At 45.6% G+C, this 70676-nt stretch overlaps 3 protein-coding genes and 1 long non-coding RNA gene across 22 annotated transcripts in view; 2 read left to right on the forward strand and 2 right to left on the reverse strand.

The window, feature by feature from the left end:
* Nucleotides 1-5671: 5671 nt before the first annotated feature.
* Nucleotides 5672-21922, forward strand: ADAMTSL4 (ADAMTS like 4). Of its 19 annotated transcripts, none has more exons than XM_057500695.1 (19): nucleotides 5674-6043; nucleotides 6959-7168; nucleotides 8366-8473; nucleotides 8633-8690; nucleotides 9010-9365; nucleotides 9531-10212; nucleotides 10460-10562; nucleotides 11314-11450; nucleotides 11805-12009; nucleotides 12179-12351; nucleotides 12494-12605; nucleotides 12700-12885; nucleotides 13045-13174; nucleotides 13502-13706; nucleotides 14019-14195; nucleotides 14521-14727; nucleotides 14839-15018; nucleotides 15269-15413; nucleotides 16982-21922. In XM_057500695.1, the coding sequence occupies exons 3-19, from the start codon at nucleotides 8454-8456 to the stop codon at nucleotides 17164-17166; spliced, it is 3261 nt and encodes a 1086-aa protein (XP_057356678.1). In that variant the 5' UTR covers nucleotides 5674-6043; nucleotides 6959-7168; nucleotides 8366-8453; the 3' UTR covers nucleotides 17167-21922. The 19 variants fall into 19 exon arrangements, 18 of the variants coding, with proteins under 18 accessions (XP_036761150.2, XP_036761149.2, XP_057356682.1 ...); XM_057500693.1 differs by lacking the exon at nucleotides 6959-7168 and adding an exon at nucleotides 7752-7834; XM_036905255.2 differs by lacking the exon at nucleotides 6959-7168 and having other exon boundaries at nucleotides 5672-6043; nucleotides 14949-15018; nucleotides 15299-15413; nucleotides 16982-17123.
* A 4481-nt stretch (nucleotides 21923-26403) lies between these two features.
* Nucleotides 26404-29933, reverse strand: MCL1 (MCL1 apoptosis regulator, BCL2 family member). The gene is made up of 3 exons (XM_036905259.2): nucleotides 29141-29933; nucleotides 28551-28798; nucleotides 26404-28048 (listed from the first exon to the last, which is right to left on the reverse strand). The coding sequence occupies exons 1-3, from the start codon at nucleotides 29823-29825 to the stop codon at nucleotides 27932-27934; spliced, it is 1050 nt and encodes a 349-aa protein (XP_036761154.1). The 5' UTR covers nucleotides 29826-29933; the 3' UTR covers nucleotides 26404-27931.
* Nucleotides 29934-30069: 136 nt separating this feature from the next.
* LOC130683417 (uncharacterized) lies at nucleotides 30070-46579 on the forward strand. Its single transcript, XR_008997120.1, has 3 exons — nucleotides 30070-36043; nucleotides 40506-45807; nucleotides 46252-46579. It is a non-coding gene; the product is annotated as an uncharacterized LOC130683417 (long non-coding RNA).
* Nucleotides 46580-65892: 19313 nt separating this feature from the next.
* Nucleotides 65893-70676, reverse strand: part of ENSA (endosulfine alpha) — a 7315-nt gene continuing 2531 nt past the window's right edge. The window contains exons 3-4 of the mRNA XM_036905238.2: nucleotides 69390-69556; nucleotides 65893-66641 (exon numbers count right to left, since the gene is read on the reverse strand). Coding sequence (XP_036761133.1) covers nucleotides 66626-66641; nucleotides 69390-69556 — 183 coding nt within the window. The 3' untranslated portion in view covers nucleotides 65893-66625. The remainder of the gene's footprint in view (nucleotides 66642-69389; nucleotides 69557-70676) is intronic.

A 70676-nucleotide genomic window follows, 5' to 3' on the forward strand; every position in this document is an offset into this window, starting at 1 on the left:
GGGCTCCCTGAGAGAGACTGAGGTGGGACTTAGAGGGTGGGTGTTCCAAGTACAGAGGAGAGGGAGAAGGGAAGGGCATTCCAGGCAAAGAGGCACACAGGCCCTGGCTGGGTGCTCCGCCTGTTTGGGTTGGGTGAAGCTGGAGAGGCAGGCTGCAGCCACAGGTCAAGGTTCTGAATGTCAACCTCAGAGCTAGCACTAGATCCTGAAGCTGCCAGGAGCAGGGCAAGCTGTGAGCACAGAAGGGAGACCCCTTCCAGCACTGGGAGCAGACATGGCCCTTGTTTGTCCACTTGGAGCCCGCAAGGTCTCTGAGCCGAGCCCCAGGCCTGGGGTCAGGAGGCAATGCTGCAGTATCTCCTGCCTCCGTGAGCCTCCCCTTCACAGCTGGCCTGGACTCTTCTACTCCTGACTTCAGGTCCTTGGTATGTATGCAATTCCTGGCTCCTTTGGCTGCCCTGCCTGCCTCTCTGGCCGCACTTTGGAGTTTTGTACCCTTATTCCTATCCTTTAATGTTTGCCTTCCTTAGGCCTTCAGCACCATCTGCCAAGATTAATTTGACATCAAACTGGCTTTCTCTAGAAGGGCAGGGAAACTTGAGGGCACAAGAAACAAGAATCATGTGAGGAGAATTATCGTGGCCTTTTCCTTGAGGCAGTCCTGAGGTTAGAGCCCTTGTCTCCAGTGACAGTCCACTGGAGAAAGAAATCATTTCTTGAGGCTCAGGTGGTAGAAATAACTTGCTCAGATTCTGGCCTATGGGGTCAGGCATGCTACCTGACCTTCCCTGCTTTGTTCTGTAACTCTGAAAGAGACATGTTCCTTAAACCATAAATAGGGCAAACACCATCTCCAGAGCCTGCTTCTCTGTATACCTCTGCTCTGCTTGGAAAAATTATTAGTTTTACTTATGGGATTAGGTAAGAGATTGGAAATTGAGTGCAGTGATCACATGAACCTTTCTTTTCTTGGAGGAACCTCTTTCAGGAGGCAAGATAGGTTTCTGTCATCTTCCTTACAATAGGACAAATTCACTATTTCTTGTTCTTAATTCACATCTGCAATTGATATTGGAATTGGTCACAGTACTATGTGTGGTCCAGTACATTAAGTGTAGTTCCAGACTCAAGAATGAAACAATAGACTACTTTGTTTCTCTCAAAATGTTAGCAGTCCTCAAGCCTCCCCTTCTTCCTGTGAGCAGGCCCATTTTCAAGAGAATCTTTGCCCTCAACAGCTGCTGAACATATTCCAGCCCACAGCACCTCACATTCTGGTCCTGCAACCCCAAGGCACAAAGAGCCTGTCAAGCTGGGAAGACATCACAGAACTGAGCCCTGGCGGCAATATGCTGCCAGATTTCTTAGTGAGGAAGACAAGTTCTGCTCAGACAGCAACATAACATTTCCCCCCATCCCTGGCATAGAGGCTGGGCCACTACCATCAACCTGCCATGAGAATGTGTTAGTATGCACTCTCTGTCTGGCAAATGCTTGCTAAATCTCGAGAGGCTCTGAGAGAGCATCCTCAGCAAAGTACTCCAGGCATCCCGATGGGTGGCTTTAAGAGTTCACACAATGCAGTCTTCATCTGTGTGGCATATCAGCTACAACAAATCTGAACAGTGTTGTTAATCCTGACACTGACATGCTTTTCTGTATGACTATAGGTTTCACCCACTTGCTATAATTTTTATTTTAGTTTTTATAACCTATGAAGTAGATAAGCTGAGTACTGTTGTTACTCCAGTTTTAGAGATGAGCAAGCTGACATTTAGCATGCCCAAGGTCACTCAGCTCTCAAATGGCAAGGCTGGTACCAGAATCTGGATCACGCTGGTTCTCCTACACTCTCTTCAGGACCCAGTGCTGAACCTCACTACCATGCAGCAGCATAAACTGCCATGGGCTCCCTGGGCCCTGGTAGCCACAAGGGAGGGTGGCTACTTGGGAATATTCTCTAAACTCCTATGGACAGAGCTGGGTGGAGGCTTGTGTTAGATGGACAGGTCCTGGCTAATTGTTCTCCCTCCCTGGTGATAGATAGAGTTTTATTAAACCTGTTTTATTAAATCTCTAAATAAGTTATGTTGAGACTATCATAGGAAGAATATCATCTGAGAAATCTTCCCAATTTAGCAGACAGTGAATATCCTCAAACATTCTGGGGGCTTAATCCAGAAACTCTAGCTTATGGCCATGTTTTCCAAACACTTATGTAAAAAGATGTGCACACGAGTTCAAATCAGTGAAAACAGTTGTCAAAATACTGATGATATTGTGAACCTGATGGCTGCCAAGGTTATATCAGATCAATTCATTCAATTCCATAAACATTTACTGAGCACTTCTGTTTTCAGAATGCCAATGGACAGACAGACACATGGCTCATGGCTGGATCGAGGCCAAGTCTGTCATCAAGGATTCCAGTACCTGCCATAGGGGCACCAATAGACTGAAATATGGAAATCAAAGCAAGAATAATTCTGGATTTCAGTTTCTGACCAAATTTAATGTCTCCAGAGCAGTGATTGGGAGACAGGGTGTCCTATCTGGTCCTCATTTTACCAAGCGGGTCACATCCTGTTTCTTCATCATTTCATCACTCTACAGCCGGCTCAGCCCTGATGGGGCAAGACAACAACCAGAAAGTGCTGGAATGTGACCAGAGCTGAGGCAGTGCTCACCAGTTCTTGTTCATGGGCTCATCCCACAAGCATTTATTAAATTCCTACTATGTACAAGGCAAGGCAGTAGATACAAAGGTAAACATGGTCAAGTGGTCCCCACCCTTCAGGTTCCTTGTAGGGTACAGGTCACAATAGGCTGTTCTCATAATTGTTGAGGGGTGAGCGAACTGGGCCAAGGTAAAAACAAATGGTCAGAAGAATGGCATTGGTGAAAGAGAATAGCAAGAAGCAGTGTGTCATGATTAGCAATAGAGTGGGTTTTCTGGAACAAAGGAGTTGAGCAACCATGATTCTGAGAGGCAGAAAGGCAAACACTAGGTTTTCTAACAGTGGTTGCTATGACCACAAACCAAAAGACAGAATTTCATGTTAGTTTCCGGGCCCTACCTGTACATATTGGTATTATCATCAGCATTATCTTGGAATAGGGACAATGTCTCACAGGAAACATTGGTTTAATGTGTGATTTAATTCAATACAAACAAGACTTCCTTAATCTATGACCAGAAAAAAAAATTTTAAGTGAACTCAGCTAAATGTCTCAAACATTTCACGTGCACACAACTTAAACAGTTAATAGCTTCTAAGTGTGAAGTTTGGTACAAATTACTGAATTTCCTCTTAGGTCTTTGCTTCCAAATCTGTTACGGTGGGGACTGTACACAGAGGAAGTGCTATATTCATGTTAGCTATATTATAATTAAATTATCATGTTAAGCTCAAAGTCAGAATACTCAGCCTATCTCCTCTCTTTCTCCTTCATATGTTCTATCCCTAGATACTCTTGGGTGAACATCTACTTATTATATAATCTTTTAAGAAACTTATTTTAATCCTTGAGACAGTGTCCACAAATTTAATCTGGTACTTCAAAAGTTGCTGAGACACTGGCAATTATTTCTTTAAACAGTATTTTCAGAGTACTAAATTATGGGAGGTGACAGCTATAGTAAATCTCCTGAGCTCTTTGATCCCCAGACAATTCTTCCTGGAAAGGACTACTTCTGACCTTCAGTTCACAGCAGTTACAAATGTCAAAGATGGACCTTCTCCCTCCTCCCAGGCTCCCTTCCCACCCTGCTGACCTCAGTCACACCTTCCTATCCCACAGCTTGCCTCCTTGTAGATAACTGAATGCTGATGAAGAAGGACTGAGGGGCACTAAAAGGTCCCTGACCTGAAATATCTTCCTCTGCCCCTGTGGGTAGGCATTTCCTCATTCACACTGTACTCTGAGTCTGAGCAAAGAGGCTTCCCCTCCAAATCCATGACTATAAATATGCCTCTGGGTTAGAACTGTGTGTCACCAACAATCCCTAACCAGTCCTCCTGGGAGAAGGGAGATAACCCATTATCTGCCTAAGCTATTCAGGAGCACGGCTGGAAGGCTGAGGATGTTTTAAAGAGAGGTACGAACTTGAGGCCTGCAGACAAACCTGATGGACAGTCGACAGTCATATTTTGTGGAGTGTACTTGAAGCCTTAAAGTTATTGACTTTTTAGTGACTTGTTAATGTTTTAAAACCAAGTTGTTTTATAATCTCTTTAAAAAACACAAAAATAGAAGCTCTAGCAACATTGTCCTGCATCCACACAAAATAACAGGGGTCTCAGGTGTCCCCAAGCCAGCTTACCCACCTGCCATGGGCCTCTGAGATTGTATAGAAAAGTCAGAGAGTGGGACTGGGCACATGATACCCATTTATCTGTTCATTTCAAATGTTTCTTTTAGCCCTACAAATACAAAAAACAAAACACAAATATGAAAAAAATAGATGACACAAAGTAGCATAAATAGTTCTTGTCTTGAAAGAATTTAGGGCTACTGGGAAACCAAACTATACATGTTAAACTTCAAATAAAGATACAATGCTTACATTTTAAAAGCACTTTATACTTTCACTTCCCTGGTCTCTTAGACATTTGCTTCTGTTGTATCCAGCACTTGTCTCCCCATAGCTGGCTGTCTCCAACTAGACCCAACTTCTTGAGGCCAGACACTGCCTTCTAACTGTGCTCAGCACCAAGTGCTCAAGAAATGATAGGTGGAAGCATGTGAGACCCTGGTATTTTGTGGGGATGCAGGACAATGTGGCTAGCACTTCTGTTTTCATGTTTTTGTTTTTCAAGAGAAGTTATAAAATAACCTGGTTTTAAAGTATTACCAAGTCACTGAAAACAAAAACAAAAAACAAAAGTTTTAAAATACTGAGTAGATCCAACAATTCTTGACTGTGGTTCATGAGTAAAGGGCAAATAAAATTTTAAAATAGTAGCGACCACTTATTAAATACTCTGTCATCCATTTTATGCATACTATTTATTTTTTGGCATAACTAATTAAACATAAATAACACTTGTGGTTAGAAAGTCAAGCAACACCTAAGCATATAGAATAAAAAGTGAAAGCTTGTTTTCTCCCTTCCCTAAAGCCGCACCCCTCCCCAGGTGTCCACCAATTCTGAGTTTGGGATGCATTCTTCCAGATATAAATGGATATATGGACGTATCACCAAGCCTGTCATACATATCCGATTAGCCCCAGGAAACTGCAGCACAGTAAGGTTGAAGTGTTCATCCAAAACCTCAGAGCCGGCAAATATTCAGGCTGACATTCAAATCCAGAACTTTTTGAGCCTTCCTTAAATCAGCGCATTCCTTCTGCCAAGCCCCTTTGGAAAATTTTATGGATGAAGAAGCCGAGGCTCATAGACTTTCCCGAGCAGACGGAACCACATAGTTCGCAGCCCAACCTGGGAGAGGCTGGGCCGACTGTAATGACTGCACGAGAGAGGCTGTGAGAAGAGCCTCGGCCCGCGAGGATCTGGGGCCCGGACCCTACCGGCCCAGGGCGCAGCCCCTCGCTGGCGCCCCGGGCTCGCCCACGCCGCTCCGGTACAGGCGCCACCCAGCTGCTCCGCGCCCCTGGCGGCCGCCCCGCCGGGGCAGGCCCAGCGCTCGCACCGCCCACTCTGAGCCGGTCGCGAGGCCGGGGTGCAGAGACCGGAGCCCCAGCCAGGCCCTGCGCACCGGTCCAGGGACGGTGCCCGGGAGCTACGGCTGCCGGGAACCCGGCTGGGACCGCCTCGGCTTCGCCCCCTAAACCCTCGGCGTACTCCCAGCACGCAGGGGTGGCCGCGGCCCGCAGCCCCGGTGTGGGTGGCCCGGCGCGCGGCGGCTAGGGGGTGGGCCGCCCCCAACGCGGGGACCGCCGAGGGGCGCGGGCGGGGCCCGAGGCGGCGACTGTGTCCCGACCCGGCTCAGGGGCCGCAGGGGCCGCCGCGGAGCTGGGCTGCTTCGGAGAGCACCTGGACGTAGAAGGGTTAACGCGCCGCCGGGGCCGCGCAGAACAGGTACAGACCTTCCCTGGGACCCCACCCCGGCCGCCCTCCCTCCCCGGTCGCCTTAGACCCTCCTCCCCGAGCCGGCGCCGCCCCGGCTCCCTGCGCCCCGCCGTCGCTCCCCAGCCACGACCCCGGTCCCAGCCCTTAAAAGCCTCGGAAGATCTTCCAGTCCCTGGGATCAAATTCCTGGGGAGGACTCTGCTGCCCTGGAACTCTGGTCCCGTCACCCGAGAGGGGAATCAGCCAAAATTCCTACTGAGTCGCATAGTAAAGTTGGAAAACACAGCCAGGAGCACGCGCCGGTGCCTCCTGCCCTCCTCCTGGAGGAGGTTGCCCCTCCAAGATGTGCGCCCCCGCCTCCCCCTTCCGTCCTGAAGTTGGGGGTCATGGATGCTGGGAGGGATGCAGGTGGGTGCCCTTGATCCAGCTTAGCCTGATGACTAGAAAGGAAGGACAGCTGTCGGGATGGTCCTCCAGGACCCAGAAATGGAGGGCACAATGAGTACTATAAGGCGTTCTGGCCCAGGATGGAGACTCCATGCCAGCCCTGAAACACGCTGCCCAGCCCCCTTTCCCGCAGCGGCCCATCTCCCAGATGTCTCTCCTCTCTGACCTTCACTGTCCAGTGTGGAGGTGTGGCCAGGAGGAACCCTGGTTTGTCCAGAGAGCACTGTCCAGCCTGGCACCAGAGTGGCCACTTATGACCTCTCCTTTGCTCCCCCTGGGCGGTCAGACACACCAGATGAGGGACATGCAGAGGGGTGAAAAGCACAAATGTGTGTCTGTTTCCCCAGTGGACAGGGTGTCGGCCCCCTTGCCCAGCGGTGCACGGGGGTGGGGTGGGACTTTTCCAGAGAGGGAGCCAGGCCTGGCCTGGGCCCTAGGAGCTCACGTCACCCCACCCCACACCCCTCACTTCTCCAGGGAGCTGCCAAAGCCCAAGCAGCTCAGGATGGGATTACAAGTACCGGGTGGACCCATGGAGAGAGTCAGCAAGATGCAGCCCTGGGCTAGCAGAAGGAAGAAGCAAAGAGGGAGTGCAGAGGGGACCCAGCAGCACAGAAGGCGGGGACAGTGACCATCGCCCCCATTTCTCCTTCCCTTCAGCCTCAAGTAACAGAGTTAGGCAGAAAGGTGAAGGTTTGGGTGGAACATTGGCCCTTCTCTGGAGCCCCTACCCATTCACCCCAACCCTGTCAGGGTGGAGCTGCTGACCTCAGTGGCCAGCCCAGCCAAGGGAAGGAGCAGCCATCAGAAACCCCCTTCTAAACCCCAAGCAACTGAAATATCATTGCCTCCAGCTCAAATAAATTCCCAAGTGTTGGTGTCTTAGGAGGGGAGTGGGGCTGAGTTTTGCTACTCCTGAGCACTTTCCTGTCCTTCCCTCTGTCATTTTCCTGCCCCTGAACTGGCCCACCTCGGCATTAGCTCTGTGGATTCCTCTCCCAGGTGCCTTTCGGATCCAAGAGAAACTTTTTTTTTTCCCTGGAAAGCAGAACTAAAAGCTGTCTGAAGAGTGGGGGTGGGAAGTGTTCATAGAGAGGAGGAAGAGGCTGGAGGGCAAAGAGGAGCGGTGGGGAAAGTCAGGCTTTGAGACCAGGGGAGGGGTCCAAGCTCCACTTTCCTATCACCAAAGCCAGACTTCAGGGTGAACTTCCCAGCTCTTCAGAATGACAGGCCTGTGACTGGGGGCTTTAGCTGCCTCTCTCCTTCCCAGGTTCCTTCAGCCCAACATAGTCCTGCCTGAAACTGAACCAATGCTGGATGCTGGCCCCTTAGAGAGAGGTTAAATCGCAGTGGGTAAATCTCTTGCTTCTCTAAACATTACACCATCAAGCCTCTCAGTTTATGCCTTGGCTAAGAAGTGTGTGAGGCAGGCAGACATGTGCCCGAGTGTTCCTGAAGGAGCTTAGCTAAGAAGGGAAGAAAAAGCTGGTGGCAGGTAGGAAATAGAAAGTGCAAGAGGCTCCTTCTCAGCTCCTCAGAGAGGAGGACATCTGGTAGGTCCTCACCCAGCCTCCATCCTTAATTTTCCAGGACCTCTGGTGGGGAGGAGGGGAGCCATATGAAAACCAATAAAAGAAAGATGTGTGTGCCTGTGTGTGTTGGGATTGGGAGTTGGAGGAGCTGAGGGCAGACCCCTACCCTCTAGCCTCAGCTGATAGACAAGAGCAGCATTCCTTCCTGCTCTCACCCTTAAGATCATAAAGGGGTGTGTTCGTCTTCCCCCACCCCTCCATTCTCACTCAGAGATGTCCCGAAGAGTCATCCCTCCCAACCTCCAGCTTTCGGGCAGCTGGAGGTGCAAGCACCAGGCTTCTGTCCCTGCAGAGCCTACCCCCTCCAGGCCCAGATGGCCGACTAGAGGGCTTTCTTCCCGTCCACGCCTTCCTTGCCCAGGGCAATCAAGGGAAGAGAGATGGAGAAGTGGCCCGGCAGGTAAGAGGGGCTGCTGGTGGAGGGAGGGCCCCGTACGGCTTTCTGAGAAGTGGGCATCAGGATGTGGGGAGCCTGCTGGTGGGGTGGGGGTGAGGGACATTGTCAAAACACCTCCTCTTGCTGCTGGCTGACATTCCCACTCCTGCCTTCGGTCTGCAGGCCCTGGTTGTGCCTGATGCTGCTTCTGCCCCTCCCTCAGTTCTGCCAGGATCAGGAGGTGAGCCAGGGACAGGGGCCGAGATCCCTTCCTCTCCCTGATCTCCCATGCCACTTCTCCAGGCCATGCCTCCGTTTGTGATGTCCTCTTGTGAGCCATGACCCCTTTTTCTCACACTCGCCTCTCCCAGCCTCCCCTGAACCCCCGACCCCTGCCCTTCTAACTCTTGTCAAATAAGGTCAAGTTAATTGGGTGGGCTCTGCTACTGAATGTGACCTTGGGCGGGTAACAACCACCCCAAGCCTTGAGCATAGGACTCAAGACTATACAGTTCCCTCGAAAATCATTCTAATTTTGTCTGACCTTTTTGTCTACATAGGTGTTGTCTGGACACTCTCTTCAGATACACCCGGAGGAGGGCCAGGGCCTTGAGGGCGTCTGGGGTCCCTGGGACCAGTGGGCCTCTTGCTCCCAGCCCTGTGGGGTGGGGGTGCAGCGCAGGAGCCGAACCTGTCAGCTGCCCACAGCTCAGCTCCACCAGGGCCAGCCCCTCTCACCCAGGCCCCCAAGCTATCCTGAAGCCCTGCTCCCAGGGACTCAGGGCCCCAGACCCCAGACTTCCGGAGAAACCCTCTCCCCTTACATTCCACAGACCTGGGGAAGAGGTGGCCTATTTCAAGGCCCCACCTCTCAATTAGGGCGAGAGCAGGCCCAGGGGATTCCAGGAGCCCGGAGGTAAGGGGTGGGGCTTTGAGGGGAGGGCCGGCTTGGGTAAGGGGCGGGGCTTGGCCTGAAAGGAAGGGGGTAAAGGATACTTGGCCTAGGGAGACTTAGGCAGTAGGAAGTAGGCTGTGGAGGTATGGTCAGAGCTGTAAGCCTTTGTCTGCAACACTTTCGCAGGTCCCGGGTTCGAGATCCCATCAAGCCAGGAATGTTTGGTTATGGAAGAGTGCCTTTTGCTTTGCCGCTCCATCGGAACCGCAGGCACCGCCAGAGACCGCCCGAACCTGAGCCTTCCCAGGCCTCAGATCTTCCATCTCTGACTCCAAAAGCAGAGCTGACCTCCACAAACCATACCCCTCCAACTCAGTTCTCTCTTACAGAACTGTCTGTCCATATCCCGTCCCCCCTGGCAGAACCCCCAGTCCCCAGAAGTGCTCAGACAGAGGTGCCGTCTAGAACCAGGCCTTATCCCACCCGGTCCCAACGCAGAGCCCAGGCCACAGACACAGAACCCCCCTTGTCCACCCCATCCCCAAGAGAAAGTAGCTCTTTCCACATGTCCCCTCAGCCAAGAATTCCAAGTTCCCAGGGTTGGGCCGGTCCCAGGCTGGCAGAAAGACGCCCTAATCCCTCCCTTTCTGTCCCTTGGGGCCGAGGCCCGCAGAGCCAGGAGCGCCAGAGACCTGGGGGGACTCTTCACGGGTCCCTACTGGAGTCTGCCTCTCTCTACGCAGATGGCTGGTTGCCTCTTCTGAGTGCTGGCGCCCGCTCCACCTCCCTCTGGAGCCTCTTTGCTCCTAGTAGCGCTGTCCCAAGATGTTCTGGGGAGAGTGAGCAGCTGAGAGCATGCAGTCAAGTGGTGAGTTCTCCCACCGACCATCCCCTCCCCGGACTTCCAATTCTGCCTCCCTGCCCCTGAGGCTGGGTCCTTAGCCTGTCAGAGCTAGACCTGAGGGAGAAGGTCCTTGACATCTGACCTCCTCAGGGTAGGAGTCTTTGGGCCCTTTCATAGACCTGACCTTCCCTCCTACCCCCCAAATCCAGCCCTGACCGACACCCCCATTTTCTTCCCCAGCTTTGACTCCTCTGTATCCTTCCTACCTCAGCCCTGCCCTCCTGAACAGCCAGACCCCCGGGCTCTGCAGTGTGCAGCCTTTAACTCCCAGGAGTTCATGGGCCAGCAGTACCAGTGGGAGCCCTTCACAGAAGGTGAGGCTTCTAGCCCACACGGTGGACAAAGGGGGCTTAGGATTGGGGGATGATGGGAAGAGGGAGACACCCAACCCCTCTGTTTCTCCTCTGTAGGCCCTTGTATTTCTCCTCTGTGTCATAATTTCTTTATTTCCCAGGGCTGAAGTGAAGAGACAGATAGCACAGGCCCAGAAAGGGGAAGGGGGTTTCAGAACAGGGCCCAGCTGACAGATGGTGGTGGATGGTCAGCAGAGGGGTCAGGCTAGAGCTGCCCTTGGCTGGTTTCTTCTGGAAAGAAGTCCATCTCAGGAGGTGGGGCGTACATGACATGAGAGGAACATGGTCAGAGGGACCCTGTCCAACAGTGACAGTGAGGTTGTGGGGACACTATGGTCTGAGGGTGGTATTATATCACTAGTTCCTGAGTTACATCCACGTGATTTTAGGCCTATGTCAACTTGTTCTAAGATAACCCCTCGTGACCTGAACTCACATAATCATAGGTTTCAAGTATCCACCCTCTCTGAGAATTCACAACCCCTTTGCTGGGTTTGGTGACCTCAACTGATCTGACCCAACTTTTGTGTAACCCTCAAACCAACCTTTCAGAGTATGGACTTATCATGTTCCCTTCATCCATAGTGATCTAGGCAACCTCAGGATGTCCCACAGTTAATAGAAGCCAAACTGCATTCAGGGCCCTGGGGCCTTTGCCAGTTAACCTCCCCCCAGGGATCCCAGCTAACCACCCTTCCCCTGTGTCTCTTAGTTCAGGGCTTCGAACGCTGTGAACTGAACTGCCGTCCCCGTGGCTTCCGCTTTTATGTCCGTCACACTGAAAAGGTCCAGGATGGGACCCTGTGTCAGCCTGGAGCCCTAGACATGTGTGTGGCTGGACGCTGTCTGGTGAGGGAGGATGGAGTGCACGCACATACACACACACACATGCACGCACACGTACAGACCACACACAGCCTCCTCATTTATCATCAGAACAAACACCAGACTGAGATTGCAAAGGAAAAGTCTGCCAGGCTGGAGGTGAGAGCAGAGGCAGGAGGTGAACTGCAGGAAGGACCCACTTGGCACATCCAAGCTTCGCTGAGGCTGACTGGGTGGTGGGGCTGGCCAAGAAACACATTATCATGTAGTGCAAAGATCAAGACTTGTGGCTTGCTGAAAGGGCCCAAGAAGACCAGGCTGGGGTGTGAGGTGGTGTCAGGCTTCAAGTGGTCCCTGCCTCATCCCATTTTCCCCCAGAGCCCTGGCTGTGATGGGATCCTTGGCTCTGGAAGGCATCCGGATGGCTGTGGAGTCTGTGGGGGTGATGATTCTACCTGTCGCCTCATCTCAGGGAATGTCACTGACCGGGGGGGCCCTCTGGGCTATCAGAAGATCTTACTGATTCCTGCAGGAGCCTCCCGGCTCCAGATTGCCCAGCACCGGCCCAGCTCCAACTACCTTGGTGAGCTCCCTGGATTCCCTGAGTCTCGGGTGCACATTGAATTCCCGGTCTCCTGGCTGTGTCCTCCACACCCCCCATTCAGCACAGCAGATGGGCCAAGTAGGGAGAAGCCGAGGGCTCCCTGCCTTGTTCAGTAGACTTCCCTCACATCCTGATCTCCAATCTCCAGCACTTCGAGGCCCTGGGGGCCGGTCCATCATCAATGGGAACTGGGCTGTGGATCCCCCTGGGTCCTACGTGGCTGATGGGACTATCTTCCGGTATAACCGTCCTCCACGGGAGGAGGGCACAGGAGAGAGTATGTCAGCTGAAGGCCCCACCACCCGACCTGTGGATGTCTATGTGAGCTTGGGGCCTGGGGACTGCTGGTGAGGGAGGCCTTTCCCTCTGAGGGCAGAGATGTGGGCATCAAGATGGGGGAGAAGGCTATTGGTATGTCCCCCCTTGCCACCCCAAAACATTCTTTGCTGTCTTTTCTCCCCAGATGATCTTTCAGGAGGAAAACCCAGGTGTTTTTTATCAATATGTCATCTCTTCACCTCCTCCAAAGCTCGAGAGGCCCACCTCAGAGTCCTATATCCCCCAACTCCAGCCCGGTAACCCCTGGACCTGGGAACAGAGAGGGGCTGAACGCAGGGCTCCAGGCCGTGGGGTTGTATCTGAGTCATCTACTCGGCTCTCCCTGCACAGAGATTGTGAGGGTGGAGACCCCACCTGCTTCGGTGCTGCACCACCCCCGGGCCCTGGGCGTCCTCCAGCGCCAGGTGCGGGTCCCCCAGATGCCCGCCCTGCCCCATCTCAGGGCTCCCCTGAGGTCTCTGGCTGGATACTGGAAGCGGGTGGGGCACTCCGAGTGCTCAGCATCGTGTGGAAAAGGTAAGACTTCAGGCCGCAGCCTGAACTCCCGGCATCCTGAGCCCAGCCCTGGATCGTGGGCCCCATCTTGACTGTGTGCCCGCCAAACTTCAGTGCCGAGGACTGTACTGACCCAGGACCCTAAGCTACCCCACCTCTCCTCCTTCTCATCCCCTTCAGGTGTTTGGCGCCCCGTTTTCCTCTGCATTTCTCGTGAGTCAGGAGAGGAGCTGGATGAAGACAGCTGTGCCATGGGTGCCAGGCCGCCAGCCCCTCTGGAACCCTGCCACGGCCCCCCATGCCCCCCATAGTGAGTATGACCCACAGGGAAAGGTTAGTGTCCTGGGAACACAACGGCAACCCTGGGAAAACACGTCCTCACCGCTCCTAGGGTCTCACCTGGACCCTGCACACACACACTGTCTGGCTGCAGAGGGACAGTATTTGATTAGAAGGTCTGCCATTCTGTCGGTAGCAAGAAGCCCTGGCAGCCTGAGGCCACAGGGGCATCCAGAGTGAATGCTCATGATGCCCACTCCTCTGAGGGGCCCCCATCCCCAGCCAGCGTCCCTTTCCCTGTACATGGCAGCCCCACACATCTTCTCTGTCTCTTCCCCGCCCTGCCCACGCCCAACAGCTGGGAAGCTGGTGAGTGGACATCCTGTAGCCGCTCCTGTGGTCCTGGCACCCAGCACCGCCAGGTACGCTGCTGGCAGGAGTTTGTGGGGGGTGGCTCCTCAGTGCCCCCAGAGCGCTGTGGACATCTTCCCCGACCTGACATCACCCAGCCCTGCCAGCCTCGCCTCTGTGGTTACTGGGAGGTTCGATCCACCTGGAGCCAGGTGAGTGGGGCTAGGCAAGGAGGCACTGGGTGGTGGGAAGGGTCCTGAAAAGGGCACCAGTGGGCTAGGGCAGTGGTTTTTCCAACTTTTTAATCAGAAACTTTTTACAAACAAGATCTCATATGGAATCCTGTAAGTCAGATAAGAGATTGAACCAGGAGTGGAGGCCCAGAGCTCTATGCTCAGCCTGCTCCTTAGCCCTTAAAGCCATGTAACTACTGAGCCATGGATCAAAGGCAGATCCTGGTTCAAAGCCATAGAGCTGAAGGTTGGTGAGGAAGCCCAGCTCCTGGGATCCTCCCCATCCCCCAGTGCTCTGTACGGTGCGGGCGTGGCCAGAGGAGCCGGCAAGTTCGCTGTGTTGGAAACAACGGTGATGAAGTGAGCGAGCAAGAGTGCACTCCAGGCCCCCCACGGCCCCCCAGCAGAGAGGCCTGTAACATGGGGCCCTGTACCACAGCCTGGTTCCACAGCGACTGGAGCTCCAAGGTGGGCCCCACACCCCCGAGCTGAGCCCTAAGTCCCTGGTGCTCCGCACACAGGACACCATCTCAGAGCCTTTCCAACCCAGTTCAACACACATTTACTGAGCAAGCACCTACCATTTGCTAGACACTGCTGGTGCTGGGAACTTGGAGATAAGTGAGTCCTGGGTCCACCCCCAGCACAGGTTCCCCCTATCTGGCTGGCACCCCTGGGCACTCCCTAACTCCCAGGATCAAGACCCAGGTTGGACGCACCATCCTCAGGTCCTCTTCCTCCCTATTCGGCACCAGCATCCCCGCCTCACATAGGCCCCTCTGCTCCTCAACAGTGCTCAGCTGAGTGTGGCACAGGAATCCAGCAGCGTTCTGTGGTCTGCCTTGGGAGTGGGGAGGCCCCTGGGGCAAGCCAGGCGGAAGCAGGAGCAGGAGCCAGTGAGCAGAGCTGTGCAGCAGGAAGCCGTCCCCCTGACATGCGTGCCTGCAGCTTGGGGCCCTGTGAGATGACCTGGTGCTGGTACACAGGGCCCTGGGCTGAGGTGAGCAGAGAGCCTGGGAGGGGGCGCCCATCGGTGGGATTCTCTGTAGGCAGTTGGGAGTGACCCCTGTTCTACCTTCCCCTTATACACTCTGCCCTTCCTCTATATTAGTGCTCCTCAGACTGTGGCTCTGGTACACAGTGGAGAGACATCATCTGTGTGTCCAAACTGGGGACTAAGTTCAATGTGACTTCTCCTAGCAACTGTTCTCACCTACCCAGGCCCCCTGCCCTGCAGCCCTGCCAGGGACAGGACTGCCACGACCGATGGTTCTCTACGTCCTGGAGTCCGGTGAGTGTGTCAGCATGCTCAGTGCGGACTTCCAGGGAAAGGGGACCCCTCTCACTGTGCCGGCCCTCTGCCCCAGCATAAGGCCAGATGCAATTTAATATCCCACTTGTTCTAGACATGGAGAACAGGTGGACCCCTCTCCCTGTGGGATTTCATAATGCTCCAGGACAGTCCCTCCACACACTGCTTTCAGAGGAGGAGGAGCCTGGGTCACAGCGAAGGTCTGATTTGGTAGCCGGGGTCTCCCCAGTGTTCTCACTCCTGTCAGGGGGGCACACAGACAAGGGAGGTCCACTGCCTGACTGCCAACCAGACTCTCAGCACCCGATGCCCTCCTCATCTGCGGCCCTCCAGGAAACGACCCTGTAACAGCCAGCCCTGCAGCCAGCGCCCTGGTAACAATCCCCCTCTCCCCAGCCCCCAGTAGAGTGAAGTTAGCTGAAATGTGTGTGGAGATGAGAAAGGACCAGTGGGACTGGGCAACACCCTTCCAGAGGAATGGACCTTACTGACTGACTGGTGCCCACTGGCCTCTGTCCCCAGATGATCAGTGCAAGGACAGCTCTCCACATTGCCCCCTGGTGGTACAGGCCCGTCTCTGCGTCTATCCCTACTACACAGCCACCTGTTGTCGCTCCTGCGCCCACGTTCTGGAGCAGTCTCCTCCAGAGCCTGCCTGAAATGGGTCCAAGAGTCCCTCTCCTCATGTTTTTCTCATGCCACCATTAGTCATCCATCAATCAGCCCACTCTTTCCTCTGGCTTTCCAGCCTGTCCTTGCCTCCCCAGGGATGATCCTAGGGTGGTTGAAGGTGGCAAGATGACTGGCAGTGACAGTCAGGAGGTGTGGTTATGTCTGTGTGGTGCTGTGATGTTGTGTGGACATATGCTCTCAAATGTGTATCTGGGCCTGCATGGATGTGTGTACGCTCATATATGTGTATCATTTCTCAAAAAGAAGTTAAACAGACTGAGAAAGAGTGGGGAGGGGATGCTGCCTATTTCCTGAGACTTTTCTAGGCTAACAGGAAAGGACGTTTGCAGCTCCTTAGTAATCTGAGCTGCTTAGCAACTGGCCTTCCCATCAATCACAACTTTGTGCCCTGACCCTCATTTCTCATGTTCAGGCCTCACAACTTCTAAACCACCCATTTGTCCTCTGACCCCTTCTCCCCTTAGTTTTTATATCCCTACCTCTCTAGGGGTGGGGTCAGCCACTTTCAATCCTGCCTTGCCCAGGAAGAGAGACAACCTCCCCAGAGCAGGAATTAGCTGGGCAGAGGACGGAAAAGAGAAAGGTTAGAATAAGACACCCTAGCCCCTGCTCCCACTCCTGTCTCCTAAGATGGTTTCTTCCCCAGAGCTAATTTATTTTTTATTAAAGATGATTATCACAAATGATAAACCAGCTCTTTATTTTCCTCATGGGAACCTGGCCATATGGGCCACCGAAGCAAGCGGTGCGAGGTCAGAATGAAGGGAGGAAGGGCAACAGCACTTAGAGCCCAGGAAGAGAGATTCTGGGCCCAGAAAGGCATTAAATGAGAGAGCCTGAGTCACCTGAGATCAGGAACCCTCATCAGAGGGAGAGGATCCTGGCTGGCCATAGGCCCTGCAAGTCGGTCACTGACCACTAGAGGTCACCACTTCTCCCAGTTTAAGTATGTAGTTGGGAGCTGGGGGCCAGAACTGAGGAAAAACTGCTTGGCTTGAGGAGGGTTTCTGGGTAGTCTGAATCTTTCTGTAAAGTCTCTTAGACTCTAGTAGCACTTTTTTCAATTTGGGGCTGAGCTGAATGGTAACTGGCTTTTTTCCTGTTCTCTTTTGGCCCTGCCTTCCTGCTTCCCCCATCCTTTCTGCATCCTTTCTGCTATTGCTCTTTTCCCTATTAAGCTCCTGGTTTATTGCTTTAATAAAGGTGGGGGCGGGGATAGGAAGTGATTTCTGCCCCTCACTTCCCTCAGCGGACACAGCTGGAGGAGGAGGAGCTTGGCCTGGCTGGAGGGAGCTTGCGGTAGAGGCACGGGCGGAGCCAAGGCAGTACTGGATGTCCTGCCAAGGACACATTCTTCAGAGATGTCTCACCCTAGTCCCTTCCCTCTCCCCTCTCCTGCCCACTTCATGGGTCAAGATAAACAGCTTGCTTTGAGGGGAAGTGAGAGCAGTGGGCAGTCTTTTCCATAATACAGATCCTTTCCCTGAGCCCTAGAATTCTGAGGTCTGAATCCAGGTCTCCACTTCCAGAGCCAGACTTCCCAGGGGTCCCTGTACCTAGGAAGGGGAGCAGTGCAACAGAATTGAACTCCCTGTTGGAAGCATCCACCTCCCCATCTCTGCACCTCCCTAAGTCTGGCCTAGTGAGACCATAATAAAGGCCCGCAGAAACTGTTGAACTCAGTGACTACTATTTCCTGAGTACACGCAGACCCTGTGAAGGACACCTGTGTTGCCTGAGGAGACAGGATTTCTCTAGTGGCCTCCTCACTTCAGACTGCTGCCTTGGGACTTAGGCTCTCCCTGAGTTGGAAATGGCTGTGAAAGACGACTTTGGACATCTTGGCAGGACAGTGGGTGAGGAAAGAGGCAAGGGAATGGAGGGAAAGGAGAATGAAACTGACTCTAGCCCAGGACAAGGAATGAGGAAAGGGGTACAAGGAAACTCAGTCTCTGCTCAGCCTAAAGAGGAGGTGTCAGACCTGTTCTTCTCTTTGGTGAACCTGTAAGGGGATCAAAGATGATCCCCAGGGAAGTAGGACCTGGGCAGCCTGTAGTTACTGAGGGCTGAAGTCCAAGGCCTAGGACTGGAGGGAGGGGTGGCGGTAACTAGCTGGGGCCCTCCCCGCGATTCCTGGAAGCTGCAGCTGGGTGGTGGCCCCAGTTCAGCTGACTTCCCCGAAGTACACCTCCCTCTTTGGGCTGTTGCTGGGCTGGTCTGGAGTGCTGCCTATGCCTGAGAGCCAATCACACGTTGGAAAAGTAGCTGCAGCCCCGCTCGGACTCCCCCAGCCTCAGCCCTTGCTTTCTCTCTCTGACAGCCCCTGAGCTCTGACTTCTCAGGATGTGGGCTTCCGTCAGGGCAGTTGCCCCTTTCCCCTCTTATTTTAAAGCCAGACTCAGTGCAGCCCCTCGGGGTTCTTTCCTCTGGCCACTGAGGTCAGCATGGGGTCAGTGCACACGTTTCCAGGAAGGGGAACCTGACTGCAGGTAACCCCTTTCCTTGTCCCCTTAGAGGACAGTGTGGCCAGACACCTCTTTCTTGACCTCCAAAACCCTGAAGGGACTTGGGAGAGAGGAAGCTACAGTTCAAGGCCAGGGAGTTGTGGTGGAGGGGCCCCTAGGTTTGGTGCACTGGGGGGAACTTAGGGAAGGACTCAGAGGAACCCGAGCACTGAGGTGGGGGTGGTGTGGTGATGGGAATAATCGTGATATGCATGAGAGAGCTCAAGCGTGCAGGCGGCCAGTGTGTTGGTGAGGGCTCCTCATTCCTGAGTGTCTGCGGGGGCAAGGGATTGTGGTTCTGTGTTGGGGTACTTACAGGTGACCTTGTGAGGTCTCAGTCCAGCTGCATCAGGATTCCTCTCCCCTCCCCTCTCCCAGCTTCCCCAGGGTAATTACCCACCCAATTAAGCTGCCACCTTCAGACTAAATTTATCTCCTAGACTTCCCCAACCCCCTGGCCTCCCTGCAAGCAGGTGCTCGCAGCTGCGGAGGGCAGGGGGAGGCAGTCTCCAGAACCCCATAGTCTTCACTTGACCAGATTCAACCTCTCTGGTAACTAGGAGTGAAGCAGAACAGAGGGTCCAGCACATGCGTGTCTCAGCCTTCAGTCTCCCTTCTCAGGCCCATTAGAGAAGACCTAAGGCTAGATGATGTAGACAGCCCTCCAGGCAGTGGGAGAGCTAAAGGACAGAGTGAGAGCGAAGCCAAGAAGCTCCCCTCCAGATTCTCCAACCAGGTCCTCTTACATTTCTTGTTTTCTCCTCCCCAGTTTTATGAATAGAGACTTCATATTAACACCCTCTGCCACAAGAGTAAACTGAATCGTGAGACCTCTCCTCTCCTTGAACCATGGAGAATCACGCTAGAGTAGAGACTGTAGTTTGAGTGTGTGCAATGGGGTGGGGGTCCCCAAGTTTCTACCCTCCCTTGTAGCCCATCCCTCAAATCCACCATCTTTGCTGCCAGGATGTCAGCTGGGTGGGGAAGTTAGGGCAGAGGGGGCTTATCTGTCACAGGCAGGTGATGATGAGGTGTCAGCTTTAAATGGCTGCAGGCACCTCACAGGAAATAGAAAGCTTCAGGAAAGTACCTAAGTGTCAACAAAAGCAGTCAAAAGTTTGGGCTAACCTCAAACTAGACAGCACAAATCCTGACTCTGACTTCAGGCTCTTTGACTGAGCAGACTGGGGGAAACTCTAGAGGGAGATGTTTCAGGGCTGAGGTCTGAAGAAAGGAGATGAGGGAGCAATGTTCAAGATTAGTCCAAAAGAAGGTATGCATGAGCTATGTCACATGGCAGTCAGATCCTGGGGAGACCTGTGTTTGAGTAGCCTGGGAAAGAACCTGAGTAGTCAGAGGAGAGATGGGTTCAATTTCACGAAGGTCCCAGGTTGGGGTTAGGAAGTGTGTGTTGTACTCTTTTCAGCCTTGCCTGAATCTCTAAGAGACAGCTCTACAGAACTTTGACAAGGATAAGAAACTGGGGGAGAAAGGTAGGGCTACTTAAAAAGGAGCAGGCTGAGTCCTGGTATCCCTAGGCTAAAAGGCAAGGTGGTGGGGCCCTGCCCTTGATGAGCCACAGAGTTCTGTCCCTGGAACCTAAGTACCCCTTTCTTTCATCTCTACCTTCCTCCCTTCCCTCCCTACTACCTATCTTTCTCTGCCTGCCTTTCATTAAATAAGACTCCCTTTAGCTCTGGTGGAGGACTGGGCAACCTTTTTCTCTTAAGGACCAGAGTAAGTATTTTCTGCTTTGCAGGCCATACTCTGTTGCAACTATTCATCTCTGCTGCTGCTGCAGCACAAAAGCAGCCACAGACGATATGTAAACAAATGGGCATGTGTTCTAGTGAAACTTTATTTGGATAACATTAAAATTTTAATGTCATATAATTGTAATAAGTCACAAAATATTTTTTTCAACCATTTTTAAAAAAATGCAAATACCATTCTTAGCTTGTGGACCACACAGGCTCAAGGACAGCTTCGGCAGGCAGGCAATTTACTGACCCCTGGCATTTTTTCCATCTGGCTGAACTCTTCTGCCAGCCTACACAGAGTCCTGTCGGGGGAACAGTATCTTTTAAACCATCCTGTCTCCCAATGGCTACTTCTTAAGGGCTTCTCCCGGAGAATCCAACAACTGGGAAATGGCTAAGAGAATAAACCCTTAAGGGATATTTCTCTAAATTCCTAACATTTATATAGTGCTGTAGGTAAAACAATTATATATATTCTCTGTTTAAATCTTTACAATAATAAAATAGTAAGATAGGAAAGATAGTGAAATCCAGTTTATAGGGGAGAAACTAAGGCCTGGGACCTAGTCTAGTCTTCACTTTTTAAATTCTACCTAATTCCTTTGTTCTGTGATTTAACTTCACTCTCATAGAGTACCCTTATCAAAATACTTAATAATTTGGGCCACAGTGATCCAGAACTCGGCTTTTATGTGTTTTTTGTTGTTTTCAAATGTCTTTCATGACTTTTCACAATTTAGGAAAATCCTGTTCTAGATTTTTTCATCCCAAAGTGTCAAGGAATTAAAAATCCTTTCAAATATATCTTCAGTATTTAAGTCCAAGGAAAAAACTGAAGTAAGTACACATGGTCTTTATTTAAGGTATAATGGCATGCAAACATAGGCTTATGTATTCCTGGTTGAGCCACAGATTTTTTTTCCTAGGACAAATTTTATCACTCAAAGTTGTGTGATATGTCCTGTATTTAAAGGCAATGCAGCTGCGTTTTTTACACAAACTATATTTACTATTGATAAACAAATCCTTATTCTGTATAAGCAATTTTTCATCCATTAGCATTAATATATCCCTTCATGGTTCATAATGGGGAAAGGAAGATACAGAGACCCTACCCTGTTTCAGAGTAGACCCTAACTAACCAAACTTTAAGGTGGGGGAAAGGAGCAAGCAAGCAGGGAACCAACCACTCTTCCTTACCATTCTCTAGCTCCTCTGCAGAGCTGTTCTTCCTTAAAGCTGAAGAAGTCACCTCATTTCAAAACAGACACACACACAGCTTCATTTCATTTCGAAACGAAGTTGTTTCCCTCTTTCTGTTTCTCTACCTTCGTGAGGGATTTCTGAGAAATGAAAAAAAATGTCACCTCCCATACTCAGTCTGCAGTTTTGTCTTTTGTTTTTTTTTAAATGGACAGGAGAGGGTTAGAGGAGAGGAGTATACTGCTTAAGCATCCAGTATTCATCCAAACTTCACAGGGTAAGAGAAATGCCATTTCCATAGTAGCCCTTAAGCAGAGGTGGGCCCTGCCTTGCCTAAGATCTGGGCTTTCAGGATCTGAGGAAATAAACAAACTATGGTTTCAGGAAATTTCAGTAACAGAGCAGTGAAACCTAACAGCTGCTCCTTGCAGTAGCCCAGCTGTCTCTCCTCCCCCCATTCCCACCAAGGACATGAGATGGGTGGGAACTGCTTCGGGCAACTCAGGCAACACAGGAGGGGAGGTACCAGCTGAGGTATGAGAGATCTGGGCACACAGAGGAATAAAATGCATATGAGAGCAATGTTTCCTACCTCCCCCCAAAATCTGAACACCTAAGAGTCATACCAACCCAGTAGGGGAGACTATGAAATGTGTAGTGAAATTTTCTAAACTAACTCCTCATACTAGACAAGAACATTAAAGGTATTTTTCTTTAAGAAAACAGAGTTGAAAGCCTTTCTTAATCAAAATAAGTGGAAAACTCCTTTAATCCAGGATGAAATCCAACAGTCAAACATTGTTTTCCTTGTCTGCTTCCTTGGCTCCCCTTCCCAACACACCTTGTCCTAGGCTAACTTGAATAAACATACACATGTGACCTCATAAGGGAGCAAGTCAAGAGGGGGTGGTGAGATTCTGAATGGAATGCTAGTTAGGAGGCCCAGGCTGAGTGAGGCCTCTGGCACTGGCTGTGGATTTATGCAGGCAGAGAAGCCAGAACAATGAGTTCATGGGCAAGAATGCTGCCCTTGGGGAAGTACGAGCAGTCAGAGCAGAGCAAACCGGTCTTTTGAACCAAGATGGGAATAGCTGTGAATGAGTCTCCCACGGGAACAGGATTAGGGAGTGGAACCACCACTCAGTACCTTGGGGTCCAGTTAAATAACTTTTGGAGGCTGTCCCTTATTAAAATTCTGTTCTGCGGAGAGCATAACACCCTCAGGTGTATTTTCAAAAACTTGATTCCTTTCCCTGGTTATGTGAACCTGGGTGGGTGAAGGATGAGATGGCTGCTGAGATATGTGACTGAGCAACTCTCAGTGATGCTCTAAGATTTTTCAAAGCAGGCCTACAAATGCTAGCTCCTACACCAAGAGCCAGTGGTGGCTATGGTCCTGAGATTGTGTACATTCAGGGCCACCACTTTAACATGATAGAGGAATCAACAGAGTCTATCTTACTTCCCAAATAAACACAATCCACCCTGCCATGTGTCCTTTAGACCAACTTCAGACTCCTAAGACATTTTCCCCCCACCATTTTCCCTTATTTTTATGTAAGGCCCCAAATGGAAAAAACTGAAGAGATACATTCACTGGCCACGTATGGGAAAGGGGAAGGCAGGCAGGGAGACAAGATGCTAAGAAAAAATTATCCACATATCTCTACACCCCCAGACGTTCTTCCCTAACTCCATATGCTTTTGTGTATGTTTGTTTCCTACATACTCTTTAAGGTCCAACCTCAAGTGTCTTTTGAAGCCCTCTTGACTACCTTCTACTTCCAAAGGTGGTCACGCTGATGTGTCCTACCCCTTATCTTACAGTACCTTTAGGGCAGTATTTTGTGCAATGTATTCAAATCACTTTTTGTCCATGGTTATCACTCTTACTAGATTGAATTGAGTTTAACATTTTGCCACAATTGCTTTCTCATACACATAAATTCTTCAGCATGTATCTCCTAAGAACACTTCGCATAACCATGATACACTTGAAACATTTAACATTGATACAATACTAACATATTGCCTATATTAAAATTTCCCCAATTGTCCCTATAATCTTTATAGCTTATTTCATTCAGGATCCAAAGATCACCCTGCATTCAGTTGTAATGTTTCTTTTGACTATTGCCTAGTTTTTTTTGACCAAATTTCTAGAGGGAAAGAATTATTTTCTTAAATTCCAGCATCCACTAGTGCACGGTACACAGTAAGCAGTCCACTGCCATGGACTGGACCAATGAAGAGGCTCAACAAACATCTGGTTACAGAGAGCTCATTTAATGTCCCAGCTCACCGCAGTGTTGAAACCTTAAACCAAGGTAATGCCTGAACAGAGGATGAGAAGGCAAAGTTAAGAATACAGAAACCAATGGCAGAAATAAGCCATGGAAATAGATCCTTGGAATGGATAAAATCCAGAGTATTCTTGGCCCTGACATATTTTTGTGCAGGAACTACTTTTTTATGCAGGTGAAGAACTGACAGAGAAACCAGGTATAGTGTGGGAACAAAACCCTGCCGTGTGTTCTTTTTTTACCTAACCGTTAGTAAAGAATGCGGAATTCTCAGGTCTGTTACATCTGCCTGGAGGCAGACTGCCAACCCCATCTTTCCACATGCTTCAGGTAACTAAGATGGCACTGTAACAACTGGGAAACTAAAGAGGGACAGAGTTAAGTTTTCAAAAATTGAAACTGAGCAGTTTTTGAACAGTGTAGGAGAGTTCAAGAAAACAAAGCTCTGTATTATTAAATAAATGGGGCCATAAAGAGCTACGATTAATTGATACTCAACAGACCACCTTGAACTCCAGGAATTAATGGCCTGTGCTCTGGGTATCTGGCTGGAGCCATGCTACACACCAATTGTACAAATTATTCAATTTTTGTAAAATCCTCCAGCTGTCACAATTGCTTTAAACAAAATGTTTCTAAAAAGAAGTAGTATGAAGTAAAGAGCTGGTTCTAAAGTCACAAAACAGGAACTGAAAGAAAATAGTGTCAAGTGAAGGGCATTACTTTGATTCCCTCAGTAACTCGTTACCTGGTTACTATTTGGCCCAAGTTAAGGTGTTAAAGGAATGCCACAGAAATGCATCACATTAGCAACAGGAGTGTGTAACTTGTGACAAGACCTGAGCTGTTCTGTCTTGTGGTACCCTCCCTCCATCCAGTTTGAGAGCACCTGTACATAACAGCTTTAAAATGGTAAAAAGTTGCTGTCTTCTGATAGGTAGGCTCCACAATGAGCTACCAAGCAGAAAAAGGCATTTTTAAATGTACAGAATCCTGTTTGCAGGCTTAGCACTTGGTAGTAGGGGCTTAAAACCAACATACAAACCTCACATTTGCACATTTCCATGGCAATTGTGCTTTCAAGGTAGCTAAAAAGAAAGACAGGATAGAGTTTCTGAAATTGACTAGCCTATTCTCACATCATTTTGGGAGAGGGAGAAGGGTAGTAAAACAGTACCAGAAATTTTACCAAACTCCTAACTTTGGCTGTTACTCTGCTAGCTCCTTCATCTCAAATTGTTGCAATGGGGAGACAGTGACTGCCATAATGAACCCTCTTGCCTCAAAATACCAACATTTGGTAACAAAAATCAGAGGACAGGGATTCTGATTTTTGTATCAAAATGCACAAGAACTATTCCGAGGCACAGCAGTGAATATATAAAACCCAACCCTCTAATTTGAATTAAAGAGGAGTTTTTCTGAAGGGAACTGCCCTTTGCTCTAAGGGAAATCAGCTTTATTGGGCTTAGCTTATTAATTCATCTATACTTATTTGCTCAGCTGGCTTCGCCAGAAGGCTTGCCCAAGAGGGGGAAGGAAGACAGGCATCAATTAGAAAACACCCATAACACACCTTGTATTTGAATAAAAGATTTATTTTCTTCTCAGAAAAAACAGGAAGTTAGGGAAATACACTACATTTTACAGCCCACAGTATAGTTGGTCCTAACTCTTCCTGGCATAGCTGTCAACAGCATTTGCTGTTTAACAGGAACCAAGGTGTTCACCCTCCCCCCACTCCACAGAATGTACATGGACGACACTAGAGTGATTGCATGTTTCTCCCTGAGAGAAGCTTTAAGACAGAAGTTGCTGAGAGAGCCAGCTTTCCAAGCAGCCCCTCCCTTTCCATTTTGGAGGATTTGCCCTGAACTATGCAGTCCGCCAGCACTTGGTACATGTGCCTCCTCTCCCTATAAAACCACCCACCCTTCCTCAAGCACTTGGGCTCCCTAAGCCCTCACAGCCTTTGACCCAAAGTATCAATTAAGATCTTCATCTACATTGCAGCAATCGCACCTAGTAAATTGGGAAGTGGAGCCCCCAAATCCCACCAATTTACATCTATGCACTTATTTCCACAACTGGATATAGGGAGTCTTTTAGTCATCTCCACCAGATCTTAAGATTAATTTAAAACTACATAAAGTGCTTTTAGGTCCTTAGAGATAGACATGACATAAATAAGTGGTTTATTATCAAGAAGATAAATACATAGGTAAAAAATGGCTCTATATGACCTTATGCTCGGAGATGGGCACACAGGGCAAATTCTTCCCCATTACAATCTTAGTCATTTTATTCATGCCTATTTTTATCTGGAGTCCAAGGTCACATTCTGAGGCAGAAGTTTTCAAATGACCCTATTTCCATTACAGCTCTCTTCAGTTTACCAGTTTTATGTAACCCTTTCAGGTTTAACAGAGTCCACACTTCTATTATTTTAAGTGAGTGTAATTCAAATGCAAAGGAACCTAAGAAAGTCACATAAAATGTTGCTCTCTGAAAATTCCCAGCCCAGACAGGATAAAGCAACAACTGAAAGGGTACCAGTCCAAGGAAAAGGGATTCCTCGCACCAAATGACTCTGTCACAGCACCCATTGTACTATCACCTCCCAAGGATAAAATTCATTAAGGATGAAGGCCTGTGGACTCCTAGGGGGGTTATGTACGTTCCCAGATGGGGTTCATAGTGCCAAAATATGAAAGAGCTAGTAAGAGTTCAGGGATGGTAGGGTTAAAGAAGTAGGAATGGATATAAATATCTATAAAGGGTACAGAACAGCCAGCATATATTTCAAGGAAGGATATGACATAAACACAGATTCAATACAGTATCAAATCTGAAATTCAAAGAGATGCCAATGTAAAAATCTGAAACAAAGTTTGGGAACCATTTATAGAAATGAAACAGTAAGTATTTGCTTTATTGAAGTAATAGGCTTAGACCTGTGTTTAACAAGCAAGCCTAAATATAGCACCATGGTTAGACTAGAGCCTGCTTTTCCAAGTCATAATTTTACAATGTATTAAGCAAACAAGGGACCAAATGCCTCTCATCCACCTGATGTGATCTTTTTATACACATACTTCTTGTAAGTCCCATTTGGAACAGCTGAAAACCTCTTAGCAAAAGCTTTGAAGATGAGCTCATGAACTCAGTTTAAATTTCACCCGTTAAATAAGGTCAAATGGAAGGAACTCAAATTAGTTGCCCAGAGTCCATTATTTTTATGTCCTCAGCCCACATGCCCCACCCTGTCTCAAAAACAAAAACAGAAAAAAAAAGCCACCTTGACTTAATTATTGAAAATCTACGAGTTAACTATGTGAAAGGATTACTCTCCACTCCTCAATTTCACAATCTCCCAGACTTAAAAAAAAAAACCCAAACTATCTAAGGAATACTTACGAAAATCAGACAGGAAAATTAAAGCCTGCATAGTTGACTCAGAATCGTTCCATTACAACTAGGTTGCTTACAATTACATCACTTGGTTCTGTAGACAATCTAGAACTGACCAGGACAAAGTTTAGTAAAGCTGTTAAGAAACAGGTTCCTAACTACTGAAGTTGTAAATTTCAAAAGGGCATGAAAAACTACTGTGAATTCCAGACTCTTTCTCCTTTACATTTCAAAGAAATAGACTTTCTGTAAAAATATATACAATTTTTACAGACAAATACATTTACAAGTTGTTTTGTGTTTTAAAAATTGAGGATATTCCATATTTGCAACTAATTTTTGAGCCTTTAAGTCAAGTATTCTTGGTCTTTATTATGCTATTAAACTAACAGTCAGTCAAAATAAGCCAAAGTAGAACAGGTATGAAAGTCCTGAGCACTTACACTTTATATTCTTCAAGAAGTATACCTGGGAAAGCTAATTAGAGAGCAAACAGCTTTCCCTTCACTGTTGTACAGTACTGAGGCTTCTAGTCATAGTTCTATTACCTGTAGCTTAAATCCCTCTTACACAGATCACTGGCACTATTAGTGCTTCTCTTTTAATACTACAGAAGTCATGAAATTCAGTGGGTATATTTAATGAACTCTACAACTAGCCTGGCTACTGGCCACTCTCCTGTTCTAGACAAGGAAAATTCAGTCTGCCCACTCTATCTTTACTAAATCTAAAAGTCCTCCTCCAGGGCCTCCCAAACAAAGTTTGCTTGTTGCTGAAACTGAACCTTGCTTCTTTCAGACAGCGCGTCTCTTCAAGGGGGACTACTTTTCCCATGTATTTATTTTTGTTAGCCATAATCCTCTCGCCACTTGCTTTTCTAGTTGCTAGAGCAGAACTCTTGGAGGTTACAGCCTGGACAGCTTGAGGTCCAACTTCATAAATACATCTGATTTCATAGCAGACAATGTGGTTTTGGTGGCTGGAGTTGGTTAAGAGTCCAGTTATTGCACTTAAAAGGCTATCTTATTAGATATGCCAAACCAGCTCCTACCCCAGCAACACCTGCAAATGCCAACAGCACATTTCTGATGCCACCTTCTAGGTCCTCTACATGGAAGAATTCCACAAAACCATCCTAAAAAACAAAAAAGAAAAATCACATTTTCAAGCACGGGTTTCCACTGGCTTAAAAACACGATTTACAGAGAGAAGAGGAATTTAAACATATCTAAGTTTCCCCAAAACGCAATGATGATGCATATTAATTAAAAGGAGGAGGCCTTTTGTTCAGGAATGTAGTTCACTCCCAACCCCAGGTGATTCTTATTTCTTCATAATTTGAATCCACTGGTGTGAAGAGGAGCCAGCTGAATTACAATAAAATACCAAATGCAAAAGACTCAACCACCAGTAAAATAGCCTACAGAAAACCAGGATTTTTAATGCAACAACTCAAGATAGTCAAACCATGATCTCTGTGTACCCACTACTTAAAATCAACATCAAGCAACCAGAGGCTCATTAAGCTAGAGCCTGAATACTGAGTTGTACATCATTAGTTATCTCCACTTTCTGAAAATAAAATCCTCCATTACATCTCCACTCCAAGGCCCTCTTCAACCTTAAAACAAACTTACCCAGCCTCTTTGTTTGACTAGCCAGTCTCGTTTTGTCCTTACGAGAACATCTGTGATGCTTTCTGCTAATGGTACGATGCAGCTTTCTTGGTTTATACTCTTCAAGTGTTTGGCCACAATGGCACCAAAAGAAATGAGAGTCACAATCCTGCCCCAGTTTGTTACGCCGTCACTGAAAACATGGACCATCACTCGAGACAAAGATTTGACATCGTCTTCGTTTTTGATGTCCAGTTTACGAAGCATGCCTGAGAATGAAAAAGCACGCAGATTCTCATGGTCTCCTTCGTCTAAACACGGCACGATTCGCCTGCCCACCCATGGCGGGGGTATATCGCTATTTGGGATCTACAGAACTCAGGCCGACCCCACTAGAAAACTGACATCCCACCCTTTCCGGGCTTTGAAGAGACCTGCCATTTCCAAAATAATCAAGATGGGCGGAAACAATGACTCATGGCCAGAATATTCTGGTCTCAAATAGGATGAGAGTCCTTTCAATGACTCGTTTCGGTTTCCACCCATGTGTGCTGGGTGAGTCCAGGGAGAGGAAAAAAACACTGCGCAACCTTCGTGACCAACTCCCTTACCTTGGAAGGCCGTCTCGTGGTTGCGCTGCACACCATCCCCGACCCTTCGTAGGGTCTCTAACGCCTTCCGGCTGGCGGCCCCAGACCCGTCCATTGGCTTCACGTCCTTGGAGCCAGTAGCCTGCTCCTGAAGGTACCGAGAGATAATCTCCAGCGACTGACGGTACAATTCGTCGTCCTCCTCCTCTGCTGGGGGTGTCGAGGGTAGTGAGCCGTCAGTGCCAGGGCCATTACTAGGCTCCCCGACCAACTCCAGCAAGGGCAAAACAGCCGGCCGCTTCCCGAGAGACTCCGGCTCGTACCCGTCCAGCTCCTCTTCGGGCGACATGATGGCGTCGGCAGCTGGGGCTTCCATTTCTTCAGGCGGCGACATGCGGCGGGTGGGCGCGAAGAACAGCAGCCTCGCGGGGGTCGTAGTGACGTCGGGGCTCTCGGCGCCAATGGGCGAGGGCCGCGCGACCCTCCGGGCATCTGGCGCGATCGCGGCCGGGGGACTCGCGCCGGTGCTTCCGCCAATCACCGCACCGGCTTCCTCACCCCCTGCCTCCCGCCTAGCTGCGGCCTCCTTCCCCACAGCCAGAAGCCGCCCCCCCGAAGGCGAGGCGCCGCCGCTGCCGGTCCCCAATCCGGCCCCCCCACAGTAGAGGTTGAGTCCGATTACTGCGTTTCTTTTGAGGCCAAACATCGCAAGCTGGAGTCGCTGGAGCCGCCGCCGCCTTCTCGGTGAAAAAGGTGGGGGAGGTTCCACCTCTTTACTTGAAGGAAGCGGAAGTAAAAAGTGAGCGAGGCCCTCCTAGATCACGGTATTTTAGGGCCAGTCCTACGCGGGGGCGTCAGCAACTTAAAGAAAAAAAAGTATTCCCATAAAAGGCTGAAAACTTCCGGATTGCGCACAGCACCTGACAGGAAGAGGCCGGACAAGGCTGGGCGGGGACTTCCGGCTTGGATCCGCCCATGGCGCTTTACGTAACCGCCGCGGGGGACCCTGGGCTGCGGGAGGCGAGGGGAGCCTGGGGGGCTCGCGCTTTTCTTTGCCGACCTAGGCTTGCTTAATGGCTGCCTGGGTTCTTCGTAGGATCTTGATTTGCGGGCCCTTGTTGCCGCTTTTGTGCTAGAGGTTTATTCCCATACCAAATTCTTACCTATTTAATCACTCAAGAGATTGAGGAAAGTGGACGAGGAAGTTCTGCCTTAGGTGGGGAACAACAGTCTTAGGTAACATTAGTAAGAGTGCACTGTAGGGGACCTTAATTAATTTGCGCATCCTCAGCTGTCTGCTCTCAGTCCAACAGGGATTTGGAAATGGGGATGCTAAATGGACTGCCCTATAGGATCATTATGTGGAAATTGACTAAAGGAAATTATTCTGCCTCAACTGAATTTTATTCCTAGCTTCCTACTTGCTTTCTCGCATACCCCATCTCCACTACATAGGCTATGGTGAATACATACAAATCTACTCAATTAGCGCCTCTTCTGAGACTCATTTTATTTTTGTATTAATAAGGCACATTTGACTGTAGGGGTAAACCTCTTGAGGTCAAGGATTCTGTTACTTGCCATATTTGTGAGTTAACATTAACTGAAGCAACTTCTTTTTGTGGAAGGATTTGTAAAAATACTAGCTAAAATTCAAGAGCATGGTATTTGAGGGATATAAGCAGGAAAGGTAAGCAAGGTTCCTGTTCCCCAAAATGTCACGGTTTAATAAGGAGATAGGGTGCTATACTACATAATTATTTGGGCAAGATTTACAACTATGGGGATTTATAATACGGGGCAGAAAGGATGAAGAGAAATACTGTGGGTGTAGTGAATAAGAAGTAGTTTTCTATTTTAAGAATTTGTTATTTTGCACAGCAACTAGCCGTAATGTGAGATGGAATATATGCTCTACAGGAGGCATCAACGGCTCAACTGGAGTAGAGAGGTTAGGAAATTCACTTTGAACTACCAGAGCCAGCGGCAGATCTTCTGGAAGAGGTAGCTTTGCTGGGCTTTCTAGAATATGATTTCATTAGTTAGTCAAAGGGAGATTGAGAAAATGTCAAGTGCAAAAAGACTTTTTTCAAAGGCTGAAAAAAAGGAAATGCATTACAAGTTTCACTTTAAGTTTATAGCCAGAAATCTCAAGAACTTAGCAATACTATCGCATTTCCTTAGTCAATTCACTCTCCCGTGGCCCAAGATGACTATGACACACCTCTTCTGTCCCTAAACCTCCAATATTTCCTTCTTTGTTCCTCACTCTCAGTTAACTTCACTGAGAAAGTGGAAGCAATTAGAGAAAAATTTAATTTCTCACCACTAAATCTACTAATTAACTCCTATTCCTATTCTTTCTGCCTTTCCTATAGTTAAGGTGAATGAATGAACCTTCCCTGCTATCTTAAACCAACCTCTTCACTTGTGCACTGGATCCCATTTCTTTTGTCTAGTACTTTGCAGTTGCCCCTTTACATACTTGCAGCAGTTTTTCTGTTGAACCACTTCCATCAGCACACAAACTTGATATTCTCAGTTCTTTAAAAAGCATTCCCTTGGACCTAATTTCTTTGATGCTCCCCTTTATAGCAAAAAATTTCAACCTCCTTATTGCCTTTTCTCTTCTGAACCCACCCCAAGCAAGCTTTCATTCCCACCACTTCACTGAAACCATTCTTGTCAGTCATCAATGACCTTCACATGGCCAAATTCCAGTGGGCAGTTTGCAGTCCTCTTTAGTTGATCTCTTGATCATTCCCTTCTTGAAACACTGTTTTATGTGCCTTTTAAGGCACCACACACTCATGGCTTTCCTTCTTCCACACTGGCGACTCTTCAGTTTCATGAATCTCTTCCACTGGCTGTCCACTTGTTGATGACACTTACCCTGTTTCCCTTTGTAACACAAGCCATGCATGACTCATGGCAGAAACTCCATTATTGAATGGGTGAATCTGAATGTTTATTAATATGGTGTCTTGCCAATGGGTTTCAGCCCTGGACAAGTTCACTATGGATTCAATGAGATCGAAAAAATGACAGTGGAACGTTCTTGGGGTGAAAGGGTTTATACCCAACTTTATTCCCACAGTGGCAGGTCAATCACTAGAATCCTGTCCACTCAGGGCAAGCTGGTCTCTGCCTCTGGGCCGCTCTGCCCCCCACAGCCCTCATTGTCTCTGTCCTTGGCACTGCCACCACTCCAGTCTCTGCTCTCCTACAGCCATGCAGCCATGCAGCAGCCCAGAGCACGGGGTGGAGCTCTTTATATAAATTCAATAACAATGTATTGCCCACATATGTGTAGTGAGCAAGCCGACCAGGGCCAGGTGAGAATCCTGGCCATAGGAATCTTCACTTTCTCCACATACGGGATATATAAAGTCTAGGAAAGTAGGATGGGTCATGTTATTGAGAGCTTTGGAAGCCAAAGAGCTTTGAACTTTTCTAGGCAGATGAAAACCACTGAGCACTAGAGTACTGTGATATATGCTCTAATTTAGGCTCGTTACTCTAATTTTGGATTTTAGAATGGATTGAGGGAGAAAGGACTGGAAGCAAAGAAATAAATTAGGTGGCTACACCATATGATAGTCAAGACTTAATGGTGACTGTACTCCAGTGCTACTGGTGGAAAAGGAAAAGTTAATATGGAGAGACTGTGGAGACAGAGTCTATATAGCTTATGTTCTATCCAGGTATGGATAGAACAGAGTGTGATGATGTAAAATACACATCCATATTACATAAGATTAATAGGTAGACCACCTTCTAGACTCCTATGCAACTGCCCTAGAGAATCACCACTCTCACGGGTAGGGAAAGGGTCTGTGCAGCTTAGAGGCAGAGTCAGTATGTTTCCAGGATGTCTGGGAGGTCCTGTCCTCATATAATTTTAGTTCACTTAGAAGGTCTTCTGACCCCTGGTATTAGAGTCAGAGGCACCTCTGGATCTGTGCATACTCTGTATCAACAATGGCTCTTGTTTGTAGAATAACTATATTGGCCACAGTCCTGAACCTAAAAAGAAAAGCACTGTTGACATCCTGACTGTGCCAATCTTTCTTGTAGGCATATTGAATCCTTTGAAACATTCCCAAACTGTGAGCACATTTCCTCCTCAAAATGTGCCTTTGTTTCAGAGAATTCATTTACATCATTTCTTTCAAAATAGAAAAAAAAAAAAAGATCCCAGTGTAGGAACTAAGATTCTCTAGTGGCTTTATTCTCCAAGTCTTTTGGGACCTGAAATTCAATATACTTAATATCTTGTGTAGCCTTCCCCCTTCTCTAATTAAAAACTTTCTCTTATCCTTACTGCCTCTCTTAATTATTCAACCATCTTATTCCTCAGCCTGGTAAAGTAGTGTTGTTTTGTTTTGTTTTTAGGTCCTGTATATAATTCACGTTTTGGGAGGCTCTCCACTCTGCTGATAGAAATTTCCAGAACTACTGGAGCACCCTATTGTCTTTTTCTAAGTTGAGGCTAATCTTTTGCCTTTATGCTCTTTTGAATGCCTCTTAATACCATACTTTGTTACCACATACCAAAATTTTATTTATGTCAATAATGAAGAAATCAGCAGAATGACAAAACTGGTTTAGAGAATATATGAAAAATTGGGACTTACATAGTCAATAGGGAAGGAAATGCCAAGAAGGATGTTAAGTTAGGTACAAAAGCAGTTAATGTCCTCTGAGGCAGTAACTATAATTTCTGGGGTTATCTTCCTTAGTAAATTAGAAAAAAAATCACTGTATCTTATTAGTTTTCTACACATTATCCTCCAACACATTACCCTCTAAAACTTGTCTGTGCTTCACAATATAGGCACTTCACGGGGAAGGCAGTACAGTACGGAGAAGACAAGTAGTGACTCTATAGCATCTTACTATGCTGATGGACTGTGACTACAATGGGGTGGGGTGGGGGACTCGATAATAAGGGTGAATGCTGAAACCACAATGTTGCTCATGGATATAAATATGGATATATATGAAGGATATAACCTTCATAAGATTATATCAATGATACCTTAATAAAAAAAAAATGTGAGTGCTAATCAAAATTACATTCCCCAAGGTAATCCGGTGACCCTTAGGTGGACTTATTTGAAAAAGCTCTAGCATAATACTAAAAGATTCTGTAGTCATCTTTTTGCTTTACTCCTAAAATGTACATAATTTTTCCTACACAAATCCCCCGTGACTATAAATAATCTCTAAAGATTATTTTTGATCACACACTAAAAAGGTTGATTTCATGTTTTTGTATCAAAATCATTAACTGAATATCTTGCTTAGATGGCTGTTTTCTACATTTCTACTGGATATGATACTCTTTCATACTGTGCCTTCAGCATCAAGATCTTCCTACCCTCCCATCACAACACCATAATTATCATCTTTGCCTACAAGATAATTTCAGGCCCTAGTCTCAACAGGTAGTAATAACACTAGCATATAACTAGGGTTCAGTAGCCTCTCAGAAGGTGGGACAGGCACTGCTAGTTCTATTATCCAATATTCATTCTTCTTACTTTCTGACAGAACCCAGAGTTGGCATGGTGGTTCCGTAATGATCAGGAACTTCTATTCCTTCTATTATGTTGTTCTGCTGTCCTCACACATGCTTTTCTATCTCATGATCCAAGATGGCTAGCTTCATCCACGTTATCTGCACTCCAACCAGCAGGAAGGAGAAAAGGGAAGGCAAAGGGTATCTAGCTTCTTTTTTTTTTTTTTTCTGCGTGGGTCAAAGAGAACAGGTGGTCTCTAGCTTCTTTTAATGACATTTTTGAGAAGTTGCATATTAGCTAGAAATTAGTTACATGATCTCCTAGCTTCAAGGGAGGCTAGGAAATACTGTACTTACTGTGAATGTCTGTGTGCCCAGCTATAAATTGGGGATTCTATTACATGAGAAGAAGAAAAGCACAACTAGCAGGTTGTACCACTATATGCAAAACTATGTGGAGAAAATGATAAAACTCTATTGAAATACATTTTAAAAACCCAAATAAAGATAAAAAAACATGTTCACATATAAGAAGACTCATAACTGTAAAAATGTCAGTTCTTCAAACTGATGATTAGTTTGAATGAAGTTCCAAATAAGGAACTGGATAAATCAATTAAAAAATTTACCTGGAAGACCAAAGGGCCAAACTAGCCAAGACACTCTTGAAAGAAAGGATGAAAAAAAAAACCAACAGTGGTGAGGGGACTAGCCATGCTGGACATCATTATTATACACCCATAGAAAAAGAGACGTGACATTAGCAGGAATAGACAAATGGATCAATGTAACAGAATAGAGATCTGACAAACAGATTTATATATATATATATATATGGAAACTTGATAACAGAAGCATCATTGCAGATCAGTAGGGAGAAGGTGGGTTGCTCAATACATGGAGCTAGGATAACCAGATATTTATATAGGAAAAAAACAGAATCTCTACTTCATAACATATATAAAAAATAAATTCCAGTTGAATTAAAAACTTAAAAAATGATATACAGGAGAATGTTTTATGAAATCAAGGTAGGAAAGAGTTATTAAACAAGATATTAAAAATAACTAGAGGAAAAACTGACAAATATGATGGCATGAAATGAAAACATGTTTCATGCCAAAATTAGACTTTTGAGCAAAATACAGAAGCACACAGATGACAGAACAATTAACTGCCTCAGGAGAAAGTGATTTTGAGGTGGATATTGACCTGTGTTTGAGTGTTCACCAGGAGTACATGGGGCAAAACATTCTAAGCAGAGAGAAGAGCATATACAAAAATACAGAGCCAAAACAATGTGGTGTATTCAAGGAACTACCATGGTGGAATACACTGCAGAGAGGCTGCATGAAGACACAGGCTTTCAAATCAAATCAATAAACCCTACCACTTACCAGGTAAGTGACCTTGGGCAAGTTATTTAGTCATTTAGTCTAAGTATGTTTGCCCACCTGTAAAGTGAGAGTATTCCTACCTTATGAAGTTTTAAGGATCTAAGACAGCAGTTCTCAAAGTGTGGTTCACAGACGAGAGTCCATGAAACCTTTGAGGGGGCTGTGAGGTCAAAAGTATTTTCATAATACTAAAATATTCTCTGCCTTTTTCACTGTGTTTACATTTGCATTGATCATGCAAAAGCAATGGGGGTAAAACTATGGACACCTTAGCATAAATCAAGGCAAGAATACTAAACTGCATATCCTTACAGTAAAAAAGAGCCAGTTTCACTTAAGAATAACCTCGATGAAAGAGTAAGAATAGTTTTATTAAACCTCAATTCTTGAGTACATGGATTTTTTTTTAACCTGAATCTATTTCTTCCTTGAAATGGGAGTACTTTGACAATCATATAGAGAAAAATTGACATGCAGTCTTGTATTTGGATAAACTGGGTTTTTTTCCCTAAATAATTCATGCTAATTATACTTGTTATAGTATAATTTTCTATTTGCTTTTTTTTCTTTTGGTATCATTAACATACAGTCACATGGGCAACATTGTGGTTACTAGATTCCCTCCATTATCAAGTCTCCACCACATACCCCATTACAGTCACTGTTCATCAGTGTAAGATGCTATAGAGTCACTACTTGTCTTCTCTGTGCTACTGCCTTCCCCGTGCCCACCCCTACATTATGTGTGCTAATCGTAATGCCCCTTATTCCCCTTATTCCGTCCTTCCCACCCTTTCCCTTTGGCAACTGTTAATCCATTCTTGGGTTCTGTGAGTCTGCTGTTTTGTTCCTTCAGTTTTTGTTTTGTTCTTACGTTCCACAGATGAGTGAAATCCTTTGGTACTTGTCTTTCTCCACCTGGCTTATTTCACTGAGCATAATACCCTCTAGCTCCATCCATGTTGTTGCAAATGGTAGGATTTGCTTTCTTCTATGGATGAATAATATTCCATTGTGTATATGTACCACATCTTCTTTATCCATTCATCTACTGATGGACACTTAGGTTGCTTCCATTTCTTGGTTATTGGAAATAGTGCTGCAGTAAACATAGGGGTGCATATGTCTTTTTGAAACTGGGATCCTGCATTCTTAGGGTAAATTTCTAGGAGTGGAATTCCTGGGTCAAACGGTATTTCTATTTTGAGTTTTTTGAGAACCTCCATACTGCTTTCCCCAATGGTTGAACTAGTTTACATTCCCATCAGCAGTGTAGGAGGGTTCCCCTTTCTCTGCATCCTCGCCAGCATTTGTTGTTCCTAGTCATTTCTATCCTGGCCACCCTAACTGGTGTGAGGTGATATCTCTTTGTGGTTTTAATTTGCATTTCCCTGATAATTAGCGATGTGGAGCATCCATCTTTTCATGTGTCTGTTGGCCATCTAATTTCTTCCTTGGAGAAGTGTCTGTTCATATCCTCCACCCATTTTTTAATAGGGTTATTTGCTTTTTGGTTGTTGAAGCATGTGAGTTCTTCATAGATTTTGGATGTTAACCCCTTGTCAGATATGTCATTTACAAATATATTCTCCCATACTGTAGGATGCCTTTTTGTTCTGCTGATGTTGTCCTTTGCTGTACAGAAGAGTACATGGCTTTTAACATTGTTTTATAAAATGAGAAGTACACATAAAGCATTTCTGCTTTTTATAAAAGTATGATGGTTGTCTCCAGGAAAAGCACTTACACAGTTATTTGAATTGTAAGCTAAATTAGCTGCTTTTCAAAAAAATGAATCACCATTTTATTTTGAAAGAATGACAAAATGGTTATTTACACTTGAGTATTTGGCATTTTCTCAAAAACGAACAAAATCAGCCTGTCACTTCAAGGATAACAACTGACAGATTTGTGACCAATCATAAAATTTGAGATTTCAAGCAAAAATTACAGTTTTGGAAATTTTGTATCTACTTCAGTGAGTCCAACAGCTTCCCAGGACTTAAACATTTTGCTGATGAGACTGGTTTTGATTTTAACGAATGTGATATTTTAACAATATTGGATAATGAAATATGTCAACATTTGGATCATCTGTGTTAACTGAGTGAACCAATATTTTCCAAATGACACATGCATGATGTTTCAAAATCATACCTGTGTGAAAGATCCATTCAAATTGCAAGATAGACCAGTGGATTTTAATGTAATGGAACACAGCAAGTTAATTGATTTGGCTTCAAATACCACATTTCAGTTAATCTTGAAGAAACTACCACTTGTGTTTTGGTGTACTATCAAAGAAGAATATCCATATTATCTGAAAAGAGTATTAAAATACCTCTCCTTTTTCCATTTATTTACCTGTATGAGGATAGATCTTTTCTCCAAATACTTCAGTCAAAACATATCAATATAGATTAAATGCACAGATATGAAAATCAAGCTGTTTTTAATTTAGATATTAAGAGATTTGCAAAAATGTAAAACACTTTTCTGTTTTTTTGAAAATGTAATTTATATTAACCTGCAATTGGCTTATTGTTTTTAAATGAATTTTTTTAAGTTTCTCAGTTTTAATTTCTAATATGGTAAATATCAGTGGCAATAACCCTCATAAACAGCTCTCAATAATTTTTAAGAGTCTAAAGGTCATTTTAAGAAAGATTTATAAGTTAATGAAGGCAAAAGCTGAATTAAGCTGGGTAAAAAAGTAAATGGGAGTTGAAATGTTCTTTTTCAAGAAATTTGAGAATGATGAAAAAGCAGAGAGTAGTTGGGTTGAAGAAAGAATTTTTTTTTTTTGAGTGAGGGATTCAAAAATATTTGTAGGTTAAGGAGAATGATCTTGCAGAGTGAAAAACTCTAGAGCAGAGAAAATGGACAACTGACAGAGCACAGTGTTCCAGAAGAGATAGATGGAAGGGCAAAAGCTCAATTTAAGACTGTAAGGAGATTCTCTTTTATAGCCGGGGAGGAGATACAGATGGGGTGCCTTCACAATCAGTTTAGAGATCAAGAGGAGGAAAGCTTGGGAATTTGGCACTATCTGTTTTCTTTTTGAGGGTGACTGCAAGGTGGTCTACAAAAGGCAGAGGCTGGAACTAGACAGGTGTTTGAGGAGAACAACCGTGGGACCTTCATAAAGCATCTGGCTCCTCCTGAGGACTGCCAAGATAAGGCTGGGAACTGCACACTGGTGCCAGTTCTGACTGGTAATTAACGAATGGTCTCCCATAAAGTGGCAGCCAACAACCAGAAGTGGAGAAAACACACTTCTATCCTCAATATATAGAACAACTCGGCACACCAACAGGCACTTGATAAATATTACTTGAAAAAACAAATAAAGATTGTTGTTGCTGTAGAATTGAGGAGTGGCGAGTTAGCTTGGACCAAAGAACAAAAGACAAAGATAACTGAGGTGGTAGTGTCTTGAGATCACTGTTCACAGAGACTAAGATGGACAGGGAAAGAAGTGAAGCCACAGAGGGTCTGGTAGACTGGAACTGCAGTTGGCCCAAAAAAGTGATTAAGAGTGAATGACAAATCATTAGATACTAGAAAATCTGTAGGTTCTGAAATGGAAGAACCAGATCCTTACCCAGATGACAGAAGCCCACATCTGGACCAAACTTAGAAAGGCACACTGACAGATTAGAGCTCATCCAAAAGGCAGCCAGGGTGATGCCAGGAGTCCAAACCACATCAAGGAACAATAACTGAAGGAAGGGGAAATTTTTAGACTAATGAAATGAGATCTAGAGAGAAGTGGTCCTCAAATACTTGAAGAGTTTTAATAAGGGTGAAGATAGTAAATTCCAATACACTGGATTTATTCAAGAAAAGGCTAAATTATCACTTGCCTGGGATGCTGTGGAAAAGATTAATTTAGGAGGAATTAGTTGGAACTAGTTGATCTTCAAGGTTCCAACAACTTTCAGAGTCTATTTTAAAATCCCTTGACCTCAGCCAGATTTGCCAAACCACAGGTCCCTAAAACTCCTTTATTTTATTATGGAAAGGATGTTAGCCTTTCAAAGACATTTTGGTGCACTACAAACTGGAACAAAAAGTCTCCATGAGTGCCAATTAAATGCCTCAGAGAACACAAAGATGATTGTAACTGGAATGCTTAACAAGTACCAACCCAAGGGATGTAATAAAAATTGAAGTTTAATTTTGTCTCCCCCTGCCTCTGCAAAATTTATTTCAATAAGAGAGGTTTTTCCTCTGACCTGGATGAAAATTCCACCACACCTCCCGAACATTTCTTCACCTTTAAGTAGTGGTCTTGCAATTACTTAAGTAGCAAAACACATTCTTTATTCAGAAACATAGTAACAAACTCAATAGCCTTCATCATAGGTGAGAATATCTGTATCCCACAATATAGCCTACCAGCTTGCCTTTGTGGAAGAGAGGTAGCTGACTTTTCTTCTCCCTCCATTTTTCTACCTCCTAGATGCCGACACTGACACCTCCTGGAAATGGAGCAGAAGAGAGAGGAATGTTCTTGGTGGCTTCCTGTTCTCTAGACGTGACTAATGTTGAAAGCTGACTGTCTCACAATGGATGCATTTGTATGGCTCCTTCAGAGGCTTCCTTGCTAGGCCTTTCCAATGATAATGTCAGCAATCTGAAGTGAGATGATGCTTTGTATTTCTATGGCCTTCACTCCACCTCTCATCCTTTTTTTCCAGTGGTCCATTCTACACAGAACCCTTGTGAGGAGTCCCATTATGGTTCCAGGAAGTTCTTTGAGTAGGATTTAAACTAGCTCCATACTTGTCCCCAGAATTCATGTATATTTGACCTTTTGTCAGAAGGCAGTGCAGTTACTTACAAGACAGAGCTGTCTACTTTGTTACTTCAGGCTCTGTTGTCAGCCAACCTTTGCCTTGAAATTCTTCCAGCATGAGTCATACACAGTCTATTATCTCCTACCCAGGAACAAATACCAAATGCTTCAAAGGTCCCGTGAGGCCCCCTTTCTCGGCTTGAGAAGAGAGAAGTACCTCCACCTCTTTTTGGGATTGGATGCAGTTCACATGGTAGTAGGTCTCTCCAAAGAAATCTCTTTTATAAACCTGTCTCCACTCTTGAAATAGGGTGTGTGTGTGGGTTCAAGAATCATGGAACTGGTCCTTGGTAATTTCCTCTAACTTTGCATGACTATCTGGTGTCTCCCTTTGCAATTTCGTACTACTTATATCTGAAACATCCAATTTAAAATCTTGTTAAATGTACATCTGAAACTAATATAATATTGGATGTCAACTCTACTTCAATTTAAAAAAATAAAAATCTTGTTAAAACAATCTCTTTTATCAGTTACATCCTTTGCATTCCTTACCTGGAGTCTGTGATTCAGCCATGTGTCACAGGCCAGTCTTAGGGTAGTCATCAAGTTGGTCTAACATGGTCTGGTCTCCCCTTTAGTGATTAAAACAAGCCAAGCCAAGACCTAGGGCCCACTACAATGATCCCACTGCCTCTGAGAGGGACAGCTCAGGACTTCCTCTCGGCTCCAGACCCAACTCTCCAGGAGAGTGTACACAGGGCACAGGGTTTGGTGGAGTGGCTATGGCCTTTGGAGTCTGTCAATTACCAAGCAACCTTAGATAAACCTTTACTGAACTTCAGTAAAATTTTGTAAAATACAGAATAGTCTTACCTTTTAATTCAAAATTCAATTTTCAGTTATGCAATTAATACATATTCTTGTAAAAATGCAAAACGTCACGATGAGATTAAATTTCCTTTATCATGTCCAGTCCCACTCCCCTAACTCCCCTTCAGATGTAATAAAAATTCTCAGATTAGTATTTATTTTCACAGTCCTTTTTCAAACTGGATCTTTTTTTTTTTTTACCTGTAAAAATAGGATAGTAATATTTATTCTGTGAGATAGAACAGAGTTGAAGATGCAAGGTGCATAATGTTTTCTTCTATTTCCTCAGTGTGTTAAGAGGAGCTGAGACCTGGAGAACTTAGCTCTACAGTAAATTCAAGCTGAACAAAAGAAATCTTACCTATATCCAGAGGTGGAATTATCTGCCCTCTATCTGTTATTAGAAAATACTAGTTTTTTCTTCAGAAAGTTCAGCAGACATCATGCACAGAGCCTACAGCAGGAATAAGCCCCAGCCTGTTACACTGAGATAAGCAGCCTCCTCTTGAATAGGGGTCTGCTGGGGAAGGGGAGCCAGAGCCAAAGGCAGAGGGGACATTCCGCCTCCTTTATACTCTTCCATTGTAGTCAGGCAAGGATGATTTTATGTCTTGTGTCTTCTCGTCTCTGTGGCTTCCATTTCAAATTTCAGAAAAGAAGAGATCGTATGCCCAGCTTCCCCCCCAAAACAGCTTTCCAGTTGAGTACAACAAAGTCAAAAAACAAAACAACCCTCCCTCCCCCAACAATCTGGCTCCACCATCACTCCACAGTGTAAGATAAATTTTAGCCGAAATAAGCAGGTGAAGAGAGGCAACAAAGGGCCAGGTAGTTTATTTGAGTGCAACTCCCAGGTGATGTTCCGCGGTCTGGGTATTACAGGCCAGGGAAGTCACACCCGGTCAGGGAGGTGGGGGCTTATAAAGGATTAGGAGGGGGAGGAGTGGGCAAGCTATCCTAGGGGGCGTGGAGAGGTATGATTGGCTAAAGGTGACATAATAGACAACTAGAAACCTTTTTTCCTTCCAAGAGGGAGGAGGCTGACATCCGGGTCTTAGTTTGCACATCAGAAGGATGGAATTCAGGAGGAGCTGTCCCCTTTCCATATAAGGCACGGACCTTGGGGTCTGGTTTGTTCTTCCCCAATGGCATCTCTCTGTTCTGTTTGCATGTCCTTGTTTTTACTTCCTCCAGCCTAACACACGGGACATGGGACACACTCCTCCAGTAGCTTTTCTCTGTTATCAGGGCACACATGCCAAGATTTCCAAAGGCACCAGTGGTTGGTTCCCAGATACCCCAGATAAGGATTTTATTTTGGTGTAAGAACAAACCCCATCTACTTTGCCAGCCATGATACAACTTTCTTTACATATATTGACTTTCTTTTTTTATTAAGGTATTATTGATATACACTCTTGAGAAGGTTTCACATGATAAAACAATGTAGTTACTACATTCACCCATGTTACCGTGTCCCCCCCATGCCCCATTGCAGTCACTGCCCAACAGTATAGTAAGATGCCACAGAGGCATTATTTGCCTTCTCTGTGCTACACTGTCTTCTCCATGATCTCTCCCCACCAGCCCTCCCTCACCCCTCCCCTTTGGTAACCATTAGTCCCTTCTTGGGGTCTGTGAGTCTGCTGCTATTTTGTTCCTTCAGTTTTGCTTCACTGTTATACTCCACAAATGAGGGAAAAATTTGCTACTTGTCTTTCTCTGCCTGGCTTATTTCACTGAGCATAATATCCTCCAGCTCCATCCATGTTGCAAATGGTAGTACATATATTTACTTTTAATGAAAGCCATATAAAGTTTGTACTATAATTATCCTCATATTACAGATGAAGGGACTGAGGCTCAAAAAGATTAAGTAATTCTGTCCTTAAACATATCCTGAGGTAGATATGTTTAAGAATAGTACTGGTCAGTGTGAAGTGGCTTCTGCCAGCAGGAATGATATGCATGGAAATGTGGCAAGAGTAGAAGAGGTAGAGTAATAGCAAATTAAGAAAAATACATGTCCCAGCAAGAACTGCCACTCACCCCTACCACTCGGTCGAGGCCATGCTCTAGGGTGTGTGTGTGTTTAACCAAATCTCCATAACAACCATCTGGTTTCAGTCTTTCTGGTTTCTGACAACATAGGCTTGCAGTGTCTAAATATGGTCACTGGTGAGGATGAGCTGGGGAGGGGAAGTGGGACTGCTGAGTCAAGGAGAATTTGTGCAGAAAAGGTGGATTCCTTGGTATGCACTGATCTATCCCTCCCAGTTCACCCTCAAGATCGGAAAGGGTCTTAAGGCCCTGATCTTTCCTTCTTCACAACAATCAGTTAAGAGCTGAGCACTGCGTACATTTTGTCTTAAAAAAAACCAAATTATGTAAATTCCTATCCAGTCAGGGATCTCCCCTGCAAGAGGGGATTGGTAGAAATTTTGGCTTCCCATTTTCACCCTATGTGCCACTTTCAGGGCCACTGTGGGTAGAGGTTGGAGGAGCCCATCTGACGAAGGCATGGTAGCCCTACAGGGATATGTGAGGGAGAAAAACCTGGCACAGGGCTGTAGGAATAAGGATAGTCACTCCTGAGAGAATTAAATGGGCCCAGGCCTACATTACAAGAGCCCCTTCCTTAAGTCAGCACAGTGGTTCCCAACCAACTACAGGTGACATTTGGCAATGTCTGGACTTTGATTGTCCTGTCTGAGCATCTAGTGGATAGAGAACAGAAGTGTTGTGAATACCTAAAACTAAAAGCCTCCACAACAAAGAAGTATCTGGTAAAAAATGTTAGTCCCAAGGTTGAGACACCCTGAGTTAGAATATGCTGGTCCTACCTGAGTCCTCTCCTTGGTCCATTACAGGAGCACTGGTACTAGGTCAGATTACTTGAAGGGAATACAGTGGATGCCAACTGTTCCCCTGGGCCCTGAGTTCTTTTCAAACTTCCAACCCAAGTACTCAGCTTACTTCTAACAAAAATAAATCTAACTCAGAGTCTGAGATTTGCTGTGAAATCAGCTTGTACAGAAGAGGGTCTTGGGTATAGGAAAAGCTGTCTGACAGAGGCCGTACAACTGTGCAGAAGGGAAATTGCTTGGCCACACTTTTGCCATTTGTAAAATGAGTACACTGAACTCAGTGATTTCTAATGTCCCTTAGTTCCAAAACTGTACTTCTGGATATTTCTTGTACATAGTTGTACCTGGTTTGGGTCAGTGAAAGAGGAAATGACTCAGAAAGGCAATGGAGGAAGTCTGAGGGTGACTCAGACTTTCCTAATCATAAAAGGCTCTTCAGAGATGACCTTAATGTCAAACCGGGACTCATGATCACTGAATGATGCCAGGAACTTCCTTTGTATATTTCAGTAGGTGGTATCCATAAGGGGTGATTTTAGCAAAATTTAAGTTGGCCTCTGCTAAAAAAAAATCCCCCATTGGTCTGCTGATGTTTGAATTTCTACCATGAGAGTTTTAGCTCTAGTTAAACAGAGTTTTAGCTCTAGTTAAACATAAATATTCTAGCATAGGTATCAGTTTGACGTTACTAACTGGGTTTCAGAGTACAAGGTAGGTAGCTGGCACTAGATCAAGAATGATGCTTGTTGATGGGTATGCAGTCCTAGCAGTTAATGTAATTTGAGAAAAGTTCATGTATTGTGTAAATTCTATTCAGTTCAATCTTTTCAATCTAAATATTATAATAAAGATTTAATAACTAAGAGTTCATATTTTATATTAATCTCTATTATCTATGTGTGATAAATGTCAGAATAAGGTTCAAAAAAAGTCCACCTAAATACACTAAGTGTCACTAAACTTGTTTATACCAAAGCTCTTCTTACCTGAAGGGGCCACTGTACTAGAATGTGCTTATCAGTGTTAAATGCTTTCTTCCTGTTGTAAGGAGACATTTTAATGTCTGACCATTCTTGGTAGAGCACTTGGTCTTTACCTCTTCTTAGTCATGTGGCTTGTCTAGAAAGTTCTCCAAGAGAGACCCAGCTTAACCTTCCAATTTCTTTCATTAGAGGTTTCATTTCTTTGCTTATCCACTACTGTTATCATTCAGAGATTCTTTAAATGTAGGGGCCGGCCTACGGCCGAGGCTGAGTCCCACTATGGCTGAACACTGCCCTTCCACTCTAGTTGACCAATGCCCTAAGATGGCGCACGCTTCCTGGGCGCCACCCTGCCTGGTTTGGTGGCATTAGCATAAGGAAGTTGCTCCTATAGGCTTGCATGATCTTGATCACCATAGGCCAGCTTCCCTTATATAAGGCATAAGCAGGAAAGAGAAGCACTCACTCACTCTCTCTCTCTCTCTCTCTCTAACCTCACTCTCTCACACTCTCTCTCTGTCTCTCTCTCTCCTCTCATTCTTCCTCTCTCTCGCTCCCTCCAGCTGTTGCTTCTTCTCACTCACCTTCTCCCGGCCTTCCGAGCAACAATAAAGAACTGAAGTGAACCAGGTCTGTGTACGTATCGCTGTCGTCACTGCCACAAGGGGCGAACGCGGTATTAAAGAGGTCAAAGTCTTTTTTATTTTTTCTGAATACTTACAGATTAATCTGAAGATGTTAGTGCACAATTTATTTCTTCAAAAAATAATTACTAACACGTGCCAAGCACTGATCTTGTTTTTTCACTTCTTTTTCATTAAGGTATCACAGATACACATTTTTATGAAGGTTTCACATGAAAAGCAATGTGGTTACTACATTTATCCATATTATCGAGTTCCCCCCCATACCCCATTGCAGTCACTGTCCATCAGTGTAGTAAGATGCCACAGAGTCACTACTTGTCTTCTCTTTGCTATACTGTCTTTCCCATGATCCCCCCCCCCCACACCATGTGTACTAATCATAATACCCCTCAATATCCTTCTCCCTCCCTCCCTCACCCATCCCCTTTGGTAACCGCTAGTCCCTTCTTGGAGTCTGTGAGTCTGCTGCTGTTTTGTTCCTTCAGTTTTGCTTCGAGTTATACTCCACAAATGAGGGAAATCATTTGGTATTTGTCTTCCTCTGCCTGACTTATTTCACTGAGCATAATACCCTCCAGCTCAATCCATGTTGTTTCAAATGGTAGGATTTCTTTCTTTCTTATGGCTGAATAGTATTCCACTGTGTATATGTACCACCTCTTCTTTATCCATTCATTTACTGATGGACACTTAGGTTGCTTTCATATCTTGGCTATTGTAAATAGTGCTGCCATAAACATAGGGGTGCATATGTCTTTTTGAATCTGGGATCTTGTTTTCTTTGGGTAAATTCCTAGGAGTGGAATTCCTGGGTCAAATGGTATTTCTATTTTTAGTTTTTTGAGGAACCTCCATATTGCTTTCCACAGCAGTTGAACTAGTTTACATTCCCACCAGCAGTGTAGGAGGGTTCCCCTTTCTCTGCATCCTCACCAGCATTTGTTGTTCTTAGTCTTTTCGATACTGGCCATCCTAACTGGTGTGAAGATATCTCATTGTGGTTTTAATTTGCATTTCCCTGATAATTAGCAATGTGGAACATCTTTTCATGTGCCTGTTGGCTATCTGAATTTCTTCTTTGGAGAATTGTCTGTTCATATCCTCCACCCATTTTTTAATAGGGTTGTTTGCTTTTTGGTTATTGAGGCATGTGAGTTCTTTATATATTTTGGATGTTAACCCTTGTCAGATGTTGTTTACAAATACATTCTCCGATACTGTAGGCTGCCTTTTTGTTCTACTGATGGTGTCCTTTGCTGTACAGAAGCTTTTTAGCTTGATGTAGTCCCATTTGCTCATTTTTGCTTTTGTTTCCTTAGCCTGAGGAGATGCGTTCAGGAAAAAGTTGCTCATGTGTATATTCAGATTTTTGCCTATGTTGTCTTCTAAGAGTTTTACAGTTTCATCTCTTATATTCAGGTCTTTGATCCATTTCGAGTTTACTTTTGTGTATGGAGTTAGACAATGATCCAGTTTCATTCTCTTGCATATAGCTGTCCAGTTTTGTCAACACAGTTGTTGAAGAGGCTGTCAGTTCCCATTGTAGCTCCATGGCTCCTTTATCGTATATGAATTGACCATATATGCTTGGGTTAATATCTGGATTCCCTATTCTGTTCCACTGGTCTATGGGTCTGTTCTTTTGCCAGTACCAAATTGTCTTGATTATTGTGGCTTTGTAGTAGAGTTGAAGTCAGGGACTGTAATCCCCCTGCTTTATTCTTCCTTCTCAGGATTGCTTTGGCTCTTCAGGGTCTTTTGTGGTTCCACATACATTTTTCTTTTTTGTTTCCCCCACTTCTGTCCCCCCCCCTTTTTAAATTTTGGTATTAATCTACAATTACATGAGGAACATAATGCATACTAGACTCCCCCCATCACCAAGTTTCCCCAACATACCCCACTGCAGTCACTGTCCATCAGTGTAGTAAGATGCTGTAGAATCACTACCTGTCCTCTCCGTGCTGTACAACCCTCCCCGTGCCCCCAGCCCCACATTATGCATGCTAATCATAATACCCCCTTTCTTCCCCCTCCTTATCCCTCCCTTCCCACCCATCCTCCCCAGTCCCTTTCCCTTTGGTAACTGTTGGTCCATTCTTGGGTTCTGTGAGTCTGCTGTTTTGTTCCTTCAGTTTATTCTTAGTTCTTATACTCCACAGATGAGTGAAATCATCTGATACTTGTCTTTCTCCACCTGGCTTATTTCACTGAGCATAATACCCTCTAGCTCCATCCATGTTGCTGCAAATGGTAGGATTTTTGTTCTTATGGATGAATAATATTCCATTGTGTATATGTACCACATCTTCTTTATCCATTCATCTACTGATGACACTTAAGTTGCTTCCATTTCTTGGCTATTGTAAGTAGTGCTGGGATAAACATAGGGGTGCATATGTCTTTTTCAAACTGGGCTGCTGCATTCTTTGGGTAAATTCCTAGGAGTGGAATTCCTGGGTCAAATGGTATTTCTATTTTGAGGAACCTCCATACTGCTTTCCACAATAGTTGAACTAGTTTACATTCCCACCAGCAGTGTAGGAGGGTACCCCTTTCTCCACATCCTCGCCAACATTTGTTGTTGTTTGTCTTTTGGATGGTGGCAATCCTTACTGGTGTGATGTGAAGTGGTTCCATATAAATTTTAGAACTATTTGTTCTAGTTTGTTTTTGATAGGGATTGCATTGAATCTGTAGATTGCTTTAGGCAGGATGGCCATTTTAACAATATCAATTTTTCCTATCCATGAGCACGGGATGTATTTCCATTTATTGGTATCTTCTTTAATTTCTCTCATGAGTGTCTTGTAGTTTTCAGAGTATAGGTCTTTCACTTCCTTGGTTAGGTTTATTCCTAGGTATTTTATTCTTTGGAATTTTCCTGATTTCTCTTTCTGCCAGTTCATCATTAGTGTATAGGAATGCAACAGATTTCTGTGTATTAATTTTGCATCCTGAAATTTTGCTCAATTCAGATATTAGATCTAGTTGTTTTGGAGTGGATTCTTTAGGGTTTTTTATGTACAATATCATGTCATCTGCAAACAGTGACAGTTGAACTTCTTCTTTACCAATCTGGATGCCTTTTATTTCTTTGTGTTGTCTGATTGCCATCGCTAGGACCTCCAGAACTATATTGAACAAAAGTGGGGACAGTGGGCATCCTTGTTTTGTTCCCGATCTTAAAGGAAGACCTTGCAGCTTCTTGCTGCATTAAGTATGATGTTGGCTGTGGGTTTGTCATATATGGCCTTTGTTATGTTGAGGTACTTGCCCTCTATACCCATTTTGTTGAGTTTTATCATGAATGGATGTTGAATTTTGTCGAATGCTTTTTCAGCATCTATGGAGATGATCATGTGGTTTTTGTCCTTTTTGTTGATGTGGTGAATGATGTTGATGGATTTTCAAATATTGTACCATCCTTGCATCCCTGGAATAAATCCTACTTGATTGTGATCTTTTTTATGTATTTTTGAATTTGGTTTGCTAATGTTTTGTTGAGTATTTTTGCATCTATATTCATCAGGGATATTGTAATTTTCTTTTTTTTGTGGTGCTTTTGCCTGGTTTTGGAATTAGAGTGATGCTGGCCTCATAGAATGAGTTTGGAAGTATTCCCTCCTCTTCTACTCTTTGGGAAACTTTAAGGTGGATGGGTATTAGATCTTCACTAAATGTCTGATAAAATTCAATGGTGAAGCCACCTGGTCGAGAGGGTTTTGTCTTAGGTAGTTTTATGATTACCAATTCAACTTCATTGCTGGTAATTGGTCTGTTCTCATTTTTGTTTTTAAGGTGTTTGCCATTGGGTTTTCATCTGGCTGGTTGTGTGTACAAACACCCTTTTTTTCCCTCTAGCACTATTTTTTTAATTTTAATTTTTTATTAAGATATCATTGATATACAGTCTTAGGTTTCACATGAGCAACATTGTAGTTACTGCATTCACTCATATTATCAAGTCACCCCACACACACCGCATTGCAGTCACTCTCAATCAGTGTAGTAAGATGCTAGAGAGTCACCACTTGTCTTCTCTATGCTGTACTGCCTTCCCCGTGACCCATCTACATTATGTCTGCTAATTGTAATGCCCTTTAATCCCCTTCTTCCTCTCTCCCCACCCACTTTCCACTCCCTTCCCTTTGGTAACTACTAGTCCTTTCTTGGAGTCTGTTAGTCTCCTGCTGTTTTGTTCTTTCAGTTTTGCTTTGTTGTTATACTCCACAAATGAATGAAATGATTTGGTACTTGTCTTTCTCTGCCTGGTTTATTTCACTGAGCATAATACTGTCAAGCTCCATCCATGTTGTTGTAAATGGTAGGATTTGTTTCTTTTTACGGCTGAATAATATTCTGTTGTGTAAATGTACCACATCTTCTTTCTCCATTCATCTACTGATGGACACTTAGGTTACTTCCATATCTTGGCTATTGTAAATAGTGCAGCGATAAACATAGGGGTGCATATGTCTTTTTGAATCTGGGATCTTGTTTTCTTTTCGTAAATTCCTAGTAGTGGAATTCCCAGGTCAACTTGTATTTCTATTTTTAGTTTTTTGAAGAACCTCCATATTGTTTTCCACGGTGGTTGAACTAGTTTACATTTCCACCAGCAGTGTAGGAGGGCTCCCCTTTCTCTGCATCCTTGCACAAACACCATTCTTGATGTTGGCGATATAGCAATGAACAAAGTAAAACCCTGGTCGGATTTCAATAAATTCTTGTTAAATGAGTCAATGAAGGACCCTCCTTCAATTGTTTGCTTTAGTCTAGCTAACTTGTTTGTTTTTGTAATTACTGTTCAAACTACTGCTTCATTCTCTTTTTCTTACAATGTTAGAGCAGCAGGCCTGAGGAGACTGGGCTCCATATCCCTCTGAGGTCTTCAGTCAAGAGTAGTACAAAACAAGTTTTAAAGTAAATGTGAGAGAACCTTGAGGCTAATTCTTTGCACAATGGTTCCCATTTCTACAATCTTTGAACCCTGCCTGAAATGCAGAGCTCTCCTAACTCACTTATACTTTCATCCCTGGTCCCTCATTTCTCTGATGCCTCACAAAGAAATTCTTCTTTAAAGAATTTCCCTCAACCCACTTTTTCAAATTACACCTAGGTTTCCCCCAAGACACTGCTTTATTTGCAGACCTAGAGGGTTTTTTCCTTCCTATATCAGAACATGGGGGGAGCTGAGAGACTTCTAGCTCCCTTGTGTAATTTTCAGGCCATTATTCTTACAAGATATTAACATGCAATGCCTCCTGGCTTTGGCTAAACTCTCCTTTACATTCTCTGCTATTCCTGGTCATTCCTATACCAAGACTGGCATTTGGCTTCATCTCCTCCCAAGTTCAGTATAATACTGGATTCATTTAAACAACTGGATTTCCTGATCAAACACTCCAAGCCAAAGATTCTTTTTTGTTGTTGTTTTCTAAGCTAGACACTTTACTTTTCCTTTTATTAAAAATAAAAGTTTGGTTTTGAAGGGCCCCCACCCATAAGATGGCGAACCTCTTGCTTCTTTTCCGGGTCCTCGGTTTCTGCCGGCGCCATCTGAACCCCAATCACCCCTCGCCCCCCTAATTCCAGCACCTAGCCAATAGCCACCAGCCCCGTAGAAGTAACACCACAATCACCCCATGCCCCTTCCTATATAACCCAGCACCTTTCCCTAATAAAGTGGAATTCTCCGGTGAATTGCTGCTGTGTGTCGCTCCCTTCCTTTCACTGGTGCCGAAACCCGGGAGATGGGCCACCCCAACTGGGCCCCGTCTTTCCCTGACACCAGCAGCAGCTTGCCCTCGTCCTCTTTTTCTGGCGCTGGCTCATCACACTCACCACTCCTCTTTGGCCTCTGGGTAAGTTTTCCCCCAGAGCGGGCCACTCTTCCCCGAGCTATTGACCGTGATCGTCCGGCAAGGCCCTGACGCTCGGGGACGAGGAGGGAATTCTCCCCGCCTTAGGCCTTCACGGCTGCAGCAGACCCTCAGGCCCCTCCTCCAACAGCCATAAACGAGGTGGCTCCTTTGCGGATGAGAACGCTCCCTTCCCCCCCACCCCCCTTCTGTTCCTTCCACCGAAAATTCCTTCAGCCAAAAATTCCTACTACTAGGTACCTCGTGATTCCGGCACTCTGCCTTCTTAGAGAAGTCTGGGTGACGATCCACACTTCCTAAGAAACCGACTCGTATACGAGTTTCCGCAGACCACTAAGGATCATCGGGGACGCCCTTTGTCTCCTTACGGTCTGTTCCCAGTCTGAGGTTCTCCATTCGTCTTCCCCTGTTTGTCTCCTTCTCTGCCCTTTAGCCATGGGAGCCTCCTCATCCCTTCCTGAAAGTTCACCTCTTGAATGCCTGCTCAAGCATCTAACTACCCTCTCCCTGCCTGACACCTGACATAAAACCAAAACTTCTCGGTAAATACTACTCCCAAGATTGGCCGACATACCCCCTAGACAATTACAACCAATGGCCCGCAGGGGGAACTCTTGATCCTAACATCACTCGCGATCTCTTTAACTTCCGTCAGCACCTGAAAAAATGGAAGGAGATTCCCTATATCGAAGCTTTTCGCCTCCTAGCTCAAAATCCCAGCCTCTGCACAACCTGTTCCCCGCCCCAAGTTCTCCTAGCCTGCAAGCCGTCTCCCTCCCCTCCACACACTCCCAGTCCCTCCTCGATTACCTTTGATCCATCCTACGAACCTCTGCCGTACAGGCTTCCCCCTTCAGCCCCTCCCCCTCCTACAACCCCTCCACCCTCTTCCGCAGTCGCCGCCGCCTCCCCCTCCTCTTCTACAACAGCCCCTCCCCCTTCCTCCACCACCATCTCCTCCCCCACCTCACCCCCCTTGCAGTTCAAGCCTGAGCCTTTCAGCCCCCCTCTAACTAAGTTCCAGGAGCCTCCTCTGTCTTTGCCCCCATCACCTGTTTCTCCCCCACAGACTGAGCCAGAACCCTTCAGTCCTCCTCAGACTCGGTCCCAAGGGCCTCCCAAAATTATCGACCCCCTCCAGGAGGTAGCAGGATCTGAAGGCATCATGCGCATTCACGTCCCTTTCTCCTTAGGAGATTTAGTCCAACTTGAGAAACGCCTAGGTTCCTTTTCCACTGATCCCATGACATATATCAAGGAGTTGCAATGGACCCTCCAGTCATACAGCCTCACACATCATGACATTTTCATGCTCCTGGCCAATACCCTCCTTCCTGAAGAGCGTAGACGAGTTTGGGACCTCGCCCAAACGCACGCCACCGAAACCCACAGGACTGACCCCACCTATCCCCCTGGCCCCACCACTGTCCCCGAACAAGACCCACACTGGGATTATAAAACCGCCGTGGGTCTCCGCTCTTGAGATATTTTCGCCTCCTGCTTAATAGCAGGTCTGAAAAAGGCAGCTCGTAAAGTAGTCAATTTTCAAAAGCTCCAAGACATAATTCAAAGGAGGGACGAGACTCCCTCTGAGTTCTTAGACTCACTCAAGCCCTATTACAGTATACCAGCCTAGACCCAGAAACGCCTGACGGGAGACATGTCCTTATGACATACTTCCTAGCTCAAAGCTACCCCGAAATTAAAGCTAAACTCAAAAAGTTAGAACAGGGCCCCACTACCCCACAGACTGAGATCCTAACAGTGGCCTTTAAAGTCTTCCATAACCGGGAGGAGGAGAAAGAACGCCGTAAACAAAAGGCTGATCAGGCCAATTTCCAAATGCTGGCCCAGCTGATAAAACCACAACCTGGGCGCTCTTCTACAAACTAGCCCCCCCCAGGAGCTTGTTTCAAGTGCGGACAAGAAGGACATTGGTCAAGGACGCACCCCTCCCCCAGATCTCCTACCACCCCATGCCCCAGATGCCACAAAAAGGGCCACTGGGGGTCTGATTGCCCAGCCACCCGAAGGGGAGGCTGTACGAACAATCCCCATCCTAAGCCTGCCCTAGTGGGGCTGGCAGAAGAAGATTGACGGGGCCCGGGGGCTTCTCGCCCGACCATTTCCATCACCAAACAGGAGCCCAGGGTTACCTTAATAGTAGACGGTCACCCCATCTCCTTCCTCCTAGATATAGGAGCCACCTTCTCAGTCTTGCGGGAATACCGGGGCCCTACCACGCCTGCCATTACTCCTATAGTCAGGGTAGGAGGTAAACAGATTTTCCCATTAAAACCCCCCTCCTTTTATGCACAGTCCAAGACAATCCCACACCTTTCTCCCACTCCTTCCTGGTTATGCCCCAGTGTCCCATCCCCTTACTAGGACAGGACATCCTTTCTCTCCTCCATGTTTCCATAACTATATCCACTCCCACAGCCCCCAGTACTCCCTTTCTAATGGCCCTCATAGCCGACGACTCCCCTCTACCCAATGAAAGCTCCAGTTCTGCCCTCATACACCCTGTAAATCCCAAAGTTTGGGATATTACAAGCCCCTCCGTGGCTCTATGTCCTCCTTCCTCTATCAAATTATGTGACCCCTCTCAGTATATCTGTCAGGCCCAATACCCCCTAACCACTTCAGCCCTCATAGGCCTCCAACCCATCATTCAAGATCTTTTAAACAAAAAGTACTTCAGACCCACTCACTCCCCATTTAATACCCCCATATTAGCTGTTAAAAAAACCAACGGATCTTTCCGCCTCGTCCAAGACCTTCGCCTCATCAACATGGCCATCGTCCCTATTCATCCCTTAGTCCCAAATCCATACACCCTTTTATCGCAGATCCCTGCCTCGGCCTCCCACTTCTCAGTCCTAGATCTCAAGGATGCATTTTTTTCTATCCCTCTGGACCCCTCCTCCCAAGATTTTTTTGCCTTCACCTGGACGGACCCATACACAAGACATTCTGAACAACTCACTTGGACAGTTTTGCCACAAGGCTTCCGAGATAGTCCCCATATTTTTGGACAGGTCCTAGCTCAAGACCTCAAACAGTTTCATCATGATCACTCCGAGTCCACCTTATTACAATACATGGACGATCTTCTACTCTGCAGTCCCTTGTGGGAACAGTCTCAACTTGACACTGCCTCCCTACTTAACCTTTTAGCTTCCAGAGGTTACCGGGTATCCCCTGTCAAAGCTCAAATCTCTTCCCCTTCTGTCACTTACCTCGGATTTCTTCTATCTCAACAAAGAAAGTCCATTACCTTAGACAGAAAACGGCTCCTCTCTGACCTGCTCATTCCCAAAACCAAGACAGAAATCCTGTCCTTTCTAGGCCTGGCTGGGTATTTTAGAGCGTGGACCCCTAACTTCTCCCTGTTGGCAAGACCCCTATACGATCTCAGCAAGGGCCCCCCTGAAGAACCATTATCCTCCTCACTCCGACACTCCTTCATTAAGCTCCGTCGAGCCCTTGTGGAAGCCCCAGCTCTCCATCTTCCTGATTTGTCGAAGCCCTTCTCATTATACACTCATGAGAGGTCCAGTCAAGCTCTAGGAGTCCTAGGCCAATATTATGGCCCATCCTTTGCCCCAGTAGCTTATCTTTCCAAGCAATTAGACCCCACAGTTCGGGGATGGGCCCCCTGCCTACGGGCATTAGCAGCTGGACAGCTCTTGCAGAAGGAAGCTCATAAACTGACATTCGGGGTGCCCCTTACCATTCTGTCCCCACATTACCTAAAAGACCTCTTAACCTACAAAAGTTTACAGACTCTCCCTCCCTCCAGACTCCTGACCTTACTGTCCTCTTTCCTCCAAAATCCAGACATTTCTTTCCTCTCCTGCCCGCCCCTGAATCCGGCCTCTCTTCTTCCTCTACCCTACTCTCCTCATACTCCCTCGCATGATTGCCTGGAAGCCCTTCACAACTTCCTTCCGTGCCACTCCACAATCTCCGAAGGAGCCCTCTCACACTCCGACCTCATCTGGTTTACTGATGGGTCCTCCTTTAAACATGAGGGCACCCATTACAAAGGATACGCAATAGTCTCCCTCGAAGACGTCATCGAGGCACGAGCCCTACCCCCTGGTATAACCAATCAACAGGCCGAACTCATTGCAGCCACCAGAGCTTGCACTCTGGCCCAGGACACGTCTCTCACACTGTACACTGACTCCAAATACGTATTCCACATTCTCTTGTCTCATGCGGCAGTATGGAAAGAACAAGGCCTCCTCACCACAAAAGGGAATTCCATCACTAATTCAGCCTTAATTACTAAACTTCTAGAGGCTTCACAACTCCCACACCAACTGGGCATAGTCCACTGCAAATCACATCAAAAGGACGACTCCCCCATTACAAGAGGTAACAAAAAAGCTGACAGAGTAGCCCGGTCAATTGCCCTATCAGAAGAAGCACCAGACAGCGATCCGTCTGCCCCTGCAGTTTTAGCCTTATCACAAGACACCCTCTTTCCCCAGGACCTCTGTTCCCAGGACAGAGAGTCTCTCTTCCGCCTCTTACACGATCTGTTCCATCCTAGCCCCCAATCCTTAATCCATTTTTTACAATCCTTTTTTTCTCTCTCTCCTAAAGACAAAACCCTACTTGACCAAATCACCCGCAGGTGCACCATTTGACAACGCACTAACCCTAATACCCCCCTCAAGGCCCGACCCTTCCCGGCTCATCAAGCACGGGGTAATGTCCCCGCTGCAGATTGGCAAATAGACTTCACTAACATGTCCCCCGTATGGCGTACCAGATATCTACTCGTGTTAGTAGATACATTTTCAGGATGGGTCGAGGCTTTCCCCACCACTAACAAACAAGCGTCCGCAGTTGCCTCTACCCTCCTCACCCAGATCTTTCCTAGGTTCGGGATGCCCACTTCCCTCCAATCAGATAATGGCCCTGAGTTCACTGCCCAAATTATTCAGAACCTCTCCAAGTCGCTCTCACTCCCCTAGCATCTACACTGTCCTTATCAACCACAGGCTTTGGGAAAAGTAGAAAGAGCCAATAGGACTCTAAAAGACATCCTGACCAAACAATCTCTAGAACTACACCTTGACTGGGTTCGCCTACTTCCCTTAGCTCTACTCTGCATTCAGGCCCTCCCAAAGAAACCTTCCTTCTTGTCACCCTTTGAGATCATGTATGGCCGCCCAATTCTACCCCCAGGGCTCCCTTCCCACAAAGGACCGATTCCTCCCAATATGGCCCTTCCGCTACTCTCTCTCTTCTGCACCGAATTGTGGAAATATCAGGATTGGCTCCTTCCTGATCCATCTGCCTCCCAAAATCCTCCTGTCTTACAGCCCAGCCAACTAGTGTTTTATAAGCCACCAGAGGATCGGCCCTCTCACCCCAAAATGGGAAGGTCCACACCCAGTTATTCTCTGCACCCCCTCGGCCGCCAAGCTCTTACTGCCTGATAACTCTGTCACCCCTTGGATTCATATCTCCAGGTTGAAACCAAACACCCAGGACCCACCTTCTCTGGACACTCAAGACCCATCGGTCACAATCCAGAGTTCTTCAGATACAGCCCAAGACGCTGTCTGCTCTACCACGCCTCATCTCTCTGATCCCTTGAAACTCCGCATCTCCCGTTCACCTGCTTTGCCATCCATACCCGAATCATGACTTTTTCCTCCTTTACTGCTCTCTCACTTTTTTTCCTCATTCCTATTGTCTTCCCCACCACCCCAGCCTCCTTTGTATGGCGATTCAAAGTCAGACAGACTTACACACAGCATCAAACAAAGGTTACTACTCTCATTGCCACATCAGACTGCCCTCTGAAAGGCTGCTCCGAAACCTTTATACCTCCACTTTCCTCCCTCCACCGAAGTGCTCACTAGCAGCTACCTTTATTCTCCCTACCTCTGCTTCCTCTATGACCAAAAACAAGCCTATTGCAGGCGATGGCCAGACACCTACGGGGGATGTCCCTACAGGTCTTGCATCATTCACTACATGGGTAACTCCGGGTACCCACAGTATTACTCCTCCAACCGTTTCATAAAATATCCCAACAGCTCATTCTCCTTATTAATCCCAGATCCCTGGAACTCTCGATGGGCCACCGGAGTCACAGCCTCAGTTTACTATGGGGGGTCCTCGACCCCCCACAGTACCCTTCATACCTCTCAAGAGTATGTTCCCTCTCATTCCCAGATCTCTCAAGTTGCATCAGACATCGGGCATTCCGAAAAAGTTATTGTCCAAACTCTTGACGGCGCCTCTTCATCTTCTTACCCCTGCTCCTACTCTTGGTTACAGCTCATTCAAGACACCACCATCTTTCTCAACCACACCCTCAACACCGCCAATTGTTTCTTGTGTGCATCACTACAGCGCCCACTGCTGGCCACCGTGCCCCTTAATATTTCCAATATGTCCATGCAGAAGGACAACCCTTCCGTCCCCTGGCAGACATACCCCTATGGGAACCAGAATACGCAGATAATCTCACCATCTACCACTGTGTAGGCCCAACCCCTCCCCCCTCCAGCGCACTTCACTGTCTATCTACACCCCTACCTCCGGCTCTAAGACTTTTACGCAACCAGGTCACTTCTTTTGGTGCAATGGCAGTCTTTTCAACTCACTGCCTCCCAACTCCAATATACCCTGCATTCTCGTCACCCTAATCCCACAGCTTACACTTTACAGCATGGCAGAATTTCTTGAGCTCCAACCTCCCTTGCCCTCACGCACAAAAAGGGCTGCTTTCCTTCCCTTCATGGTCGGTATCTCTTTGACCACCTCAGCCATTGGGGCAGGGTTTTCGGGAGGAACCTTGGGTCACTCTCTATGGGCAATTAAAGATCTCAACGCCAAACTTGAGGGAGAGTCACTGCCGATTCCCTGGCCTCTCTCCAAAGACAGGTCACTTTGCTAGCTAAGGCCACCCTTCAAAACCGGCGGGCCTTAGATCTGTTTACAGCCGAAAAGGGCGGCACCTGCGTCTTCCTTCGAGAAGAGTGCTGCTATTACATCAACGAATCCGGCATTGTAGAAACTGACATTACCAAACTCACCAACCTTGCCTCCAGCCTCCACTCTGCTTCCAATTCCAACCCATTCTCTTCAATACTAACAAACCCCTTCCTCACCTGGCTGTGGCCCATTGCAGGCCCTATAATAATCATTCTTCTCGCCTGTCTCTTCTTACCTTGTATAGTAAAGTTTATCAAATCCCAAGTCGGTAAAATCTCTAATCAAACTTTCAACCAGCTTTTACTCAGGAACTACCAGCTTTTAGCCACAGAAGTTCCCTCACCCTCACGTAACCTCCTCACCATATGCTGAGATGGAGCCCTCTCTCCGCTGGAAACTGTTCCTGGAAACAATGGCCGCAGACGCCTGGCTTCTGACACCCGTATCCTCCTGGCACCATTGGAATCAACAAGTTGACCTGTGGTTACAGGGAACCTTCACTGATTTCCAACCTGAAGAAGTCCACATCTACTCGTCCTTACTGTGGGGAGTCCTATCAACGCTTTCCTCCCAGTTCTCAAGCCCTCACTCCCTTCTCCGCCCCCTTTCAGCAGGAAGCAGAGAGAAAGCAACATCCACAACCCCATAGAGGAGAAAGGGGGGAATGAAGTGCCCCCACCCATAAGATGGCGAACCTCCTGCTTCTCTTCCGGGTCCTTGGTTCCCGCCGGCGCCATCTGAACCCCAATCACCCCTCGCCCCCCTTATCCCAGCACCTAGCCAATAGCTACCAGCCCCGTAGAAGTAACACCACAATCACCCCATGCCCCTTCCTATATAACCCAGCACCTTTCCCTAATAAAGCGGAATTCTCCGGTGAATTGCTGCTGTGTGTCGCTCCCTTCCTTTCAGGTTTAACGAGAGATAACAGAATACATGAGCCATTTACCCTTGCAGCTGGATATAGGAACTCACTTAGTTCTTTAATGACCTTTCATGACACTCCAATGACCTTTATCTTTACTGCACTTCAAACACCCATTCCTACTGCCCTTGTCATTACACGTTAGAGTTCCAACTCTAAAATCTTAAACTCTAACATCATTCTGGCTACCAGGTCCTGAATTTCCAGCTTAATTACTTCTTTGACTTCTAAATCTGCTCTTTGACCTTATCAAGACTTCTCTTAACCAGAGTTTATCATACCTCCCTTAGCCTACCTTCTTACACAGTTTGAATCAAGTGGATTCTTTGAACTGTCTTTCACCAGCACCTTCAGTCCCCTTGTTCCCTTGTCAATCCACTTCATGTGTCTACAAATCATGGTCCAGGATCTACACAATGTGTCTTCTCTGCCCTTTGTACCCAGGCAACTGGGTGTTGCTAGAGAAAATAGCAGAAATACATCGTTTGGTACCATTCCAAAGGATTACATATTCATGGTTTCCAATCTGTTACGTCACCACAGCTGCTTAATCTTTTTACTTAGCGTTTTTTGTCAGGTCTCTTCTATCCCCCTCCCTTTCATCCTCTGTTCTAAACTATCACCACTCTTAAGTCCTTTCTCTCTTAGCTCCCTCTCACCTAGCAACATCACATTTTACTCTGCAATAAACAATGAAGCTGTCAGACAATGGTTTTCATCGACTATCCCCCAGTCACAAACAGCTGTGAGTTTATCCATTGATATAGCTCCATCTTGAGTCTCAAGCAGGGTGAGGTATACATTCTCCAGCTTGAGACCAACTTCTTACTCAGCTGGCTGGCTTCCCAACTACACTAGGGCCAGCACCTCCCTCACCTTGTACAGTGGCTAGCACATAGTAAGTGCTCGATAAATGTTTGCTGAACTGTTGTTTAATTAACCACATCCACCTGAGGTCTTATTTCCATCCCTTCCTTCCTCTTCAGAACTCTTTTTGGACATCATCATTCACTACTGAACTTCAGGTTTTACCTGTTCCTTTTACTCAGTTGATAATTATTACTATCTAAAAACAACATTAACAAACAGCAAAACTTTCCCATACCACTCAGTTCTGCAAGCAAGATTCTTCTACCAATTCACTGAAACTGGTCTCAAAAAAGTTATTAGTCACCAAATCAAATGGACATCCTTTAGACCATTTTAAAAACATTTTATGATTTTGTTTTTAGAACTAAAATGACCTCTAATAATCAAATACAGGCTTGTTGCCAGTCTTGAAAAGTATAGGAAGTAGACACAGACATATCCCCTAAGCCATAATTTTAACAAATAGAATTATCTGCTATTTTGGCACATTTCTTTCCTGAGATTTTGGGGTGCTTTTTATTATATAAGTGATATAGTCTCATTTTTTTTTTACATTTAACCTCCAAATAGCATTTTATACTATCGACTTATCCAGTTCCACTATTAAACTCTTGTCCTTGGGCACCACATCTTCCTGATTCTTCTTTCATTGAGACTTTTTCTCTATTCCCTTCAGATGGGAATCTTCATCAGGGTCAGCTCTCCAGTCTTTCTGCTCTATATGCTTTCACTTCCATGGCTTTAACAGTATATCCCAAGTCCATAGAATCTGTATTTCTTATCTTGACTTCTCCAACCTCTAGACTCATAAATCAAGTTAACTTACTGGTCATCTACTCCTGGATGTCCTATAGGCACCTCCTATCAACCCTTCTGCAAAACTGAAATAATCTTCCTTGCTCACCCTGCTCTTTTGGTTGTATTCTCCATCTGGGTTACAGCATCATCATTTACCCAGTAACCCGGGCCAGAAACATGGGAATTTTTTTATTAGAGTCCTGTCTGTTCCCAAGTTCCATATCACACATCAAGTTCTGTTGATTGCATTTTCCATGTATCTCTTGAATCTATCCACTCTTCTGCATCCCTGCTGTTACTGTCTTTAGTTCCTAATTATATCTAACCTACAGTACTGTAACAACTTAAGAGTCTGTCTTGATCATAACTCCACTAGCCTATGGTAAGAGTTTACTGAATGTAGTAGAGAATTCCATACTTAGGTGTTTCATTGTTACTTCAAACTTACACCACAACTTGCATGCACGTTCTTCACAACAGCCATACCCCTTCTCAACTATTAACAGCACCTCTAATCAATCTACTCTCTCCATCTCTTCCTTGCACTGCAGCCTGAAAGATTATTCTAAAAAGCCAAATTGATCATGTCATTCCCTTGCTCAAAGTCCTTAAACAGCAGCTTCTCACTGTCTCCAGGGTGAAGTCCAAAGGGCCCTCTGTGACCTGACTCTTGCTTTCCTCCACCCATCTCTGGCCTCCCTTGCATGCTATGCTACAGCCACTCTCAATTACTGAAGGTTTCCAGAATGTAGTACCTCTCAATCTTTTTACATACTGTTCCTTTCACCTGGAGGAACCCCTTTCCCAATCTAACTACTTTACCTAAATCTTATTACTCCATCATATTTTGGCTTAGAAGCTACTTTCTGTGAAAAGACTTTCCTGATTGTTTTTCCACGCCCCCAAATCACGTAAGTGCCCCTACTCTATGCTTTGAGAGCATTTTGTGCTTATCCCTGTCTTAGCACTGAATTTTTGTATTTTAATTGTCTTGTTTACCCATCTTTATTATGTTCCCACATAGTTTATAAGCTTCTTGAAGGCTTTAGATGTTTTATCTCATTCAATCACCTCAACAATCCTTTATGGTAAGTGCCACATCATTCCTTTCACCAATCAGTAAATTGAAGCCAACAGAGTTTAAGAAACTCATCCTGAGTTGTCAAAATCAGGACTTAAAACCAGGCAGCTGGACACTAGAACCAGTCCATCACTAAATCCATCACCTTTAAACCCCTTCTCCACACAATTAGTCAATGACCTTTCTAAAACACAGATCCGACCAGGTCTTTCCAGTGGAGTCTGCTCAGTGGTTCCTAGGCCTGCCTGCATGCTATATCCTTTATAATCTGGTTCCTATCTACTTTCCTGGCTTGGGCTCCAGCCTCTCCCCAGAATTCACTCCAATGCTGCTACTGCAGAAACACTACAGGTTCCATGCTGTCTCATTCTTCTCTAAGTGTTGGTGCCTCTACCAAAATGCCCTTTGCACTTTACCTTTCTGGAGAACTTGTCCATTCTTCAGAATTTAACCCATGGAACCTTTGCTGACCACTCTTGTCCCCATTCCTTTGCAGGTAATGGAGTGAATCCTGTCTACACTCTCAGGAGCTGTGTGATTTGGACAACTCACTGTTTTAGTTTTCTCATTTGTATAATGGCAATAGTAAGTCTACCAACTTTATAGAATTGTGAGGATTAGGTGAGATGTAAATTAAGCACTTAGTATGGGGCCTGAGACATAGTAAGCACTTAAGACATTTAGCAATTATTATTAATTACTTGTCCCTATTGCCCCATGCAGCTAGGCTGCTAGTGCTGTAAGTTTAACAGTGTAATATTTCTTCACATGTAGTTTCCCCTTCAGAGTGTAATCTCCTTGAAAGATACCCTCACATACCACTCATCTGACATTTTAGTAGCACATGCCAGTAACCTGGCATATTATGTACACTTATAATTGAACTAGACTATTAAAATACTACCCATCTTTCAAAGGCCCAGTTCAATTTCCACTTTCTCCACTAATGTTTACCTAACGATTCCAGCCTTTTAAATTATCCCTTCTCAGAATTTTTTTACCACTGCTTGACTATGTAGAAGTATTATCATCAATGAGGCCTCAGGCTCCTCCAGGGAAGACACATCTTATACTGTCTATCTGCTCAATAATAGCTAGTTTCCAATCACAAATTGAGTGTTCAACCATTATGTGTGAATTAAAGTATTTTCTTCCTAAGCATGGGAGGCCTCACCTTATCTGTATTAGTTAAGTCCCAATCTCTGAGAAAATTCAGCTAACAACTCATCTCCTGTCTCTCCTTCCCCTGGCTCTTTTTTATTTGTATGCCATTGTCATGTCTTAGCTTCTCAAGAACTCTTCCCATTCCTTATTAACCTCCCTCAAGAGGAGATTAGGCCCAGTAGAGGTCATTATGCTGCTGGCTCACTGTATAATCTCAATAGCAACTCCATGAACTATTTTTCTTTTGCCTGTGTTTTCCATGCCCATGCCACATCAGCTTAAAATAAATGATGCTGGTTAAGTCACATTAACAATGGTGACTTCATTCATGCAGTACTGCATCTCAGATGGCTGAAAGTCTTGTCAGCACAATCCTCACTCAACCACATTGGAGTTGACTCCACTCTTTGGAATAAAGATTTCAAAAAATACCTGGCCAGAATAGTGGGCAGAACAGCTATCTGAAGCACTGCCGAGTCAGTGTGCTCTGGTTGCATAGCCCTCAAGGAAGGGATTAAAGGAGAAGGAATGGCAAGTTTTAAACTGAAATAGAAATAGTCACAAACATTTCTTGTCACCTTGGAACTTGTAAGGCTAGAGCTTAAAACTAAGGACCAGGGAAATGAGGAATGGAAAAATCATAAAAAAGCCTAGATTCTAACTTAAGCTCTCCAGTAAACCAGCTTTGCCAGCTTGTAAGTAACCTATTCTTGTAACTCAACTTCCTTAGCTGCACTAAAATGAAACTACGTTGACTCAGTGTTCCCACACTCAGCCTCACTGATCTTACTCCCCAACTGGATCCACCTGGCAAACAAACTCAGGACATTGTCAAAAAGAAGTTCCTCTTAAAACAAGAATGAGAAGACTCACTAATCCCACCACAATAAATACTAATTTATATATAACACATATATGTATTTAAGATATATATATATTTCTTCTAGCTTTGAGTTTATACCTTTCTAAATAAGAAAATCTTCATGTATTTTCTTCCAGGTAGACTATCAATCCCAAAAAAGCAGGGAATGCCTTTCTTTATCTGCATACCACCCGGCTCACTCAGTGTCTAGCATGCTGTTCAGAAACGCCAATGGTTACAAGGCATCATAATCCCCTGGCTAAATCAGTAACATCCCGAATAGTTGAAAACTTATTTGGAAGCTTCTGATTAAGGAGAAAGAAGGAGTTAGATACTAAGAACAACATTTCTACTCCAGTTTAGAAGTGCCTCTCCCCTCAAGATAGAGATTTCTCTGGAATATCCAGGTCTCCTGGGCCTTCTTTCTCTTGGTGCATACTCACTTGAGAAGTCAATCAGATTTGGGAAAAATACTATCAACTCTACTAATCAAACTTGGGCAAAATAGGAAAGTAGATTCAATCTACCAAGTGTGAATGTTGCTGTGGTTGGGGGAGAGACAGATATGAGTTGTTTCTCCTTCAGTAACATTTTTGTGTATTACAATCACAAGTAATTTTTAAAGTTTTCAGTGGCAGGATTCCAATGATGGTTGGGACACCATGAGGAGAGAAGTAACACTGTCTCCTGCTGGCCATAAGCAGAAGGCCTTGAGTTTCTTTTGGTTTCTTAGAGGTCACATTTCTCCTTCACAGACATTAAGAGCTCGTGAAGGAATGGGGACTGAAAGAGAAAAGGAAGAAGGGGCCTCCTTTTTAGCTTAGCCTGGACTAAGTGTTAGGTGTCAGTAAACCATTTAGGTCCAATAAATACATCAATTCTCTCATTTTGAGCCAACACCTGAGGCTGATGCATCTTCCTCATCAGTTACAAAACAAAGGGTAACAGGAGTCAGGAAAAGCCCTGGTCTGTACGCCAACGTCCTTGCTCCCTTTCCTTGAGTGACAGAAGGGACCCCAGCCACATTCCATATTAAGGGCCCGTGTCCCTTAGAAACTTCCTGAATGGTGTCTTCAGTCTTGTTTTCTTCCCTTCCCCCAAACCCCAATAAAACACACCAACTGCTCCAGAGTATTTGTGGGTTGGGTTTTTCATAGGTCATTGTCTTTTCTTTTTTTATTTCAGATACTGAAAAAGTCCCCTGGGCTCTGTGGGGCTCTCCACTCTCATGGCCCCTTTCCCCTACATTCACTGCCCCTCTCCCCAAGCAAATCTATTTCAAGGACAGCACTTTTTAAACAAACAATTAACATTAATTGCATTCTTAGCCTGTTCTGCAGAACCAGAGGAGCTGTTTGCATCTGTCATATTTAGATGGACAGTTTCCTTTATCTGACACTAGGTCCCCAGCCACATCCAAGCAAAGTATTTTTATGCGGAGCTGAATTAGAATCCCTCATCGTTAGTCTACTCCACGTCTTCCCCCACACACCCATCCCACATCAGCCACATGGTTAGGAAGGAGGATAATCAGGAATGTTTTTATCAACCCCAGTCTCTAATTCATATTCCCCTAAATCTCCCACCCCACCTTCTCAAACATTCCCCATTCCCTCCAGGATTTCACTGAGATTTCTCCCAACAGTCATTTGGAAAAAGGTAAAACAAAAAAGGTTCAAGGTCTTGGTGCTCAGCCCAAGGGGCTCCATGCGCTGGGACACCAACGGGCAGGGGCTTCTGCCTCTCCAGCCCGCGCCCGAGCCACCTCCTGACCCCTGGCTGCAAAAGCAGGGAGGGGCAGGAGCCAGCACAGGACCCAGGGGGGCAGCGTCTCAGGATCTGGCGGAGCCCCGGGCAGCATCATTCAACTTGGCCACTGTGGATGAACACAGAAGGAGAAAAAGAAAACACTGTCAAGTAATAAGGGAAAAAGTCCTAAGTTCCATCCCAGTCTGCAACCCATGACTCTTCCACACTTAATCTTTAGGCTTCCTGGCACATGCCTCAATCCTATCCATAGAAAGTTAGAAAGAGAGAGAAAGGGAGAATTTAAATCTTTTCCTGTGTACAAACAACAAAAAAAATGTTTGCATTTTGGATATATCCATGAAAACAGACAGAAAAACAGTTCTTTAGACAAGACAAAAATAACTGGAGGCTTGTAGGAGTGTAAGGTAGAGTTGGCTCAGTTTCACAGGCACAGCCACAGCCATGTACAGCAGCAGAGGCTGAATGGGGGCACACAGTGACATGGTGGTGACTGTGTGGAGGCCAGGGCCAGACAGTACATATAATTGGAGTAGATTTAACAATCTAGGATCAGTCAAAGCAATTTGGATTTGGATTTTGAAATGACCATCTTTGCAATGGAAGTTATGTACTTCATGCAATATAAACAGGTGGCAAATACAGAATGCAGCTTGTTTCTTTGTTATCTTAGCCTTGAAAATAATCATGTAGAGAGAAAGTAAGACCAACAGTTTTCTGATTTCTCTATTTCTTCTATTCCTTCCTAAAACCAGACTCATTGTTAACTCAGGCTTGAGGATTCAAACTGACCAATAGAGAAAGCAGTTCAGACAGAAGAGAAAAAAAGTACAAAATTCGAGAAGATCGGAGATGAAGAAAACATACAAAATTATATATATATTTATATATATAATAACATGATGTATCTATGTACAACATGGCTGGGACAGGTGAGGAAACTATACAAGAATGTTCAGCATTTTCCTCTTCCCACATGGGCTTTAGACTAAGGAAGACAGCATGAGGAAATGGAGCAAGAACACAAAAATTATATACAATTACAAGCAACAGTCAAGGAGTTTGGGGGCCAGGTAATCCAGGGATCCTGCTCTCTCCATTCTTCCCTCACCAACTCTTTCCTATCCAATCTGAATGACAGCCTGAAAAGTGAATGGTCAGTCAGGAAAGAAATATATACACACCCCATTCCCCAACATGCACATAAGGAAGTTCATCAGTCATTTAATCATGCCAAATGTTTGGCATATCAGAATCTGGTGGTGAGAGGGCAAGAAGGATGACAGAATCTTGCTCTCCTGAACAGTTAGTCCTCACCCTGGCCCTCTCTGTCATATCTAGCAGGTTGCATCAGTGAGATTCAGGCCAAAAGATAGTGATAACTAGACTGAAGATGCTGGCCACCCACAAGCCCTTTCCTCCATCTATTCATGGATCGGCATTGCGACTCCTCCTCAGAGCCCAGAAGCCAGGTTAGTAAGGTCTAGGGAAATGTGTGTTCCTTTTCTCTCTTCCTAACCACCTTCCCTAAATTCCTTCATGGTGAATCATCTCCCAAGAACCTGCTGCTCCAGCCCTGCCATAGGACCAAGCCCTGGAGGCTAGCTCAGTTCACTTGTTTTCTTTTTGTCTCCCTAACAAAACACCTGACATTTCATTATATCTGAAATGTGGAACTCCACATGTGCATGACTGAGCATGTTTCCTCAGGCCTCCAGCTTGGCTGCCAGAGCAGCTTTTTAGCAGCGAAGTCTGATCGTAGGTCAGGAAAGTAGGTGGGGGCAGAGGCAAGACATTTCCATGGCTAGCTTCCTAGAAATTTTTTTTTGACACCCAAGGCCACGATACTTATGAGGCCCTCTTGCCTGAATTTATAACCCCCAAACCTCAGCTTCCCCTCTCTCTATGGGGTCTTCAAATGGTTCCCCTCTGTAGGCTCACCCAAGGGCCTTCCTCACTTTCAGTTTCACAATGAATAGTACTTATTTTTTCCAGATGAGAGTTGTAAGGTTTTTTAAAATCAGAATCAATCTTACCTATATTCAACTCTACTTTATAGTGAGGAAACAGAAATCCAGAGAGGTTAAATGACTTGACCAAGGTCACACAGCAGTTCTACTGAGACTGAGTGTAACTAGAGCCCAGATTATTGACTCCTAAACTAGTGCTCTGTCCACTATCCCATAATACTTTTGAAAGCAACATGCTGGAAGAGAGAGAGAGAAGGTGCCCATTTTATGTGAATAATGTCCTCTAATCTTTACATTATTTAAGAGCCAGGGCAAACTCTAAAAGACAGTGACTAAGGGAAGTTAAGCGGGCATTGTTTTAGGCACGCAAATCAGTTTTTCTTTCCGAGAATTCTCTAAACCTGCTGTAACGGACACAGGAAGCAAAGCAGCCTAAGGGACAAAACACGTAGAAGCACAAAAAACAGATCTCAATCAACCTACCTTTCCCAGGTAAGTGAGGTTAGCCTTGGGATGTTAAACCTGCTGTGTTATTCCAAAGACTTAGCCTAACCAATTTTGGGATATTCTTTTCCAGAAGGAGAAATTCTATCTCCCCAGTTTCTCATACAAAGAAAAAGAGAGTTTGCAACATTATCCAATCCTAGTTTCTTATTTCTGTCCCTACATGGGCTACAGTGAAGGTATGGAAATCTCAGTTTTACCAAGGAAATGAACTCAGAGGCCCTCTTCAACTCACATTACCTTCTCAGTGGCCCCCAGCAGAATCACAGCCATTTCTGGCTCACAAGCTGAGAAGACACAACTAGGTGCCTACTGAATCCCTGCCTATGATATATAAAAGTCCAGTGGGTGAGGAAGGGGAGAGGAAGAGGGGCCCAGGTTACCCCGCGAGCTTGCTGGTGACGAGTGAGGACTTTCTCTGGGGCAGATCCTGAGGGGTGGGGATGTGGTCGCCAGTCACCAGGTTCTTGTCCGCTCCTGCACTTGGCAGCTGCTTGTTCTTCATCTTGGCCTTGGCCATGTTGTAGTCTCCTGAGTCAAAGTACTTTTGCTGAGAGACAAGATGGAGGTTTAGGTGAGTCTGGAGCTCTGGCCCTCCTTGAAAGCAAGGAAACTCACATTTATTATAAAACCTCACCTACACTCAGATCTTTGAAGTCATCTTTGATTAACCTCATGCATACATAGCTCAGCATTAATTACATGTACTTATGTCTTCTCCCTAACACGTTCTGACTTTTTCAGGTGTGCAATTTCACAGCAGTATGTATGTTTGGAGATAAGAGAGCCCCTATATCCTTTGCACCCACATCCTGTGTAGTGCCATCAGCACAGGATGGTTTAACCAAATTACTAACTAATCATAAAGGCTTACTGACAATCTAGTAGTCTCAAATGACTTTGGTTCTGGAGAAACAGAAATGAATAGATATACAGAAGGGTCAGCCTGGGGCTATCCTAACAATCAATAGGAGATCAACCTCTAAATTAAAAACTATTCTCTCAAACCATGAACAGACACAGGGCTTCTCATGAGGACACCATATCTTTCCTCTGACTCCCACGGCTGTGACAGCCTGCTCACACCTGACTTGCCTACAGCAAGGCAGACTGCAAATCAGCACCACATCAGCACCTGTGACTAAGACTCAGAAACCAGGGTTCTTCACAGGGACCTGTTTCACTCAGAGCAACACACTCTAGCTGAGTGACCTACAGTCCCTTAGTCAGCTTTACGTACCTCTGGGGACTGAGACACCTGAGCAGGAGCTAGGTGGCTATGAAGGCAGACTCTCCCTTGGTGAGGAGGACCACTTTGGACAAGAAAAATAAGTCTTCAGGGAGTACAGTTAATGGCTGGTCCTAACTTCAAGGGTCTGAAGAAATCTATTCATTTCAGGTTGGAAAAATCTGTAGGACAGATGGTTTGTTCCTTTTCTGAAATGACGTACCCTAAAATGTAGCTCTAATCCTAAAAAATTTAGTTCCTAAAACTCTCACCATCCAAATTGGCAAATGACTACCAGTCAGCATTCCAGTCTCTAAAATCCTTCCTTTCTTTATTCCCCTCCCAATATCCCCACACCTCAAAGCCCCTACATTAAGCTGTAATATCTTATATGGGCAATCAGAAGATAACTGATACCGTATCAGGGATTTACAATAATTTG

The sequence above is a fragment of the Manis pentadactyla genome, chromosome 4 (assembly GCF_030020395.1).
Source record: "Manis pentadactyla isolate mManPen7 chromosome 4, mManPen7.hap1, whole genome shotgun sequence".
NCBI classification, from domain to species: Eukaryota; Metazoa; Chordata; class Mammalia; order Pholidota; family Manidae; genus Manis; species Manis pentadactyla.

Excerpts from the sequence above, each read along its gene's own strand:
- ADAMTSL4 (XM_057500695.1), top strand. The coding sequence starts at position 8,454 with ATGGAGAAGTGGCCCGGCAG. Across the intron at positions 10,563-11,313 it reads GTGGGAGCCCTTCACAGAAG|TTCAGGGCTTCGAACGCTGT; the intron begins GTGAGGCTTCTA and ends TGTGTCTCTTAG. Across the intron at positions 14,196-14,520 it reads ACAGCGACTGGAGCTCCAAG|TGCTCAGCTGAGTGTGGCAC; the intron begins GTGGGCCCCACA and ends GCTCCTCAACAG.
- MCL1 (XM_036905259.2), bottom strand. The coding sequence starts at position 29,825 with ATGTTTGGCCTCAAAAGAAACGCAGTAATCGGACTCAACCTCTACTGT. Across the intron at positions 28,799-29,140 it reads CCACGAGACGGCCTTCCAAG|GCATGCTTCGTAAACTGGAC; the intron begins GTAAGGGAGTTG and ends TTTCATTCTCAG. Across the intron at positions 28,049-28,550 it reads TAGTCAAACAAAGAGGCTGG|GATGGTTTTGTGGAATTCTT; the intron begins GTAAGTTTGTTT and ends TTTGTTTTTTAG.